General features: G+C 42.4%; 2 non-coding genes across 2 annotated transcripts; both read right to left on the bottom strand.

Annotated features, from left to right (window-relative positions):
- Positions 1–27,083: 27,083 nt before the first annotated feature.
- Positions 27,084–27,156, bottom strand: trnav-uac (transfer RNA valine (anticodon UAC)). The gene has a single exon. It is a non-coding gene; the product is annotated as a tRNA-Val (tRNA).
- A 2,216-nt stretch (positions 27,157–29,372) lies between these two features.
- On the bottom strand, positions 29,373–29,466 carry trnai-uau (transfer RNA isoleucine (anticodon UAU)). The gene is made up of 2 exons: positions 29,429–29,466; positions 29,373–29,408 (listed from the first exon to the last, which is right to left on the bottom strand). It is a non-coding gene; the product is annotated as a tRNA-Ile (tRNA).
- Between the last annotated feature and the right edge of the window lie 42,623 nt (positions 29,467–72,089).

Raw genomic sequence — 72,089 nt, 5'->3', positions numbered from 1 at the left:
TTGTGGATCCCCAGGGGGGTGGGGTAAAGGGGATCTGTCTGTGTGTGGGTAGAGGTTATGGGTGGACGTGTGTGTGTGGGGTGAGTAGTTGGAATGGTGTGTGGTGGTCGTAGGCGGGTTGGGGTCTGTTGGGTGAAGGTGGGATGATAGGAAATTTCGTGACAAACTAAGTTGTAAACAAGGGAGGATCTGGTGAATTGGGTCAGCCAGCTGAGCTCGCGGGTCCTTCCAGGAAACATCAATCCTCTCTTCATATTAATTACAGGTACCGTCCAAACTTGCTGTTAAGATTGTGTTTGTTACAGAGCCCCAGAGTCTGGGAACAGCTGTCACCGTCATGAACAGCGAGTGCAGATTGGAAATGGGGTCACTGACCTCTGCATCAGAGAAGGACAGCCTCCTGTGAGATATCAATGTCCTTAGAGAGGATTCAGATCTGGTGGCATATCGGGAGTCTGAAAGGGAAAGGGAGTAGGCAAGGGGCTAAAGAGAGAGTTTTAATAGGGGAACATGTTCAGGGGTAAAGGGGTATAGAAGCTGTCTGATAGATTGTTTTAATTCCTTTTTATAATCTCACAGACGGTGACTGAGGAAGAAGCTTGTTGACGGAGGATACCCGGAGGTGAGCATGTCAGAAACGGAATCAGAAATTGAATTGAATGGAGTTCATTTCTTATATCCTTCACATACATGAGGAGTAAAAATCATCTAAATGTGAAATGTGCAATTATAGTAATTTATAATAGTTTAAAACAAATATAATAGTCAATGTAATCTAGAGTGTTCTCAAATCAGCGTGGGTTCATCAGTCTGATGTCCCAGTGGAAGAAACTGTCCCACAGCCTGTTGGTCCTCGCTTTTATGCTTCCCGGATGTAGCAGCTGGAATAGAGTGACAATGATTTGATTTCCAGTGTCACGGGTTTAGGCAGTCGTCTCAAGTGAGGAGTTGGTCTGCAGCAACACACACAAAATGCTGGTAGAACGCAGGCAGCATCGATTGGAAGAAGTACTGTCGACGTTTCGGGCTTCGTCAGGTTCAGCATGGTAATGTTCTGTGGAAAGTCAGATCACACGGGATCCAGGGAGAGCTGGCTCACTGGATGCACAGTTGTCTTGATGGTAGGAAGCAGAGAGTGATGGTGGGAGGCTGTTTATTGGACTCGAGGCCCATATCTAGTGGTTTTCCCCGGGATTACACTCATTGATCTCGTTATTTATTGCTATTTAATTATATTTGCATTGTTGCAGTTTGTTGTCTTCTATGCTCTACTTGATCTTTCATTGATCCTTGTACAGTTACTATTCTATAGATCTGCTGAGTATGCCCGCATGAAGAAGAATTTCAGGGTTGTATGTGGTGAAATGTATGTTCTCTGAAAATGAAATTGACTTTGAACTTTGAACACTGCAACTTGTCATCTCTACCAATAATTTGGTTGAGAGTGTGTAGGCAATGGATAGTGAATTTGCAGCAAGTAAGTTCAAACAATTACTGTTTTTGAAAGATAGTCAGTATAAACACTCCCCTCCATTTCTCGCTCCTCACTCGACCACACCCTCCCCTTAATGTCTTCCCTCTCTGCCCCGTCTTTTCTCTCAACCCCGCAGTGTGCAGACGTTCAGGGTGAAAGAAACATAGAAAACCTACAGCACAATGCTGGCCCTTCGGCCCGCAAATATGTGCCGAACATGTCCCTACTTTAGAAATAACTAGGCTTACCTATAGCTCTCTATTTTCCAAAGCTCCATGTACCTATCCAAAAGTCTCTGAAAAGACCCAATCGTATCTGCTGCCACCACCGTTGTCGGCAGCCCATTCCATGCACTCACCACTCTCTGAGTAAAAACATAACCCTGACACCTCCTCTGTATCTACTACACAACACCTGAAATCCGTGTCCTCTTGTGGCAACCATTTAAGCCCTGGGAAAAAGCCTCTGATTATCCACACGATCAATGCCTCTCAACATCTCTTTCAGGTCACCTTTCATGCCTCCATCGCTCCAAGGAGTAAAGGCCGAGTTCACTCAATCTATTCGCATAAGGCATGCTCCCTAATCCAGGCAACATCCTTGTAAATCTCCTCTGCACCCTTTCTATGGCTTCCACATCCTTCCTGTAGTGATGTGACCAGAACTGAGCACTGTACTCCAAGTGGGGTCTGACCAGGGTCCTATATAGCTGGAACATTACCTCTCGGCGCCTAAATTCAATTCCAGTATTTATGAAGGCCAATACACCTTACGCCTTCTTAACCACAGAGTCAACCTGCGCAGCTGTTTTGAGTGTCCTATGGACTCGGACTCTAAGATCCCTCTGATTCTCCGCACTGCCAAGAATCTGACAATTAATACTATACTCAGTCATTTTATTTGACCTACCAAAATGAACCACGTCGCACTTATCTGGGTTGAACTCCATCTGCCACTTCTCAACCCAGTTTTGCATCCTATCATCGTCCCGCTGTATCCTCTGACAGCCCTCCACACCATCCACAACACCCCCAACCTTTGTGTCATCAGCAAGTTTACTAACCCATCCCTCCACCTTCTCATTCAGGTCATTTACAAAAATCACGATGAGTAAGGGCCCCAGAACAGATCCCTGAGGCTCTCCGGTGCTGACCGTCCTTCATGCAGAATATGACCCGTCTACAACCACTCTTTGCCTTCGGCGGGCAGGCCACGTCTGGATCCACAAAGCAATGTCCCCGTGGATCCCATTCCTCCTTACTTTCTCAATAAGCCTTGCATGGGGTACATTATCAAATGCCTTGCTAAAATCCATATACACTACATCTACTGCTGTTCCTTCATCAACGTGTTTATTCACATCCTCAGAAAATTTAATAAGGCTAGTAAGGTACGACCTGCCCTTGACAAAGCCATGCTGACTATTAGTAATCATATTATACCTCTCCAAATGTTCATAAATCGTGCCCCCCCCCCAGGATCTTCTCCATCAACTTATCAAATAATGAGGTAAGACTCAATGGTCTGTAATTTCCTGGGCTATCTCTACTCCCTTTCTTGAATAAAGGAACAACACCCGCAACTCTCCAATCATCTGGAACCTCTTCCGTCTCCATGGATGATGCAAAGATCATCGCCAGAGGCTCAGTAATCTCTCCCCTCACCTCCCACAGAAGACTGGGGTACATCTCATCCGGTCCCAGGAACGTATCCAACTCGATGCTTTCCAAAAGCTGCAGCACATCCTCTTTCTTAATATCTACATGCTCAAGTTTTTCAGTCTGCTGCAAGTTATCACTACAAACACCAAGATCCTTTTCCTTAGTGAATACTGTAGTAAAGTATTCATTAAGGACCTCTGCTATTTCCTCCGGTTCCATACATACTTCCCCACTGTCACACTTGATATTTCAGGGTGGAAGGTGAAATATTCTTGGGGAATCTGAAGGGGAATTCTTCACTCAGAAGTTCGTGAGAGTGTGGAATGAGCTGCCAGTGGAAGTGGTAGACGTGGGTTCGATTGAGACACTGAAGAGAAATTTGGGTGAGGACATGGATGGGAGGTTTATGCAGGTAGTTGGCAGTAAAAACAAAAACTGGTCGGTATTGACCAGAAGGGCCGAAAGGCCTGTTTCAGTGTTGCTGGGCTGTGTGGCTCTAATAATATTCTGATTTGTAATTTCCACAGTCAGTGCTTTGCTGCTAATGACCGAACCCGGTAATTTACAGAATGGGTGAAAAGGCTGCCCAGTGGCTCTTCCTGTGCTCAGTGTTACTGGGACGTCCCATCACTGAGCAGATATAGTCTTCTCCATTCTCTTTCACTAAGTCTGTCACTCAACACGTTCCATGTTTACAGGAAATCACAGAACTCACAAAGAAGGAAACCGCGACAGAGGATTCCCCGCACTTCCTCAAACCTGGTGATGGGGAAAGGCTCCCAGTCCCAGGGAATGATGTGGGAATCCTTTGTGGAAATGAGCAATAAGTTAGCAAAGTTGGACAAAATGCTGAAAGTAGTTCTGAAGTTCGGTACGGTAAAACAACACACAGAATTGGAAATCACTTTGAAACAACGTTGGCATAAGAAAGTACGTCAACAAAGTTCGGCCCATAATGTTGTGCTGAACCAAAGAAATTAGCAACCAAATGGCCACTAAACTGATTCTTTGTGCCAGCATAATATCCACCTCTCTCCATTTTCCTCACATTTATGCGCCTGTCTTTCTTTCTTTAAATATTTTTATTAATTTTAAACAAATAAATGAAACATGAATACAGAGAGTCTGAGAGTACATAATTAATAGGTTAAAATACAAATACAAATAGATAATAATCCATACTCATACCTCCCAAACTCATAGTAATTACGAAAAATGGAGTAAATAAGAAAACAAAAACCAAAAAATGAAGAAACCTAACCAACATGGGCCATTGCATTATGTCAAATATACACAGTAGCGTCAATAACTCCACACCTCAATCCAAATAATTAAGGATAATAAAAGTAAGGTTCAGGGAAAGTCAGTTACCTCAGATGAAAATGTTGAATAAATGGTCTCCAAATTTCTTCAAATTTAACTGAAGAGTCAAAGATAACACTTCTAATTTTTTCTAAGCTCAAACAAAAGATAGTTTGAGAATACCACTGAAATATAGTTGGAGAATTAATTTCTTTCCAGTTCAATAGGATAGATCTTCTAGCCATTAATGTGACAAATGCAATCATCCGCCAGGCTGAGGGGGATAAACAACTATTATCCACAACTGGTAAACCGAAAATTGCAGTAATAGGTTGCAATTTGATACTCAGAACTGTTGAAATAATACCAAAAATATCTTTCCAATAATTTTGCAAGCAAGGGCAAGACCAAAACATGTGGGTCAATGAAGCAACTTCAGAATGGCATCTGTCACAGGTTGGATTAACACAAGAATAAAATCGAGCAAGTTTATCCTTGGACATGTGAGCCCTATGTACAACCTTAAATTGTATTAGGGCATATTTAGCACAAATAGAGGAAGAATTGACTAATTGTAAAATTTTCTTCCACTGCTCAGTGGGCATAAGACAATGAAGTTCTTTTTCCCATTCCTTCTTATTTTTTTCTGATACTTCTGGCTGTATTTTCATGATCATATTATATAGGGTGGCTACTAAATCCTTCTCACAAGGATTCAGAGCTAAAAAAAAAGTGTTTATGGTAAATTATATTTATTAGATAGCTGTTCAAAGGACATAAATCTATTATCTAAAAATAGATCACGAAAACATGTTATACCTTTTATTTTCCATAATACAAAGGCTTGATCCATAGAAGAGGGCCAAAAAAAAAGTTAGATATAATAGGGCTTGATAGGACAAACATATTCAAGTTAAAACATTTACGAAATTGGAACCATATTCGCAATGTATGTTTAACTATAGGATTAGTTATTTGTTTATTCAATTTAGATAATGAAAATGGAAGTAAAAATCCTAAAATTGAAAACAATGAAAAGTCTTGTACAGATTTGCATTCCAAATTAACCCATTGTGGGCAAGATGCTATAATCGATTGTTGTGTTCAAAATATTAAATATCGAATATTAACTGCCCAATAGTAAAATCTTAGATTTGGCAAAGCCAAACCACCCTCCTTCTTAGGCTTCTGTAAAATTTTTTTGCTTAGTCTAGGATTTTTATTCTGCCACACATACGAGGATATTTTGGTGTCAATAACATCAAAAAAGATTTAGGAAAAAAAATAGTAATGGTTGGAATAAATATAAAACATTGGGTAATCCTATCATCTTAATGCCATTAATTCGATCAACCAATGACAAAGATAATGGGGACCACCTACTAACAAGTTGCTTAATTTAGTCAATTAATGGTAAAAAATTAACTTTAAATAAATCCTTATGTTACTTGGTAATTTTAATGACTGTTATGAAGGATGAACAGTTCTGAAGGGCAGAAGGGTGCAGAGTTGCCCATGTCCCCCCCCCCCTCCCGGTAGAATCACAAACCGTTACTGTTGCTATGCTGCTCATGAGAGAGAGAGAGCTGGAAAAGAAAACATGCAAGAACATCTGCTACAGATAAGAGAGAGATAAGAGAGGGGAGAGAGACTTGTTGATTCACCGTGTTATGACTTCTGAGAGACTTATCACTTCTGAGAGGGTTATTTATCTTGTACCATTCTGTTCATTAACATTCCTCAGTGGACAGCCGGAGTGGGCTGGTTTGATGGACCCAGCCATTCAAAATTGATTGACAACTGAGACCTCGTGAGTAGGGATAAATTCAGGTCTGGAGAGACACCCTTCAGACACACCAGGAGACACACTAGTGGACACTGTTTGAGTGTTGGAACCGACGGGAAGGTGTGGGGCATCGGAGACTGAACCAGGAGGTCGGTCAGTTAAACTCATAGTGTTATAGCAGGGCCGGTGGGGACTTGTGTGTGTGTCCACTCATGCCAGAGTGACGAGTCCTCCACAGAATAACGGTCTAGCTGAATGACAGAGGGCTCATAACTGAATGGCCACAATGATACGACGGATCAAGAACGCAAAGGAAGGTTTGCCTGACTGTAGCTGGTACATCTCGCTCTCTCTCTCTCTCTCTCTCTCTACTCTCCAACGATTACAATACAACAACCATATCTACCTCAGCACGTATGAACTGAACTTTATACTTTTCAATGTCAAATCATTATTCCGTAGACATCGATAGAGCTTGTTTATTATTGCTTATGGTTATTCCCACATTTTTATGTTTATTATTGCTAACGTGTATTATCTATATATTTGTATTATTGGTATTGATTTGCTTATTTTACTAATAAACATTTTTGAATATAGTACCACCAGACTCCAACGGATTATTCTTTCTCTGCTAGTCAGACACCCAGTAACGGGGTACGTAACATACCCAAATAAGTAAGATGATATGTGACAACTTTAAATGATAAATGTTTATAAATTGGAACTTGCATATTTAATGGTAATAATTCACTCTTATTAAAATTCAGTTTGTAACCAGAAAAACTACTAAACCGAGCAAGCAAGGACGAAATAGCCGGAATGGATCTCTCAGGGTCGGATATGTATAGTAACAAATCATCAGCATATAATGATAACTTATACTTCCCTTCCCCATGAGTAATACCCAAAATATTAGGTGATTCACGAATGGCTATAGCTAAAGGTTCCAAAACAATGTCAAATAGTAAAGGACTTAAAGGACAGCCTTGCCTTGTACCACGGAATAACTGAAAAAAAGGAGTTCTTTTATTATTGGTAAATACCGAAGCCAAGGGTTTATAGTATATTATTTTAAACCATAATCTAAATTTCGAACTAAAATTAAAATGCTGCAACGTATTAAATAAATATGGTCATTTAACTCTATCAAACGCTTATTCAGCATCTGAGGAAATAACACATTCTGGTATTTTGGATGAGGGAGTATAAATAATATTAATTAATTTGCTGATATTAAAAGATGAATAAAGGTTTTTAATAAATCCAGTCTGATCTTCAGGGATAATTCGAGGTAATATGTATTCTAATCCAGTGGCCAAAACTTTGCTAAAAATCTTAGTGTCCGTATTCAGCAAGGATATGGGCCGATAGGATACACGTTCAGTGGGGTCTTTATCTTTTTTAAGAATTAAAGAGATAGAGGCATCATAAAAAGATTGTGGCAATTTACATAAAATTAACACATCTTTAAAAATTTTACAAAGCCAAGGGGAGAGTATAGAGAAAAAGGATTTTAAAAAAATTCTGCAGTATAACCATCCGGACCAGGGGCTTTACATGAATTCATTGAAAAAAATCGCTTCTTTTATTTCGATTTCCGTGATAGGTGTATCTAGAAATACATTATATTCTGTTGTTAATTTGGGGATATTAAATTTTCTTAAAAATTCATCCATTATAGAAGAATCCTCAACAAATTCTGATTGCTATAAAGTTGTAAAAATCTTGAAAGGCTTTATTTATCTCTTTATGATCAATCGTCAATGTGCCATCTCGTTTACGAATCTTAGTTATTTGTCGTTTAACCGTAGCAGTTTTCAATTGATTAGCCAATAGTTTGCCAGATTTATCTCCATGTACACAGAACTGGGTTCAAGATTTTATTAACTGATTTTCAATCGAAGAGGATAATAACAAACTATGCTCCATCTGAAGTTGAACTCTTTCTTTATAAAGTTCGTTGCTGGGAGTCACTGAATAAATCTTATCAATTGCTTTAATTTTATCAACCAATGTAGATATTTCAAAATTAGTTCGTTTCCTAACTCCAGCAGAGTATGGAATAATCTGTCCACGAATAAATGCTTTAAAAGTGTCCCATAAAGATCCACTAGAGATCTCTGCAGTAGAATCTGTTGAGAAACACAAATCAATTTGTTGTTTAATAAAATTAAGAAAGTATGAGTCCAGCAATAAAGGAGTTGAACATCCAAGATTTAGTGTTAGAAGATGAATCCATTCTCTTAACAGATAGCTTCAAAGGGGCATGGTCAGAAATGGTAATATAATCATATTTACAATCAATAACATCGGTAAGTAAATGATGATCAATAAAGAAGTAGTCAATTCTTGAATAATTATGATAAACATGAGAAAAGTATGAAAATTCTTTGTCATTGGGGTGTAACAAACGCCAAATTTCGGAAATTGTAGAATCAATTATAAAGGAATTAATAAGAGAGGCCGATTTTATTCGTAAGAGCTTGGGTGGGCTTAGATCTATCTATCGAAGGGTTTAAGCAGCAGTTAAAATCCCCACCCATCATTAGCATGTACTGATTCAAATTAGGAAAGGATGTAAATAGACACTTAAAAATTCAGGACAATCAGTGTTTGGAGCATAAACATCAACTAAAACAACTTTTTGATTAAAAAGTAAACCAGTAATAAGCAAAAATCTACCTTATGGGTCCGAAATTGTTTCATAATGTATAAAGGAGGTTGAAGAATCTATAAAAATGAAACGCCTCTTACTTTGGCTTGGGAATTCGAGTGATACTGTTTACCTTCCAAAACCTGAAAAAAACGTTGACGATCCATCTTCTCACATGAGTCTCTTGTACAAAGACAATATTGGTATTCATTCTGTGGAATACTTTGAATATTTTTTCCGTTTGATCGGATGATTTCAACCATTAGTATTCCCAGAAACAAAATTAATAATCTTATCCATATTGCCAATATTTATTACAATTAACACATAAGGTTAAAAAAAATGAACTCATGAATCCGGAAGAGGGAAGTAAGTTCAAGGAGGAACCGGAAGTACTGACAATGCAACCATTTTTGTAGTTTCGAGTTAGCCCATGAAGTATAACTAAGTGTGAAGCAAGCAAAAAGAGAGATCCCCCTCCCTCCACCCTCAAAACCCCAGAAAAAAAAGCCAAAAAGAGGCAAGCAGGCAATCTAATACTAAATTTACACCCATGTCTCAAGACGGCAACTCAACCACAAAAGTAAAAAAAGATAGAAACCTCCCATATTTTAAGAAAGGGTTAGTATAACAAAGATTAAACTATAATATTAGTATTATATATATAAAACAAAAGGATTTTTTAAAAAATAAAACGTTAAAACCCATAAATGAATAATATTGTATTAGTGTTTTAAAGGAAAGTCCTTAAACTCATTCAGACACGTCAAAACGGATGTGACGTATCCAAGCACTAAGGTCTTCGGGGAAAAGAAACGACATCTTAGAAAAGGCATTTATCATTAAAAAACTTAATATTTAAACGTTAAAAGTATTTAAAAAGTGTATATAAACTTAAAAGAAAAACCTAATGAGTTACTTTCGGAGCTAACAGAATAATAATATTAAAAGAACGAACTCAGGAGAAACCAAAAAAAAAACGGACCTTTACCGTTGGTAAGAAATACACTGTTAACCATCACGTAAAAACTCATCAAATTATAAAGGATCCAAATCTATAGACTAATTATTACAGTAGTCAACCGGTAGTAAAATAAAAGTACTATTCTTCAAGGAATCTTTGAGCATCCGCTGGAGATTTGAACAACCGATAGGTCCCATCTTTGAGAGTAACTCTCAATTATGCTGGAAGTAACAGCGCTTGCTTGCAGCCGTCCTGATGAATTTCCGACATAACGATTTAAGAGCCATTCTTGCCCTTAAAACTTCCTGACTATAGTTTTCCAGAATACGAAATTTGAAATCATTAAAACTGATCATACCCTTTTTCCGGGCAGCCCGAATCAAACGTTCTTTGGTATGAGGGTAATGAATCCGGAGTACCACTGGTCGAGGTTTCGTACCTGAAGCTGGTTGAAAACGGGAAATGCGATGTGCACGGTCGATTATTGGAGGGGTATCCAGTACTTCTGAGCCGAAGACGTCCATTAAAAATTTAGAGAAAAATACAGTGAGATCACCGTTCTCAAAATTTTCCGGAAGCCCAATTATCCGGAGATTTGGTCTGCGAGAGTGGTTTTCAATATCAGTGATTTTAGATTTATAACGATCCATCAGTTGGGAAGTCGAAGCTTGCTGCTGTTGCAAAGTTTCAATTTTGCGATCTCTCTGGCGATTGGCATCTTCAAGAACTAAAATTCTTGCTTGTTGTTGTTGTGAATCCAGTGTAAGTGATTGAAGTTTTCCATCGACTGTCTTTAAAATTTCATCGAACGTAGAAAGCTTTGAGGTTAATTTATTCTACAGTTTTTCAAGTCTTTCGTCCATAAGTTTCGCACTTGCTTCCAGAGTTAACGGTTCTTTTGTCTGTTTCGATTCCTTTTGTTTAGACATTTCAACGGGTTGAAAATGATTCAAACAGTTGAAAAAGATTTCGTAAGTATGAACCGCTTTAGAATAGGTATAAACAGGTCAATTAGGGGGTGCTTGTAGGTAGAAAAAAATAAAAGGATTGGAGCGAAGCCTAAAACGGTTTCACTCCATACGCGCCATCTTGAGCTTCTCGTGTTGCGTGTTAATAACCTGAATAAATCAGTTTTCACGGAGTCCCGGCATTTTGGGGATGGGTTTGCTGGGCGTGCTGTGGAGCGTTGGATATAGTATCGCCTCTCTAAAATATGAACCACATTCAGATTTAATTAGAAAGTGAATGTGGGTCATCTGTACATCATTTAAGAAAATCAATTTGAAAAGGAATACACCGTGTGCTTATTTATTAGTTTTCACAGAAGGCACTCAAATATTTAGGCGTTGATCTCTGACTTCTGTAAGGGCTGATTTCCGTAACCAGGCATATCGCGGGGTAACATCGAATATAATGTCTACAGGATCGGGAATAGAAGTTCGCCTTCTATTGCTGAGGGGTGGCTGGTCAATTGAGGAGGTTCTGGTACAGCTGAGTGGCACTGCCAATCACGAAATGAATGGAAGGACACAACGTAAGCTAAAATAACACAGGATCTTTTGAAAGGTTATGTAACGCCTTTCCAAAATTTGTATTCTTGTACTAATTATTGAGAAAGAATATTTTCTGTTCTCAATATCTGCTGAAGTTTTTGGAGGCCGTTGTGCAGTATTCGAAAAGTTTTTGCCCCTCTTTTTCGCTGTTTCAGATGATACAGCTTGGCAGATCGGGAAATATGGAATAAGGGTGTTATTGACCGTAGCTCTCTGCTGCTTTACTGAGATCCAATGTTGGGTGCAAATAGTCTGTTTTCTTTAACATTGAAATGACGATTTCCCTAATTCAATACTGTGTTCCATCCGGCCCATTCCACGCATTCATACATTTTATTTTTTTCCTCGAGCTAATTCTTATCAGATACAAATGAGACACTTTCAGTTACCAGCATCGGGATGTTTTAAATGATAATTTTTATTTTATTATCAAACTAAAAGCGCGGATATTTTACAAAATGTTGTCTGTTGTAAGACGTGTGCGAGCTGGAACTGAGTTCTACTGAGGGGAGAAAGTCTTAGACGATCTTACATTTCTCTTCATCAATTCCCGGATAAGCGTCCAAGGAGACAGTATCAACGTTTTCAACTCTGCCCTGAAGTTAGTTTGGGTCGCTGCATAAATACAGGTGTTTGTACAGGAACTCATGTTCGTGAGCAGAGTCCCGGTTTGAGCAGCGATATATCGGGCAGAGTAAAAGTCGCGATCAAAATACATGTTTAGGCTGGCGATAAAACTTGTCACTGCCAACGGCAACCAAAATAGCATGAAGCTGCCCGATACACAGAAGAGTAATATTATGCCCTTTTTCCTGTTCTCCATTTCCGGGTCATGTTCAATCTTACTCTTATGGGTTCGGAAGCTCCTCCGGGATTTGCTGGCCACTAAGATATGCCTGACCGTCATCCCATTACATAGAAGTACTAAACCAAATGCACACAGCAGGTTTTGAAAGGATTTGAATCTGCTGAGCGCGACGAAGCTCGGAGAGTTGACGATGTCCAATTTCGGGCGAATACCCCACGAAATATTTTCAATTATCCATTGAGGCTGAAATGCAAACAAGAGGAGTATATTCTCCAAACAAAGCACCGCCAGTATTACTGCTGCCAGGATTCTGGCTGTCTTCAGTATTTTGTTTTTAACTTCTGACAACATATGGCAACATATCGATCACAGGTGAAGGCCACCGTGTACCACCGTGATAGTTCCAGAGTGACCGCCAGCACGTAGATCGTGGCTTTAAGGACTTCCGTATAATGCAGAAAAGAATTTGACAGGCGGAATATTAAAATCTCATAGACAAGGACATTGATGAGAATGACCGATAGATCTGACACAGCCATCATCGTCATGTAGGCAGAGATGCATTTGGAAAGACCGCATTTTCCCCGGGACAGAATGATAATTGTTAACAAATTAGCTGCAACAGGAAAAAAAACAACAGCAGGTAAAGACATCACTAAAGGAGGAAGAGAGGGGAATCTTACAACTTATTTCTGAAATATGTTCGGATGTATTTCTGTTTAGTACGGTGGTCTGAGAGTGAGCACAGGCAGGACGGAAAGGCATTTCGCAGTGTGATCTTCACCAGCTGGAAACGGGCTGAGAAACAGCACGTGTAATTTACTGGGAGCCTGGGTAATGTGCTGTCCTGCAGGAGGATAAACCAGGTTACCATTGCATGGTGAATGGTAGGTTGTGAGGTGCTCCGCATAAAAGAAACGGAGCTGTAAATACAGATCCATCATTCATTTAAAGTAAAACAACGGGTAAACCGGGTGGCACAGAGATCATTTTGCACATCGGTCATCACAAATCAGGACTTTCAGCACTGGGGTTGAGTTATTGAGTTGGAGTTGTACAATACAAAATTGAAGCCGAATTCGTAGTATTGTTTAAATTTCTACTCATCTTCGTACGGGAATTATATCAAAATTCGCGACAGACTTCAAAATATTGAGCGAAACACTACTGCTGTTGTAGTACACTTTTATTCTCGGACAGGCACGATGGAAAATACATTACCTCCTGAGTGAAACACTACTGCTATTTCAGCGATGGCATCCCTCCGTTCCCTTTGCACCGCACATGAGGAGACGGCCTCCTGTGTCCAGAGGAAAGTCTCCTCACCGGCCGTGTGGACAGGGGACGATACAGCTGCTATTGAACAGCTTGTATAATGGACACATTGCGGCGCATCTCGGATCATACTTCATTAAAAATAACAATGTCCTGCCGAAGGCCAATAGCTGTTAGACAATGTATTAATACGACTTACCGGGTAAACCAAACACCGCTAGAAAAGGGTAACAAACGTCTTTCACCTGTAGGATCGCCGGTCGACTCATGTTCGATTGCTTGAATTATCTCCCGTTGTGCAGTTCACATCAGCGTGTGACTCGGACCAAGACACCCTGCTAATTTATAGGGAAAACGAATTCTCCGTCACGGGTAGGCGGGTTGTGCAATGAATGACGTTACTTACAGCCAAGGAACAAACAAGGGTTGATGTTCCGCTCCGGTGCCACCTGTTCCCCAGCTGATGGACTGAGCAGCTGGATCATGAAGCTCCTTAATTCACATTCCACAACAGAACACCCCCCCCCCCGAGGGAGTGACGTCAGCGCTCCCCTCGCCCGCGGAGAGCATCGCTCAAGGAGGGTCCTTTCCTTGTCCCACAGTAACTCAGTGAAGAGGTCCCGCTCCGTTCCGTAACTGCATTTGTTACACAGCCTTCTGCTGATTCCCACTGACTATAACATTACTGATGCTGCGCTTGTCTTTACTTTTCACAGAATAATTCTTCAATAACCTTTCTCATCATGCATCCAGTCTAATGTCAACCCGTCAGTCTTTGTCTAACCTTATAGGCTGTGATGCCTTCCTGAATGTGACGTCATTGAAACCAAACAATTGATGCCGCAACCCGGCAATGGGGTAGTGACGCGACTCTGACGTCACTGATGATGTATTCTGTTATAGCTGGTGGAGAGTCACTGTTATATATGATATGGTTACTCCAAATAAGCAGATATACGTCATCTCCATCAGCACTGAAAATGCTGATATTTAAGCGTTTAGAGCCGCCTGTGCCTCCACATTACTTCGGTGTGGGTCCCGAAGCCGCTTGTTCCGATGAAACTTCTCAGACTTCGTCGGAGAGATTACAAAGTTGCACCTTCACTGGGCAATCGACATTACCAATGAAATAGAAGAGGATGTCAGTGAGGTTTTCTTTCCGTTAGCAGAGATTAGTATGATCCGAGTATTCGCTACGATATTCAGCATGTGGAAGATTGTCTTACACCTTTCATCTACAAAGTATATGGGTGATAAGGAACTTCATACAACACGCACTGCTGGAGGCAGGGAGACGAAAAAAGTTGTTTTTTTTTGTTATGAAATCATAAAATATTATACACGAATTTACCAGCTCAGTGCTGGGACCGGGGATTAATGTGCTTCAGCGGAGCAACGTCGGCGCCTCAGAAGGTGTCAGACTACAAGTTTGAGTGGTGATGCACACTGAACACTATCAGTGATCCCCACTCCTGAAAAGTACATTTTGTAAATTGGATAAATTCGCGCAGTGTGGGAATGAACCACAGCGTGTATGTGTGCGGGCAGGTATGTGATACGAAACGAGAGTACGCCAACAGCTATGCAGAACGACCACTGTTCGTGAGATAATGTCCACAGTTCATCAATGTACACATGCGTATGTCCGAGTATCGGAATTAGGTCGATGATGTATGATATTCTGTCTGCCTTCGGAGCTGAGGTAAGTCAAATGTCGAGTCCATCTCAGTGCCGGGGTTATTTACATTTAGCAATTCTCTACAAACACATCAGACAGTTTTGTAAATCAGCACGTTCGCCAATTTGAGCATCAGCCACTCTCAATGTTCTTCATCATTCCAATAGATACAAATTCTGTTACAATTGCGAAGATCTCGATTCTCAGGAAATATCGGCGCTACAGGGAAGATACCAGCATGCATTGTGGACTGGCTGACAGGCAGGAGACAGCAGTGGCTGGCTGCCAGTGACTAGTGGTGTTCCTCAGAGGTCAGTATTGGGAACGCTACATTTCAGACCTTTGTCAATGATTTGGATAATGGAATTGATGGCTTTGTGGCAAGGTTTACAGGTGATACAGAGATAGCAGGAGGGGTCGGTAGTGCCAAGGAAGCAATACGATTACAGCAGAACTTAGACAAATTGCAAGAGTGGGCAAAAATGTGGCTGATGGAATACAGTGTGGAGAAAAGAATGGTCATCATTTTGGTAAAAGGAACAATAGTGCCGTCTGTTATCAAAATGGGGGAAAAATTCAAACATCAGGATGCAGATGAACTTGGGCGTCCCCGTGCAAGACTTGCAGAAGGTGAAGCTGCGGGCTGAGTTTGAGGTAAAGAAGGGAAATGCAATGCCAGCATTTACTTCAGGTGGAACAGGATATAAAAGCAAGGAGATGATGCTGAGCCTTTATAAGTCAGTAGTCAGGTCGCACTTGGAGTGACGTCATCAGCTATGTGCCCCAGATCTCAGAAAGGATCCGTTGTTATTGGAGAGAGTCAAGAGGACATTCACGAGAATGATTCCGGGAAGTACTGGGCTGGCATATGGAGATCGTTCGACAGTTTCGGGTCTGTATTCACTGGAATTTAGAAGTATACACTGGGAATCTCACTGAAAATTAACAAAGTCTGAAAGGACTAGATAGGGTGGATGTGGAGGGGATGTTTCCTACAGTGGGGGTACCCAGACGAGGCACATCCACAAAATTGATGGACCACCTTTTGGAACAGAGGCAAAGGGGATTTTCTTTACAGCGTCTGTGGAATGCTCTGCCACAGACTGAGGTGGAGGCCAAGTCCGTGGGTGTATTTAAGACAGAAGTTGATCGTTTCCTGATAGACCAGGGCTTCGAAGGATTTGGTGAGAAGGCAGATTTATAGAGTTGTCTGGGATCCGCGTTCAGCCATGATGAAATGGAGAAGCAGACACGATGGGCTGAAGGGCCTAATTATGCTGATGGTCTTATGGTCTAATGATCGCGTCAGTGTGAAATATCGAAATTGTCCAACACTCAAGTCCAATTTAAAGCTGAAGTTCAGATATATTTTTATTGATCTGTACACATGTATGCAGCGAAACGAAACAGGGACCAAGGTGCAAAACACAGAACATATATCACATACGGCACATAAAATAATACTAAAGCAATACAATAATATTAACAGGTAGAATATGCTGTAGATATACACGTTGACATAAAATGCATATACGACATGTAGTTTGTTGAGGATAAATCTCAGGAGCAGCAGACAGAACAAATCAGGCCAACTCAGACAATTGTTTCAGACTATGGGACTTTATTTATACGTGATATCACGGAGAGCCTCTTTACCTAAGAGCGGTGCTTGGGGGTTCCGTTTGTCTTGCAGACCCGCTTTATTATATAGACACAGATTACGTGACTAAAAGCACTTAACAAGAGCATTGCTTGACTTTGAACTTAGGACTAGATTTCAACGAACAACGTGACTTTGATCTCAGAACTTGATTGCAACAAACAAGAGCTTTACGTAAATGCGGGGCCACAGCATCTTCCTTTGAAGGACTTTAGCTGAATTCCAAGACCTGCAAGAACTTTAGATTAATTTTAAGAGCATTCACAAGCGATTAGGTTAACCTCTACATATCCAAAGTGTCTTAAATTCTTCCATAAATTCCCTCGTTGTTGATCCTTTCAGATCAACACTCCTCATGAGGTATTTCCTCCTCTGTCTCATAGGGGGTTCATATCCCTCCGGAAAGGGTATTTCTTTGCCAGGACGTACCTCCTCTGCCCACCAGTTTCGCTTACTGCGCATTTCTCTCATCCTCTGGGGTATCATAGGCTCTTTTCATTGACTGGTCACAATACAATCGTAATGCTCCACATGTACAGCACCCTAAAACATATATTATTACCACTATAATTATCCCATGGGTAATCCAGCTTCCCCAGCCAGAAAACCATCCCTCTATTATTTCTCACCATTTCGTTCCTGAACCAAAATTCTTAAACTGTTTCCCTATCTTCCTAATCTCCTTAATCTTTCTCCTTATGTGTTGACTGAGGTCAGTTATGTTTCATGAGGCATCGGGAATATAAATACAACATTCCCAACATTCCTGCCCTACCAGGGCGCATGCCCCTCCTTTTTCGGCTCAGAGCAGGTCCAGGGCCATTCTATTTTGCAAGGCTACCATTCTAAGGGTAACTACCTCTGTTGTTAGGACTTTCAGTTGCGTCTGCTGGTCAGTTAGGGGCATCGGCAGTGTCATTGGCCAATTTCTCTAGAGCGGTTGCCATATTAATAATTTCTCGCGAATTTCGGGCCACACCATATGAGGGAAATGCTATCATCCAAAGCCTTTCACTTTCAGTTATCCCTCGCTTACTTCGCCTTCAATAAGGATGTTGCGATATATCTTTTATAGGATGCATGGAAGGCAATATATAGGTCAGATAACAGCAGCTCGTCCAATTTCCTGCGGACACATTCCCACTTTCGCCTGACGGCCCTGGAAGCCAAGGATAAGCTCTTTCCCCACATATCCAGTAAGTCCCATTAGGAGTATACCGAGGAGGACCCACCTTCCGTTCACTACAAGAGCTATTACCCAAAAATGTCCCATTTCCCCCGCCGTTTTACAATGACAAATCCCATTTACAGTTTTCTGTGCATTTACTAACTCGAAGGAGGGCATCCCTTTTCCCTCCGTCCGGGTAGGGAGGTACCATCATTTGAAACAGGGACATCCACAATCCCCTTCACTATCATCACTGCCAATCTCTGGTTCTAAAGCTGGAACAGGATGTGTTAAATAGGTTCACACGTTGCACAGAAAGCATTTCGCTTCCGCTCATGGGGACCCCTTCCAGGGACATTCCCTGGGCGACATGCGGATGTATCTGAACACACACCCATAAAAGCATCTGGCTTGTCAGCTTCATGCTTTCTTGTATTTTTACACACACCCAACAAGAGTACAACTCTTCACCTTAACGACTGGCATAAGTGTGACATAAAGACAAAGAGGTTTTTCTGGACAAGGCCACACTGACTCCCCGCAGTATCACTCCCCATAAAAGCATCTGGCTTGTCAGCTTCATGCTTTCATGTCTTTCAACTCCTGGTGCCGCTTGCACCTCGTAGCGTGAATCCATTCTCCGTTCCCCTCCATTTCCTTCGACCTTCACCGCGGTACGGGTCCACTTTCTCTGGCGGACCGAGCGTAGGTGTTCAGCGAAAGCAGGATCTCCCAGTGGCCACACATTTTAATTCCACGTCCCATTCCCATTCTGATATGTCTATCCATGGCCTGCTCTAATGTCAAGATGAATCCACACTCAGGTTGGAGGAACAACACTTTATATACCAGCTGGGTAGCCTCCAACCTGATGCACGAACATTGACTTCTCTAACTTCCGTTAATGCCGCTCCTCCACTTCTTACCCTATCCCTGACGTGTTTAGCTGTTTGTTTTTTTTTCTCTCTCTTTGCCCATCACTCTGCCTGCTCTCCATCTGCCTCTGGTGCTCCCCCCCCCCCTTTCTTAATCCCGAGGCCTCTCGTCCCATGATCCCTTCCCTTCTTCAGCTCTGTATCACTTTCGCCAATCACCTTTCCAGCACTTAGCTTCATCCCACCCCTCCGGTCTTCTCCTATCATTTCGCATTCCCCCTCCCCCCACTACTTTCAAATCTCTTAGAATTTCTCCTTTTAGTTAGTCCTGACGAAGGGTCTCGGCCCGAAACATCGTCAGTGCCTCTCCCTATAGATGCTCCCTGGCCTGTTGTGTTCCACCAGCATTTTGTGTGTGACTGTCAATATACTACCCATCTGTTCCTTAACGTCTAAAGGCGAGGTGTTATTTTCCAACTGGACTCCCCTGATATCCCAGGATATCCCAGGTGTTGGGCAGTTTTGTCTACCCATTACAGGGGCTTCCTGTCTGCTGCAGTGCAGTTTCTCTACCATGCAGTGACGTAGCACGTTAGGATGCTCTCTACTGTGCAGCGGCAGAGTGAAGTGAGCATAGATGTGTAAAATCCAGCTCTCTTCAGCCTCCTCAGAAAGTAGAAGCTGCTCCATCTTCCTGAAGGTCTCTTGTAGTCAAACGGGGGTTTTGTTTTGCCTTTCTAGCAACCTACGAGCAGTTCTCTCGGAAAGTTTTCTTGGTCTTCCAGACCTCAACTTGACCTCCACCGCTCCTGTTAACTGACATTTATTAATTACATTACGAACTGAGGAAACGGCTACCTGAAAACGCTTTGCTATCTTCTTATAGCCTTCTCTTGTTTTGGGGCATCATTTATTTATTTTCTAAGCAGCTGCCAGGAGGAGCCCATGGTTGCTGATTGTTGGGAGAAGGTTTGAGGAGTCAGGGTATTTATGAAGCTTTGAAATTTGCATCCCCTGGCCTTCCCTAACGACTACAGTAAACACGCCAGAGCCCTCACAAGCTCATAAAGGTCTGAGACACTGGTAAAGCTTATCTGAGACCTCAAATCTCTTGGGGTGCCCAAGCTTTTGCTTGGTGCTCCTTTTATTCTCTTTCACTCTAAAATTGTACAAAACGAAAATAATACACTAATCTTGTTTAAAATGCTGAAAAAGAATGTTTCATCTTTAACTTTATGACTTTTGGAGATCAGTTCAATTTCTACTCACTGAACTATTCACAGAAACAGAAACTTTGACCAGGGCTGCCCGAACATTTGCATGTCACTGTACATGAGGCGGTGGAAAAGCGGCACAAGATCACAAAACCTCAAATGTTGCCATGGAATTTTACACGCAAACTCGTGACTGCTGAGCGGGACAAATTACCACTAGGTTTGAAGGCTGATTCTCCCGTTACGCAGTGTACGTTATCCACGAATCTCCTTAGGTTTAAATCCGTTTATGTTCTCCTGGAAATTATATATAATTTCTATTAATTCTTCTTTCTTTAATTTACCTTTGTCAGGTTTGAAATACAATGAGCTTTGCTAGAAAAGCGAATGTTCATTATATTGTTACGTATTCAGGCAACAATAAATATAGATGAGTTCGGCAATGGTTTTTTATAACAAATAACACGTTTATTAAACACTGAAAACAAACCCCCTCAAAAGTAAACAAACTCAAACATGACCGGAAAACAGCTGCTGTGCGGCAGATTCACACTTCTTAATTAGCGTGGCAATTCAAACAGTTCTTAAAGCGGTATGCCGAAAAAAAACAGTTCTTTAGAGCGATATGCCGAAAGTTCAAAAGCTCACGGTACTTTCAAAAGGAGAGACTTTTTAAAGCGATGTAAATTCTCTTCCACGTCGATGTCCTTCGATTCCCCGGCGTCGAACTTTCCCACGTCGAATTTTATTAAATATAACGGCTTAAAAGTACTGACCTTCCTTCCACACTATTCTCAATCTCCCGCTATTTCCAGCGGAGACTAACACGAGAATAGTCAACGAAATCCTTCCGAATGAGGATCAAACAAGGTCGAAATCAATCCACCGTCGAAAATCGATTCTCCTCGATCTCCATCTTCCAAACTTTTCTTCACTCTCCACCAGCAAAGAAACCGCTGGCAGTGACCTGTTAAACTTTAGGCATTATATAAAACTTCATTTTTAACTAAACTGCGTCATCATATTAAATCACGCAGTGACATGAAGTCATCTTGACAAATCTAGCCACGAACTGCCCCACCTGACAGGGTGGGTCTTCCTTTTATACCCTGTAAAAAAAACCTGTCACATGACCTCTACTGGCGGGAAAATGACATCACTCCACCATCACAAAACCATTACCTCAAGTCCAGTATAACTTCAACCCCAGTCACGTGACAAGGGTACCACTGTCACGTGTCACGGGTACGTAACACCTCCCTCCAAAAAAAACATTTTTGGTCTTACAAGAACAAAAATTTTTAACAATTACTTACAAAAAAAACAAATGTATAAATTATATAACATACACAATATACAATACAGTAGGAGTGTTACAATAAAAAAAAACACTCCATAAAAAAAATTACATTGTACATTCAACATCGAGATAGACAATCAGCAACCACATTATCTTTACCTTTAATATGAGTTATCACAATATTGTACTCTTGTAACATCAAACTCCAATTTAACAATCTTCTGTTTTTGTTTTTCATCTTACTCAGAAAAACTAACGGATTATGATCAGTGTAAACAATAAGTGGTTTTTGAGTTGTACCAACATATACCTCAAAATATTCCAAAGCTAAAACAAGAGATAACAATTCTTTCTCTATTGTTGAATAGTTTCTTTGATGCTTATTAAATTTCTTAGAAAAGTAAGCTACTGGACGATCAACCTGATCATCCTCATTCCTTTGCATCAACACTGCTCCCGCAGCTTCATCACTAGCATCTACAGCTAATGAAAAAGGTTTTTCAAAGTCAGGTGCCTTAAGCACAGGTTGTTGACATATCATTGTTTTCAATTTTTCAAATGCTTCCTGACAAAGCGCTGTCCACACAAACTTCACATTCTTCTGCAGAAGGTTAGTTAATGGAAGGGCAACATTAGCAAAATTCTTACAAAATTTTCGATAATATCCTACCCAAAAATCTTCTGAGAGTTTTATTCCCCGTCGGAGTGGGAATCTCTAAAATTGCCTGAACTTTTGCCTGAACAGGAGCTACCTTACCTTGACCTACAACATAACCTAGGTAAGTCACAGTGGCATGTCCAAATTCACTCTTAGCTAAATTAATAGTTAAGTTAGCTTTTGAAAGCCTTTCAAACAATTTCTCCACGGCAATAATGTGTGCTTCCCAAGTATCATTTCCTGTCACTAAATCATCAATATAAGCATCAGTATCTTTCAATCCCTGAATCACAGAATTAATCATCCTCTGAAAAGTACCTGGGGCATTCTTCATCCCAAATGGAAGAACATTATACTCATATAACCCAGATGGAGTTACAAATGCAGAAATCTCTCTACCTCTGTCCGTTAATGGAACACACCAATACCCTTTCAATAAATCAATCTTTGTAAGGAACTTTGCTTTTCCAACCTTATCTACACAATCATCTACTCTAGGAATTGGATATGCATCTGTTTTCGTTACAGCATTCACCTTCCTATAGTCCGTACAAAACCTAATACTACCATCAGGTTTTGGCACCATAACACATGGCGAACTCCAATTCGAGTTAGAATGTCTAATAATATCATTCTCTAACATGTATTCAATTTCTTTCTCAGCAAGTTCACATTTTTCCATGTTCATCCTATATGGATGTTGTTTAATAGGTTTGGCATCTCCAACATCTACATCATGTGAAGCTATAGTAGTCCTTCTCGGAACATCTGGAAACAAATCCTTATACTTAAAAATCAATTCCTTCATCTGTTGTTTCTGCTCTAGCTGTAAATGTGCTAATTTCTCATCCATATTTTTCAAAATGGTCGAATTAGGTAACCTAACAGAAACAATGTTAGATTTAGAATGAAAGTCAGATGAATCATCTATCATGTTCCCAGTTAAATCAAACTCATTCTCACTAACCACAACAGTCACAGTATCAGATTGTTTCTCAAAATATGGTTTAATCATATTTATATGGCAAAGTTGTGTTGACCTTCTACGATCTGGAGTTTTTATTACATAATCCACATCATTGATTCTAGACACAATTTCATACGGACCATGAAATCTAGCTTATAAAGGATTTGTCTGCACTGGGAAAAGAACCAACACCTTATCTCCAGGCTTAAACATCGTCATCCTAGCTTCCTTATCATACCAAGTTTTCATTTTCTCCTGAGTCAACTTTAAATTTTCCTTGGCTAAACTACAAGCTTTATGTAACCTGTCCTTAAATTTCAAAACATAGTCCAACAAATTAGTATGCACTTACTTACTAATCCACTGTTCCTTCAATAAAGCTAAAGGTCCTCTAACTCTATGCCCAAACACAAGTTCAAATGGACTAAAACCTAAAGAATCCTGTACCGATTCCCTTACTGCAAATAAAAGTAAGTTTATACTCTCATCCCAGTCACTTTCATTTTCCACACAATATGTCCTAATCATATTCTTGAGGGTAGAATGAAACCTCTCCAAGGCACCTTGCGATTCTGGATGGTATGCAGACGAAGTGATTTGCTTAGCTCCCAATTTATAAACTATCTGTTGAAACAATCCAGACATAAAATTACTGCCTTGATCAGTTTGTATTTCCTTAGGCAATCCAAAATAAGTAGAGAATTTTATAAGAGCCTTCGTCACAGTTTTAGCTTTTATATTCCTAAGTGGTACTGCCTCTGGAAACCTAGACGAAGTACACATGATAGTCAACAAATACTGATAACCAGTTTTTGTCTTTGGTAATGGACCAACACAATCTACAATAACTTTAGAAAACGGTTCACCGAATGCTGGAACAGGTTGTAATGGAGCTACTGGTGTAACCTGATTTGGTTTACCCACAATTTAACAAGTATGGCACGTCTTACAAAACATCGCCACATCTTTTCTTAGACCAGGCCAGTAAAAATGTTTTAAAATCTTGTCCACAGTTTTCCTTACCCCTTGATGTCCACCTAAAGGCACACTATGAGCTAAAGTCAAAATCTCATTCCGATAAACTTTAGGAACAACCACCTGGTAAACAACATTCCATTCCTCACTTGCAGGAATTGTAGGCGACCTCCACTTCCTCATCAACACTCCTTTTTCCAAATAATATCCTACTGACACCTTCTCAATTTCACTACCTAGTAAAGCTTGTTCCCTTAATTTTATAATCTCAGGATCTCTATTCTGCTCTGCTATCATCTCCTTCCGAGACAGAGATAAATCTTCATAGTCAGACTTACTCCCAGAACCTTGTTCAAACAACGAAGGTAAGAAAGTCTCTGACACATCCTCAAAACTCAAATCCTGAGTTGAACAGTCATGAGTAACAACCTCATTCTGCACATCAATTTTTTTCAGCCATAGCTCTAGTCACAACACAGGAAGAATCTGTGTTAGAATTCACCTCTGGTTCCTCTGACTCCATTGTCAAATGCACTTCAGGAAAAACTTGTCCACCTGCCAAATCATTACCTAACAATAAAGAAATACCCTTCACAGGTAAGCTATGCTGTAATCCTACTTTAACAAATCCTGTAACTAACCCTGACTTTAAATTTACTTTATGTAAATGTACAGGCATAAAATCACTTCCAACACCTCTTATATAATTTACCTCACCAGTATCACTCTCTTCATTAAACTTCAACACACTATCTAACATCAGTGATTGAGAAGCTCCAGTATCCCTAAGAATTTTTATTGGCACCAGAGTAGATCCTTCTTTCAAAGATACAAACCCTTCAGTTATAAAATGATCATATCCCTTTCTAACTTGGTCAGACTCTAACAAATCCTCATTTGTGTTTACCAAACCCTGTAACTTTACATGTGCTTCAGTATGTTGCACACAAGCATCTGGAACTGCTTCCTTCTCTTTCTTTTTCAATTTGAAACAGTTAGCTATTACATGGCCAGGCTTCTTACAATAGTTACAAATAAGACCAAACATTCTTTCCTTCACAGGTTTTCCTTCCTCCTTACCTCTCTCATTAACCTCTGATTTAATTTCTGATTTACCTTGAGTCTCCATATTATTTTTCCTCTTAAAAATTCTACCCTGAGGAAATTTATTCTTATGGATTAAAACATACTCATCAGCTAATCTAGCACAGTCCTGCAAATTATCAGTATCCCTCTCATTTAAGTAGGTCCTTACTTCAACAGGAATGCTTCTTTTAAATTCCTCCATCAAAATCATCTCTTTCAATGTATCATAGTCCTCATTTACATTTTTAGAAGAAACCCATCTCTCAAAACACACAGCTTTATCATAGGCAAATTCCACATAAGTCTTTTCCACAGACTTTTTCAAACTCCTGAATCTTTCCCTATACGCTTCTGGGACTAATTCGTATGATTTGAGAATATTCATTTTCACAATATCATAATCAAGTGCTTGCGCAGCAGTTAAAGCTGTGTAAACTTGCTATGCCTTGCCTTTAATCACACTCTGTAACAACACTGACCATTTACCTTTCGGCCAGTCTGACATCTGAGCAATAGTTTCAAAATGTTGAAAATATCTTTCCACTTCTGTTTCACTAAATGGAGGGACCAATTTAATTTCTTGGCTAGCAACAAACGGTTTTCTAGAATCAGAAGACTGATTCCCAGACGTTAATTTCGCCATTGCATATTCAAAATCTCTTTGCTTTTGCTCAGCTTCCAATTTACACCGCTCTAACATAATTTGTTCGATTTGCAACTGCATCTCCAGATTACTTATTGGAAACGATTCTAAAATCGATTCATCAAAATCACCCGAAGCCACAAAATGTGATGCAATTTTTCTCTGTATTACAGCTTTTGATGTAGTCGCCAAAATACCTTTAAGTTGCAATCTATTAGCAATCTCAGATACTTCCGTTTTTTTTCGCCTTCGCTAACAAATCCGCGGCTGGCGAATCCAGAAACTCATCAATATTCATCGTTGCCGAATACCACTCACAAGCCAATCAAACAAAAAGAATCGAGCAATCCCCGTTATCAAAACACCGATTCAAAATTCAAAAAACATTTTAAACTCAAACGATTCAATTCCGGACGTAGCCCCCATAATTATGTTACGTATTCAGGCAACAATAAATATAGATGAGTTCGGCAATGGTTTTTTATAACAAATAACACGTTTATTAAACACTGAAAACAAACCCCCTCAAAAGTAAACAAACTCAAACATGACCGGAAAACAGCTGCTGTGCGGCAGATTCACACTTCTTAATTAGCGTGGCAATTCAAACAGTTCTTAAAGCGGTATGCCGAAAAAAAAAACAGTTCTTTAGAGCGATATGCCGAAAGTTCAAAAGCTCACGGTACTTTCAAAAGGAGAGACTTTTTAAAGCGATGTAAATTCTCTTCCACGTCGATGTCCTTCGATTCCCCGGCGTCGAACTTTCCCACGTCGAATTTTATTAAATATAACGGCTTAAAAGTACTGACCTTCCTTCCACACTATTCTCAATCTCCCGCTATTTCCAGCGGAGACTAACACGAGAATAGTCAACGAAATCCTTCCGAATGAGGATCAAACAAGGTCGAAATCAATCCACCGTCGAAAATCGATTCTCCTCGATCTCCATCTTCCAAACTTTTCTTCACTCTCCATCAGCAAAGAAACCGCTGGCAGTGACCTTTTAAACTTTAGGCATTATATAAAACTTCATTTTTAACTAAACTGCGTCATCACATTAAATCAGGCAGTGACATGAAGTCATCTTGGCAAATTCAGCCACGAACTGCCCCTCCTCACAGGGAGGGGTCCTCCCTTTATACCCTGTAAAAAAAACCTGTCACATGACCTCTACTGGCGGGAATATGACATCACTCCACCATCACAAAACCATTACCTCAAGTCCAGTATAACTTCAACCCCAGTCACGTGACAAGGGTACGACTGTCACGTGTCACGGGTACGTAACAATATTTACACCTGAATGCCCACGACAGTAAACTTGAACACAAACTGAAAAGTCGAGCCTCAAGTTCATTTGAAGCACTGGAGCCCAAACAATGTTTCTGCCCGGGATTGAACTGGGGACCTTTCGCGTGTAAAGCGAATGTGATAACCAGTGCACCACAGAAACCGTGTAGAGCGCTCAATGCTTTGCGCTCTTGAACAATGACCCGAGGCACCCCCCCCCCCCGCTCTGAAATACAGCAATAAGTACAAAACCTTCCCCACTGTTCCTTTCCGTTTGCAGTAACAAGTATTAAATAGGATAGGACTTTATTTTATTGAGCGTAGAAGAATGAGGGGAGACTTGATAGATGTATATAAAATTATGATGGATATAGTTAGAGTGAATGCAAGCAGGCTTTTTCCACTGACGCCGGGGAGAAAAAAAAAATAAGAGGACATCGGTTAAGGGTGTATGGGGAACAGTTTAAAGGGAACATGGGAGGGGGGGTTCTTCACACAAAGAGTGGTGGGAGTGTGGAATGAGCTTCCAGATGAAGTGGTACATACAATATACAATAAACAATAGACAAAAGGTGCAGAAGTAGACCATTCGGCCCTTCGAGCCTGCACCGCCATTTTGAGATCATGGCTGATCATCTATTATCAATACCCGGTTCCTGCTTGTCCCCATATCCCTTGATTCCCATGTCCATAAGATACCTATCTAGCTCCTTCTTGAAAGCATCCAGAGAATTGGTCTCCACTGCCTTCTGAGGCAGCGCATTCCAGACCCCCACAACTCTCTGAGAGAAGAAGTTTTTCCTTAACTCTGTCCTAAATGACCTACACCTTATTCTCAAACCATGCCCTCTGGTACTGGACTCTCCCAGCATCTGGAATATATTTCCTGCCTCTATCTTGTCCAATCCCTTAATAATCTTATATGTTGCAATCAGATCCCCTCTCAATCTCCTCGGGCTCACTTTTAACATTTAATTAAACCTTGGACAGGTATATGGATGCGAGGTGTATGGATGGATATGGGCCAGATGCAGGTCACTGGGACAAGGCAGAAAAATGGTCCGGCACAGCCAAGAAAGGCCAAAAGCCTGTTTCTGTGCTGCAATGCTCGATGGTTCTATGGTTATGCGCCATATACAGAGATATGCATTAACAATTTCCTGTCGGGTGTTAGTTAAGGCGCGACATGTGACAGTTAACTAAACTGTGTTGTATTAATAGGCAAGGAATTAAAACACCTTCTGTACTCTAGTTTCCAGTAGTCTCCACAGGGTGGCGCTCGAGCTCACATGCTAAATTTAACAATGCCTTTAAGCTTTCTCACCCTGTCTCTCTCTCTCGTCCTTTCTCTTCACTTCAGATTACAGGTTAATTGAAGCAAGTGAGTGAACCACGTGCCGATACATTTATATACAACAGGGCGCGTTACAAGCCAGGTTTACTTGTGAGATGATGCCAGCTGTATAGTATCGAATCACGGCCAATCATCCCACCGAGCCCGCACTGACACCAGACGCACTGTCACACTGATATTTCATTAATGATCACGGTCCAATCTGTTCCGTCGGATCGCAACTAGACCAAAACATTAACGGACAATTAAACGACATATTGTGAAGGAAAATTATATTGGTAACAACAGCCTTCAGGAACGGAGCGGCGTCGATCAGCTCTGAGGTCGCAGTGGAGTGATCACTCTCCAGCCGGAAGGACGTCAGTAGAATCGAGGGAGCTGTTGTTTCCTTAACAGAGGTTTGGTGAACTCCGGATATGTGAGAATTATTTCATAATTCGTCCAGAAGGAATGCAGATTTATGTTGAGAGAGATGTCAGTATCTCGATACCATTTCCGGCCACTGAGGCTACTATTCACATCTCTTTTCTTCGCGTGTGGCTAAAACTATTCGCCGAAGCTAGTAAATATTGAGTTTAATCGACAGCTCAACGAAATAAGGTGAGGTGTAATTAGAGGATTTCTGAAGCAGGGCTTCAGGAAAGGTAGAGTTCGTTGCTTTACAATTTGGTTAATTGCACTAAGAAGACAGGAATGTGGGGGACACGTGATGCCTTGATTCAGCAAAGAAACCATCTGCTCAGCCACTTTCAACAACGGGAAGTGAGGCTACGCGTGTTGAACTAAAGAATCAAGCAGGGAGATTGTTTGTAGCCCTGCGGGCTCGTTCCTTTTAGTGGATAAGGGAGGCTCTCCAGCAACGCTCTCCTGCTCAGATCAAAATCAAAGGTGCATCGATTCGAAGTTAATTACAAAAAATAAGCGGGGTGTCTCAGAGGCACAAAATCAAATGTAACATTCCAGTGGACTGCTCAGCTTGAGAGACGCCTAGTCACCCGGGCGTTGCAAGCATTAAAAATCACGAGTGCTCTCGGTGAGGCTCGAACTCACAGCCTCGGCATTTCTCCGCCGCGTACTGTCATATAAGTACCGCGCGCTAACCAATTGCGCCACTAGAGCCCACTGCTGCGAACACATGTTTTACATATGGAAAGAAAATGTAGAAATTTACAGATATCATAAGCAGGGGTGTCAAACTCATTTCAGGTCACGGGCCGGATTGAGCAAAATGCAGCTTCATGCGGGCCGGATCAGTCGGACGCGTGCGAACGCAGCTTTCGTTGCCTCCGTTTTTTCAGCCTGCTCTCATGTGTCTCAGTCTCTGCTATAACTACAAAGTGTTTCACTTTACAAATTCCGTTTCTTATGAAGAAGACTGCCGAGCAAGACTGCCGAATAAACACTAAAAACCCTGAAAACCTGGTACCTGAATAAACTCAGCATTAGCCATATCATACGCCATAGGCGCTTCGAGTACTGGGGCCAGCTTTGATAGTAATTAGATATTATCTCGCGGGCCAAAGATAATTCCACCGCGGGCCTTGAGTTTGACATATATGTCATAGAGCATAGAACCTAAAAATATACAGCCCGTGAGAAGGCCATTCGGCCCACAATGTATTGTCATACCAGCTAAAAATCAAATCAAAGGGACTCAAACCCTAATCCCTCCTCCCTACCATGTCCATATCCCTCAATCTTCCTTACATCCATGTGTATATCGAGTCAGCAAATGTGCACATCAAATACCACCTATAAAGTTTGCTGAAAATGCAAACATTCTTGGTCGAATCTCAGATGGAGACGAGAGGGCGAACAGGGGCGAGGTATGTCAACTGGTTGAGTGGTGTCGCAGCAACAACCTTGCACTGAACGTCAGTAAGACGAAAAAGCTCATTGTGGACTTCAGGAAGGAGAGAGATACCAATCATCATAGAGGGATCAGAAGTGGAGAGAGGGAGCAGTTTCAGGTTCCTGGGTGTTAAGATCTCTGAGGACTTAACCTGGTCCCGACATATCGATGCAGTTATGAGGAAGGCAAAACAGCGGCTATCCAGTACTTCATTAGGAGATTAACGAATAGACTGAAACAACTTCTGGAGAGCATTCTGACAGGCTGAATCACTGTCTGGTATGAGGAGGGGCGGGTGGGGGAGATGTTGCTACTCTACCGGATGGGGAGATGGAGAACTATATGATCATGCGGATGTAAGCAGAGAGCTATGGATGGTGGAGAACAAGTGAGCACTCAGTACTCAGTCGGTGAACTTTCCATGAGCGAAGGTGGCAGACAACAATTGCAGTCTGATTCTTAAAGGAACAGCGGCATCTAACCATTCCCCGGCGAAGTGTAGTGTCGAGACTTGGATGGCAGTGCCGCAAGGACGTGGCGGTGGAACGAACCCAGGTGCTGAACACGGGCGCGGAGGCTGAGTCGGGAGACTTTACCGTCGTAGCGACCGTGGAATGGGTGCCAAAGGAGTCTTTACCCGCAGTCTTGGTTTTAGTATAGAATTCAGAAACGATGCTAGACTTAGAACTCATAGTCCTAAGAACCATGGAACGAGGTTACTCATACACGAGTCGACTAACAAACTGGCAGCTCCTAGTTGTGGTCACAGGATTTTTACACTGCTTTTGCTGATGGAAAGCAGATGCTTGTAGGTAGTGGAACCTGGGAATGATTGGGAACTAAACGAGATGATTAAGGCACAATTTCTGAGCCTGGTGCCAGAGGGGTCAATGGCAGGCATCCTTTGATATGTTGGAATAATAACATTGGAACTCTTCCCTGGTTGGGAACAGATTACTTGATGTTAATCTTCATCTTCTCCTGAATCTTTCCTTGTACGTTGTTACTCTGGGTGTCCAGACGCCACATTACGGCTGAAAATTTGAACTTTCATTTCAGTTGATTGTCCGCTCGCAGTGCTACATTTTCTCAGCCAGATCATGTGAACGTTCACTTACCTTTCGCACTTGAGATCCCTCCAATAATATATCATCAATGCCGCTAAATCTGGGGCACCAAGTGAGAGACAGCTAGTTACCGAACCGCTAACTATTGGATCGTGACATTCAGTCAGCCTTTGTAAATCTGTCCAGTAATACTGAGAAAGTAATAATTTCTCAAACTCCACAGTGCTTCTCATTGATAATCGCCTTGTCAATTCCGCTCCATCAAATTCGCAATATCTGATACAGCACAACCAGACAAAAACAGACAGCAGACGTCAGGCAGCAAGACAGACGAGTAGATAGATAGAGAGAGAGAGAGAGAGAGAGAGAGAGAGAGAGAGAGAGAGAGAGAGAGAGAGAGAGAGAGAGAGAGAGAGAGAGAGAGAGAGAGAGAGAGAGAGAGAGAGAGATAGATAGATAGATAGATAGATAGATAGATAGATAGATAGATAGATAAAAGCACACAGACAGTTATGCCGACCGGCCCTGTGGCTCAGAAGGATAGGGAAAGAAAGAGGAAGGCAGGAAGGCAGTAGTAATAGGGGACTCTATAGTCAGGAGTTCAGACAGGCGATTCTGTGGACACAGGAAAGAAACTCGGAAGGTAGTTTGCCTCCCAGGTGCCAGGATCCGGGATGTTTCTGATCGCGTCCAAGATATCCTGCAGTGGGAGGGAGAACACCCAGAGGTCGTGGTACATATTGGTACCAATAACACAGGTAGGAAAAGGGAAAGGGTCCTGAAAACAAACTACAGGGAGTTCGGAAGGAAGTTGAAAATCTCGGGATTACCGCCTGTTCCACGCGAAAGTGAGAATATGAGTAGAATGAGGTGGAGGATAAATGCGTGGCTGAGGGATTGGAGCAGGAGGCAGGGATTCAGATTTCTGGATCATTGGGACCTCTTTTGGGGCGGGTGTGACCTGTACAAAACGGGCGGGTTGCACTTGAATCCCAGGGAGACCAATATCCTGACGGGCAAGTTTGATAGAGCTGTTGGGGAGGCTTGAAACTAGTTTGGCAGGGGGAGCGGTGGGAATCAGAATGTGAGTGCAGGGATTATGGTAGAAGGACAAGAGCATGATGCGACGAGTTCTGAGTTGATGAGGAAGGGGACAGAACATAATTGTAGCCAGTTAAAGGGGTTGAAATGTGTCTATTTCAATGCTAGGAGTATTAGGAACAAGGAGGATGAACTTAGAGCATGGATTAGGATGTGGATCTACGATGTTTTGGTTGTTACCGAAATTTGGTTGAAGGAAGGGCAGGATTGGATGATGCAGGTCCCGGGGTTCAGGTTTTTTTTAAAAGGAATAGGATGGGGGTAGAAAAGTGGGGCTGGGTGAGTGGCATTGCAGGTCAGGGATAATATCACGGCTATAGAAAGAGAGAACGCTGCAGAAGGAGTGTCCACTGAGTCGGCGTGGGTGGATGTCAGAAATAGGAAGGGATCAATCACTGTGCTGGGAGTAGTCTGTAGGTCCCCAAATAGCCCTCGGGACACCGAGGAGCAGATAAGCAGGCTTATTTTAGAATGATGCTGGAAATACAGGGTAGTAGTTATGGTTGACTTCAACTTCCCTCATATTGACTGGTACCTCCTGAGTGCAAGGGGGACAGATGGGGCTGAATTTGTCAGGTGTGTTAAAGAAGGATTCGTGACACAGTATGTGGACCGACCGACGAGAGGAGAGTCTATACTGGATCTAGTTCTGGGGAATGAACCTGGTCAGTTGACAGACTTCTTGGTGGAGGAGCATTTTGGTGAGAGTGACCACAACTCCCTTAGCTTCAGCCTAGCTATGCAAAAGAAATAAAATCAGACTAAATGGTAAAGTGCTTAACTGGGGAAAGGCTAACTTTGAAGGGATGAGGCAGGAACTAGCAACAGTAAATTGGAAACAAATGTTCAAAGGGGAAAGCACAGAAGTAATGTGGGAAAAGCTTATGGATCACTTGAGCTGGGTTCAGGATAGGTTTGTCCCACTGAGGCAAGGAAAAAATGATAGAAAGAGGGAGCCGTGGCTGACAAAGCATGTGAGGCAACACTTCAAGAGGAAAAAGGAAGCATATATTAGATAAAAGAAGCAGGAAGTAGGAGGAGCTTATGAGAAATATCGTGTAGCCAGGAAGGAACTAAAGAAAGGACTTAGGTGAGCTCAAGGGCGGCATGAGAAGGCCTTGGCCTGTAGGATTAAGGAGAACCCCAAGGCGCTCTATGCGTATGTGAAGAATAGGAGGATGACGAGAACGAAGGTGGGACCGCTAAAGTATAAAGAGGGCAACATGTGCCTGAAGGCAGAGGAGTTAGGGGAGGTCCTAAATTAATACTTTGCTTCAGTATTCACAAGTGAAAAGGATCTTGATCAGGATGAGGTCGAAGTTGAGAGCGCCTGTGCACTTGACAATGTGGAGATTAAGGAAGATGAAGTGCTTAAGACTGATAAATCCCCAGGGCCGGATATGATACACCCCAGGTTGTTCTGGGAATTGAGAGAAGAGATCGCAGGAGCATTAGCTATGACCTTTGAATCCTCTTTGGCTGCAGGGGAAGTGCCGGAGGACTGGAGAATGGCAAATGTAGTTCCCTTGTTTAAAGAAGGCAATAGGGAGAAACTTGTGAACTATAGACCGATGAGTCTTACGTCGGTGGTATGCAAACTACTGGAAAGGATCCTTAAGGATAGGATCTACGAGCATTTGGCGAAGTACATTCTACTCCTGGATAGTCAACATTACTTTGTGAAGGGAAGATCGTGCCTCAGGACCCTGATTGATTTTTTTTTGAAGTGGTAACAAAAGAAATTGATGAGGGTAGGGCAGTGGTTGTGGTCTACATGGACTTTAGCAAAGCATTTGACAAGGTCCCTATTGAGAGACTCATCCAGAAAGTCATGAGGCATTGGGATGTGGAACCTTAGCTGTTTGGATAAAAAATTGGCTTAAAGGCAGAAAGAAGAGGGTAGTTGTAGAAGTGTACAATGTACAGGGTATGTTAATTAAAATGGCTTATTTGGTTTTCTAGAGTAGGAATGCTTTTATGTCTGATAAGTGTTTTCTCTCGCAGTTGTTTGGATTTGGACTTGCTGATATGGGGATTGTATTCATTTTTTAACCAATGGGGAATGTTATTTTGGCTTGTGGGGCTGGGAGCTTGGGGGTTTTCGCGGGTTTTCAGGGGAGTCGAGAAGAAAACGCCGAGGAAGGTGGACGTGCGCTGCACTGCTCGGTCGACCACCGGGTGTGGTCCCAGGTGCGAGGACGTGGAGGTCGGAGGAAAGTGACGAGGGGTCGAATGGTTCGATGGTTGAGCTCCAACGATGTGCACTAAACTGACTGAACTTTGATAAGTTGGCGCCTTTTACTTTATTTTCTTTTCCATCACATATACTGTATTGCATAGTAATCTTTTAGTTTTAGTAAAATCTTTAAAGTGTATTCCATAAAGGTATCTGGTGTGAGTTTGATACTGTATGTTTACGGGAGGCATAAACTTGATTCTCACAGCACCTGCGTGTACGGGAGGTGTAGTTGGTGAGTGGCTAGATCTCCTTTTCCCCTAGACATATACCGGCCTGTTGGGTAAGTGTTACAGAAGGAAAGTATTCTGCCTGGAGGTCGGTGACTACGGGAGTGCCGCAGGAATCCGCCCTGGGACCCCGCCTTTTGTGATTTTTATAAATGACCTGGATGCAGATGCGGAAGGATGGGTGAGTAAGTTTTCGGATGACACGCAGATTGGAGGAGTTGTGGATGGAGCTGTAGGTTGTAGAAGCTTACAAGAGGATATAGACAAGCTGCAGAGTTGGGCAGGAAAATGGCAGATGGAGTTTAATCCGGACAAGTGTGAGGTGATGCGGTTTGGAAGCGCAAACCAGAGGACTGAATACAGAGTTAATGGTCAGTTACTTATGAGTGTGGATGAACAAAGGGACCTTGGGGTTCAAATCCATACATCCCTCAAGGTCACTGCACAGGTTGATAGGGTAGTTAAGAAGGCCTATAGGATGCTAGGCTTCATTAACAGGGGGATTGAGTTCAAGAGTAGAGAGGCCATGTTGCAACTTTACAAATCTCTGGCGAGTCCGCACTTAGAGTATTGTGTTCAATTCTGGTCACCTCATTATAAGAAGGATGTGGAAGCTATGGGGAGGGTGCGGAGGAGATTTACCAGGACGTTGCCTGGTTTGGAGAACAAGTCATATGAAGCAAGTTTATCAGAGCTGGGACTTTTCTCGTTGGAGTGTAGAAGAATGAGAGGGGACTTGATAGAGAGCTACAAGATTATGAGAGGCATAAATAGGGTGAATAGTCAGTACCTGTTTCCCAGGGCACCAATAGCAAACACCAGAGGGCATATGTACAAAATTAAGGGAGGGAAGTTTAGGGGAGAAATCAGGGGTAAGTTTTTTACACGAAGGGTTGTGAGTGCCTGGAATGACTTGCCAGGGATGGTGGTAGAGGCTAAAACATTAAGTGTATTTAAGAGCCTCTTGTACAGGCACATGGATGAAAAAAAATGAAGGGTTATGGGGTGGTGTGGGTTTAGTACTTTTTTAAAGGATTACATGGGTCGGCACAACATAGAGGGCTGAAGGGCCTGTACTGTGCTGTAGTGTTCTATGGTTCAATGTTTCTATGGGAAGAAGTATAGTTCAGGTAATTGTGTGAGTCGATGGACTTATGATGTACGACAGTAGATAAGCTGGCTCAGAAGACAGAGAAAGAGAGATTGGAAATGGATCAGGTAAAACTAAAGGCGTGTTGGGAATTGGAGCTGGTTGATGAAATCAACGAGCAGCGTCCAGGAAGCAGCAGCAATGCTGTCGTCAGTGTCCCGCGGGAGATTTCGGGCAGTGACACCGCTGTCGGCTTAGAACACGGACCGTTCCACGTAGCCAATAAAAAGGCAGGAATAGCCGGGATCCATGCGAGTGCCTATGGCTACAAGGGTCTTCGAAGTGGTGGAGGAGTGGGTGGGCGGGGGATGTGAATATTTTTTCAGGCACTGTACCTGTTATCCGTTCAGCGACAATTGCCAGTTCAACACATTTATTTGAATATAATCTGAGTTGGATCTGGATAAACACTGTCCTTACTGACACTGATATCTGCGAATCATGTTTAGTAGTACGGTTTAGCTGATGGACGTGTTTATATTCAGATATGATCGTTCTGCTTGCGATTGACAGGATAAGGAGCGACACTCTCACTGTGAACAACAAAGTGATGCAACTGCATGATCAGCTTAATTCATGTGAGGAAATGTCACCACTAGTAGAACTATTTATGTGTCGGGAAAAGACCCCGTCACATCAGATCCCTCCAAATATAAACACGATACAATGTGATAGTTATAAAGAAAACAGCGAGTTTTTCTGTCAACAGTTTGAGCTATTCCCGATATTATTGAGATCAGAATAACAACAAATAATGTTAAATGCATCTATCTTCCTCTGTCCGTGTGGGCACTCGATGGGGCCATTGTTCAAAAATATCTCTCCTGCAAACTCGATAACATCTAGCTCATAACAACACTCAAGACAATTCTGTCCGCGGCAATATTAACATACTGGTCTGACAGGGATTGTAGATGACATCATTGATGACAATGGGTTTTGACGATGGCAGCTGGATGGAATATCAACATTTTATTTCTTGCAATACAGCGGACACTGGAAATGCATTTTTTCGCCAGTGTGATCTCCGTTGTCCTTGAATAACCAGTACCTGCTGGAAATAATGTCTGCAGTACGGTTACAGGAACAAGGGAGACTTGTGCGGACCGCTGGAAGTCAATGGAGTCGCATAGAGGACGATCAGCAGAAACCGGAGATGGGGGAGGGAAAGTCGTGCCTGGTGGTAGAGTGGCTATGGAGATGGTGGAAGTTACGGTAAAATATCTTGCATGCGGAGGCTCGTGGCGTGTTACCTGAGGACAAGGAGACCCAATCTTTTTTTATTATTCTGGGTGGGATGGAGTGATGGTACCTGGGGGAAATGCGTCAGAGAATGGTAACAGCAGCTTCGATCGTTGGTGGAAGGGAATCTCCATTGACTGTAAAATGTCTGGAGATGAAATTCTCATCAATGGAAATGATAGAATGGAATAGCACTTTGGCGAGTGTCCCTTTGGCAGAAAGTATCGTCAGGATAACTGTTGGAGTCAGTAGCATGGCTTTGTAAAATATGTCGGTAGATAATCTCTCCCTTGAGTTGGGAACAGAGAGATCGAGAGACAAGAGTGGTGTCAGAACGGGTACAATCTGATCTGAGGGCCGTGTGGCAAGTTGTAGGCCGTGTAGATGAGACTGACGAGCTCAGCGTGGCTGCAGGAAGAGGCACCGATTCAGTTGTCAATGGACTCGCAGCAGCAATTCAGCCGCCACTGTCGGGAATGAACGGGTTGTTTCGGGAACACGGATCTCTCACAGGAATATGGCCTTGCAGTTGGACAAAAGTATCGGGAGGACAGAGGAATGTACTGTGGAACCGTGGGGCGAAATGCACTACAATCAGTAGGGCAAAGAAAGGAAATGAGCCAGCGAATTCGGGACCAGCATTGCAGCTGCACAAGGGGCTTGTCTGTGCAATTTCCGCTTGTGAGGTGTGATAGGAATAAGGATATCGCCCGGCCAAGAGGGACAGAAAGTGCCCGCAATATATAGTGGTATCCGGACGGGCGACGCCGCTAAGTCACGATTTTTTCGGAACAATGAGGGCAAGCGGAGATTTTACCACACTCTTTAGCTGCTCCCTGAACTTGGCCTGTGTAACGGCGTAAAGGGCCGTGTTTGTACAACAGCTCAGAAGCTGCAGAATGATGCCCAGCTCCAGAAGGGAATCTGGCGGAAGTAAACGCATGGGAAGATAATTCAGCCGATCCCACGCAGAGAACACACTGTAAGGTGCCCACAGCAGGATGAAATTACCCGAGACCATCAGCAATAAAACAAGGGATTTCCTGCGTTTCTCCATCTCCGGGTCTCTGGCGCTCTGTCCGTTACCGGGAACTCTGAGTCTCCCGCGGGCTCTGCTGGTGACTAAGACGTGCCTGACAGTGAGGCCGTTCGTCAGCAGAATCAGCACAAATGGGAGTACAGGGGTGAGGAAGGAATAAAATAGATCAAGTTGATTCGTGAATTTGTAATAATGATACCTCTGTTGACAAATGAATGGAGCAATTATCCATGTGTATTCCTCTGACAGTCGAAAATACCAGTAAATATTCTTTAAATTGCTGATCACAGTCACCGTCCCCAAAACCACGGCCGCGGTTTTCCGCGTGCAATATTTCGTTTTCATCTTTTGGCAACAAATGGCGACAAACCGATCCAAGGTGAACGTGACGGTGAACCAGACGGAACAGTCGGTTGCGGTGTAAATCAGAGCAGCGTGGATATTACACCCCTTGGGCATTGAGCGGGTGAAGACGACGGGATGAATGTACTTAAGTGGAATCTTGCTCAATATCAGGTCCAGGATAAGAACCAGAAGATCCGCCGCTGCCATGGCAACCAGGTAGCACGTGACAACTCTGGAGAGGCCGCACTTTGCCCGAGACAGGATGAATATGGTCACCATGTTCACTGCCAAACAGAATAAACCATCAGGGTAAATAAAACAGGAAGAGTTCTCTTAAAACGAGTGTAATGTGTGTCAATGATTGAAATGAGTGTACCTGACGGAATAATATAATCGTAGCGATTAGATAGATAGATATATAGATAGATAGATAGATACTTTATTCATCCCCATGGGGAAATTCAACATTTTTTTCCAATGTCCCATACACTTGTTGTAGCAAAAACTCATTACATACAATACTTAACTCAGTAATAATATGATATGCATCTAAATCACTAACTCAAAAAGCATTAATAATAACTTTAAAAAAAGTTCTTAAGTCCTGGCAGTTGAATTGTAAAGCCTAATGGCATTGGGGAGTATTGACCTCTTCATCCTGTCTGAGGAGCATTGCATCGACAGTAACCTGTCGCTGAAACTGCTTCTCTGTCTCTGGATGGTGCTATGTAGAGGATGTTCAGGGTTTTCCATAATTGACCGTAACCTACTCAGCGCCCTTCGCTCAGCTACCGATGTTAAACTCTCCAGTACTTTGCCCACGACAGAGCCCGCCTTCCTTACCAGCTTATTAAGACGTGAGGCGTCCTTCTTCTTAATGCTTCCTCCCCAACACGCCACCACAAAGAAGAGGGCGCTCTCAACAACTGACCTATAGAACATCTTCAGCATCTCACTGCAGACATTGAATGACGCCAACCTTCTAAGGAAGTACAGTCGACTCTGTGCCTTCCTGCACAAGGCATCTGTGTTGGCAGTCCAGTCTAGCTTCTCGTCTAACTGTACTCCCAGATACTTGTAGGTCTTAACCTGCTCCACACATTCTCCATTAATGATCATTGGCTCCATATGAGGCCTAGATCTCCTAACTGGTAACTAGATTACCAGTTGAATAAAATTAAACAGTTTTGCGAAGTAGTGTAATCTGAGTGCAATCTGTTCGATCGAAAATCAGCAACGAAAAGGAAAGCGAAGAACACAGATAACGACGGCCGATGGTTGTGAAATTCCGTACATGCTGAGGGAAAAAGTTCGGAATGATGCTCCGCGGAATCTCCGTGAAATAATTATCCTTGACACCCACCATCTCCGGCTGAGGCGCAAATTCCCGTCCCTGATCCTTAGCCAGGGCGGCGGAATTTGCAGATGTAGTCCAAAACCTTATTTTTGTACATCACTTACTGTTTGCCAACATTGAGGGAGTATTACCTTGAAATCGTACCACGAGTCTCACCAGCTCCTCCTTGTACTTCTGCCTTTACAATCCTATGCCAGTCATTAATGTCTCGAAAATGCCTTATTTTTTCAGCAACAGTGAAACTGATTTGTCACCAGAACAATACGTCATGGTCAGCATTTCAAGAATTTACTGTGGTCTATCATGTTCTCAGAAAAAAAATCATGTTTTCAGAAATATGTTCCTTAGGCTTTACACACGGTCAAATGCAGCTGGCGTGAAAATATATATTAAAGATCATTGCATTTTACAATTTTTGGGTCCCAGTCGGAAAATGCATTTTATGAATACAGTGGGCAGGAGGGTGGCCAGAGCCAGAAGATGCAACCAGTGATTATATTCCAGAGACAATGCTTCCTTTGCTTCAGCGGCACCTCGGTCAGCACATGGAAGTTGGAAAGGAACTAACGAATTTATTAACTTTCTAATCCGACCGATGTTGTTGGAGATGATCAGAGAGAAACGGAGGAGGGGTCGTCACACTAACGTCATTCTTTCTGCTGGAAGGCAGATAATTAGATGATTTATCCAACACAATTCTGCGGCAGCCTCACGCTGCCAACTGAAACGATAGCAAAAGAAATGTGGATACAGAGCTGGCGAACGCAAAACGCGCGGAAGCGGAGCCATTAAGATAAATGTTCACAGTTTAGAGAACGTAATGCCACTGCTGAACGACAGCCAATGTGGAAACGTGAAGAACGAACGACGTTTTCTAAGGAACTCCCGCAAGCCTATACGGCGAGATAGGAGACAAAATGCGAAAGACACTTCGATAATGTGGTCGCACGGCCGAAGGTCCTGACAGCGGAGGGACCTGGTTAAGTTCACGGGAATCCTGGACTGCAGATGACCGATCAGACCGATTAGCCACGGAAAGACTAGGGGTTGGAAACCTGTTTAATTGCAATTGACCCTCAAGTGAGGGGGAACAAAATCTTGATTCATCGCAGACATTCTCGCGGCGAGGAGAAAGCGAATGGAAAGCGGAGATCCATTTTAATATGCAATGGTTCAACGTCTCGGTGGTAGGCTGCTGTGCTGAGCGACTGTCAGTTAGTTTACTCGTCAGAAATTTAACCATTACACCCGGAGCATTAACTGAACCAGCCTGACCACGCCACAGGACCAGAAGCTACTTAAATCATGGTTGACGTGTTTCCCTTCCAAAACTGTCTTCCTGCCTTCTCTACATAAACGTTGATGTCTCAGTTAACAACCGCTAAATTACGCGAATACGGGCGCAGGGCCATCAAACGCGCCTGATACGTGAGATCGTTTAATCGCTGGACCATTCTCGTAAACCTGCTCTGGATCAACACCACTGCCACCACATACTCTCTTGAACAGAGATCGTCAGGACAGAAAACCACCAAAGTGCATAGGAAAAAGATTTGTTTAATTAACAGATTGCAGTGCGACAGCATCATTAATTATTATAATGAGAGGTACACGTGATAAGAAAAATGCGGTGACGTAATAAAGAGACTCACCAGGAAGAGCAATAATGGCGAGGACGGGGAAGAAAACCACCTGAATGGCAAGGAGAGCATGTGTAACTCGAAAATCTACCGATACCCGGTAATTTGTAGAAATATATGGAAACATCCAGAAGACACTTCTCCCATTTCCCGTTATATTCCAGGCTGCGCTTCCCGGATTCCGATCCATGACAGAACGAGCCAATCCGTCCTCACTCTCCCTGACACTGCAGCTCCGGTTATCTGTCCGTGGCAGGGGAGGCTGCTCTCGCTGAAACTGGGGGAACCGAGTGAACGGGGCTCTTATTAAGAAGGGAGAAAATAATCTCCGGTGACGTCAGCAGCCTACCCTGAAAAGACTTCCGCAAAGCTACAGGAAGAGTTAACCCTTGGTCTACCAGGTGGCAGAGGAAGAAGTGTGTAGATAAGTGTTGCTGTGACCACGTATCCTGAAATTAATAAAATTAATTTTAAAAATATTTTACTGCACCTGTTTAACAAGTTTGAAGAGGAAATAAGTCCAAAATGAGCAAGTATATGAATTTTCTTCAAAACACCCGGGTTAGCAAAGCGGTAAATTAGTCAATAATCACATTTGATCCATCTTGGTTGGTGTAAGATGAATGGAAGAAAACAGCGGTTCTGAAAGAGAGCGGCATTAGCGTGGAAATTAGAGGTTTTCTGAGACAGAAAAGGACCGTCAGCCATCTGTGCAAATGTGCTCTCATGTTCGACAGGAGTAGCAGGTGGACAAGAAAGATAGACAAGGGGAGGAAGGGAAGAGTGAGAGTGAAAGAGACAGACAGAGAGAGAGAGAGAGAGAGAGAGAGAAAGGGAGGGAGGGAGAGAGAGAGAGAGAAAGGGTGAGAGAGAGAGAGGGAGGGAGAGAGAGACAGAGAGAGAGAGAGAGAGAGATAGAGAGAGACAGAGAGAGATACAACGATAATAATGATGGAGTTAACTGTCCGCAACTGGGTTCCCTCCAGCGCAATGCGGATCAGATCACTGAGTGGGCAATAAGTATTCTTTGCGACGGTTGATTATTATTATTTTTTTTTCATGTCATCCTTATATACTAGTAGAATACCAATCTTCAACATAGGCACTGTATCTCACTTTCCTCTAAAATCCTGCTGCTGTTGAACCAGAAATTAGCAAGAAAAGTCAAGTTGTTTCCTTACGGTCCATAAGCCTCCCCACACCACATACAAAGCCCAGGCCGCAGACAGACAGAGATTTCCACTGTATGGCCAATGATCATAAGCCTCCCCACACCACATACAAAGCCCAAGCCGCAGACAGACAGAGATTTCCACTGTATGGCCGATGATCATAAGCCTCCCCACACCACATACAAAGCCCAGGCCGCAGACAGACAGAGATTTCCACTGTATGGCCGATTATCATAAGCCTCCCCACACCGCATACAAAGCCCAAGCCGCAGACAGACAGAGATTTCCACTGTATGGCCGATGATCATAAGCCTCCCCACACCGCATACAAAGCCCAGGCCGCAGACAAACAGAGATTTCCACTGTATGGCAGATGATGCTGTTCTGCTGTCTGCAATGTGTCGTAGTGATAGGATGAGCTTTAATCGAGGCAGAATCAGCATTTTCCTGTAAAGTGACTTTGTATTTGTTGGCAAGCAAACGTGTCGCTGTACCTTTGTACAATTTACCCTCGATTGAAGATCATACAGAAATTAACATCCACCAGTGCTCTAAATGTGTTATTCGGATTATTTTATTATTATTTTTTCCTCTTTATTCTGTTCCTTGGAATGTTTCCTCTCACTTGAGCAGTGTCCGCAATTCTATGGCATTTCAACAAAGTCTATGGAACCTAGAATTGTTTTCATTTTCCACAGACATGGTATATTTGTAAGCCTGCAAAGGCTGAACTAAAACTTCTCTTCCTGACTGTTATTTATCTCTGTTGCGTTTGCAATGAATTCCCTTAGAATTCAGCTTAGAGATCTAGAAGCAGCGGAACGGGTACATTTATTCGAATTGTCGATAGCAATAAATTTGAAAAAGAATGTGTTTCAAGCTGGGAAAATTTTGATTAAAAGTATATATGTTCTATTAAACATATTTCTTTGCCACAAAAAAATGTCAGGCAAGCACAGTCGTGTAACGTTCAATAAACCATTGCAGAGTAAGTGCCGAAGAAATATATCATTGCATGCTCCTATAGGCACCCTTATGTCCAGCCACTGAATACAAACGGCAGATGTTTATGTAACTTCAGGTTCTTTATATGCTAATCAACTGAACAGCAATCACATTTAGATTTGACGTATAAATCACAAATTACTTCGGTGTGTGTGCAAAGAATCCCTTTAGTCTTACTGATGTGTAACCCTGTGCGATAAGAACATGGAATTGTACAGCACATTACAGGCCCTTCGTTGTGCCGACCCTCAAACCCTGCCTCCCATATAATCCTCCCCCACCTTATTCTCTTAAACTTCACTAGTGTATCTGCATCGACCACTAACTCAGGCAGTGCATTCCACGCACCAACCACTCTGAGTAAAAAAAAACTTTCTTTGATATCGCCCTTGATCTTCCCTCCCGTTATCTTAAAGCCATGTCCTCTTGTATTGAGCAGTCGTGCCCTGGGGAAAAGGCGCTGGCTGTCCACTCGATCTATTCCTCTTAATATCTTGTACACCTTTATAATATCTCCTCTCATCCTCCTTCTCTCCAAAGAGGAAAGCCTTAGCTCCCTTAATCTCTGATCATAATCCATACTCTCTAAACCAGGCAGCATCCTGGTAAATCTCCTCTGTACCCTTTCCAATGATTCCACATCCTTCCTATAGTGAGGCGACCAGAACTATACACAATACTCCAAGTATGGCCTAACCAGAGTTTTTTAGATCTGCATCATTACATCACGACTTTTAAACCCTATCCCTCGACTTATGAAAGCTAACACCACATAAGCTTTCTTAAATACCCTATCTACCTGTGAAGCAACTTTCAGGGATCTATGGACATGTACCCAGATCCCTCTGCTCCTCCACACTTACAAGAATCTTGCTATTTACTTTGTACTCTGCCTTGAAGTTTGTCTTTCAAAGTGTAACACCTCACTCTTCTCCGGGTTGAACTCCATCTGCCACTTCTTAGCCCACTTCTGCATCCTATCAATCTCTCTCTGCAATTTTCAACAATCCTCTACACCACCAACCTATGTGTCGTCTGCAAACTTGCCAACCCACCAGCCTGCGCTTTCTCCGGTCTATTCGGTGTGCTACCCCTGCCAAATATAATGATTAAAATTAAACACAATAAACGTTCTACCGCAACAACTTCAGTGTTTACTGATATTCTTGCGAAAAAATATCAGCATATATGATCATGATGTTTAGGGTACAGGAAATCCCATTAATGATGTAAATGCTGAGGTGTTGACTGTTGAGTTTGGTTCTCGCTGAACAAACAGCTTTTATATTTGCCGGCGTGTGAGGGGCCATTGATATTATGAACATTCTTACACCTGTCCTTCGTAACCTGTGACAATGCAATACTCCGCCAGATGTAATGTAGTAAATGCTGATTATGATTTATCCACTGCAATTGTTTATGGTAGACAGGTAGAGTATTAAATATTGTTTGTGTGGAAGTAAAGTTGAAATGAGTAACGTGTCTCCACGAAACTGCATTACTGCGATCTTAAATCACTTCGCCTCGTCGCTCGTTCTGTAAAAAAAAAGAACTATCTTTTGATGTGCATTTGATATAATTTCCAATCTAGTGCGCAGTGGATACCTATACTGCATAAAAACCAGACCAGATGCAATTTGACAAATTCCAATCTTTTAGCATTGTGATAACGTGATATGAACTGCACCTTTAAGGGAAAATCCAGTGCACGGTGTAGGCGGTGATCCTGCTTTAGAGATTAGCGGTGAAGCTGCAGGACAGTAGCAGCTGGAATAATTCTCTACCTGTGCTGCTAGTTCCGCTGTCACTTTGAGCAGTATTGTCATTGCGGTCCACGCAGATAAAAACGAAACAAGTAATGTACAGAAAACAGGATTGCACTCTGCTGATCACTTTCATCTGGAGAATCGAAAATCAGCTGGCTGCAAGGTTCACAACAGCAGTGAATAAATCGCCAATTGAATTCTATGCATAGAGGAGGAATTTCAATTATTGGTGTCTTTGGAATGGAGTTCAGCGAGTGACCAGGAATCGCAGTTACATCATCACTGTGGTCAGATTTAAGACTCCAGACACAACAACATGAGTAACATGGTCAACGATGGGCGTGAAATAGTAATGAGTTTATCCGTGAGGCCAGTAGTGAGATCATCATCTCAGTTCAGTCGGCTGAGGTTGAACCGAAGTGACAGTGATGTAATTCAAGCAATGATATCTTCAGTATGAGCAGTGACCTGTTTGACAGTGTAGAACATTCTACCTATTGAAATCAAGAACCCGTGATCATTCCGACGTTACATCATGACACTCTGCTTCCTGCAACACTCACACAATGCTGCTGGAACGCAGCAGGCCAGGCAACATCTACAGTCGACGTTTCGGGCCGAGACCCTTCGTCAGGACGAAGTGAAAGGAAAGATTGTAAAGGATTTGAAAGTGGGAGGGGGAGGGGATATCCAAAATGATAGAAGACAGGAGGTGGAGGAGCTGGAAAGTTGTTTGGGAAAAGGGAGAGGGAAAGGATCATGGGACGGGAGGACTAGGGAGAAAGAAAGGAGGAGGGAGCACCAGAGGGAGATGGAGAACAGGCAAGGCCCGGAACGTCAACTGTACTTCTTCCTATAGATGCTGCCTGGCCTGCTGCGTTCCACCGGCATTTTGTGTGTGTTGCTTGAATTTCCAGCATCTGCAGATTTCCTCGTGTTCGACTCTGCTTCCTGTCCGCTGATCTGTAGTTCCATTCCAGAGAGTGGCTGTTCATGAGGTCCCAGAGATGAGTCTGATTGTGATCGGCGAAGATTTCGGGCAGATTGATCAAGACCGTGTTTCACATCCGTCCCCTTTTCCAGAGAACTCTGTCTTGAATGTTCACTCCTATTGGAGCAAACATGTCTAATTATTGAAAAATCATTATCAATAATGTGTGTTATTTCATTCTATACAAACATGCGGCGTGTTCCATGCTTCTGCATGTGCTGAACTAAGAAGGGTTAGCTACATCTATTTCTGACAGTAATTAATCTGATATGTGATGTGAAATAATTATCTTTCTTTTTGTGCATAGCCTGGTTGAAACGACATTTATTTGCAGTATTCACAATATGTGAAACGTGTTAAACGTATTTTATACGCAGTGAGTATATGTTAACAATTATATTTACTAGATCATTGACACCTTTGGACATCAGAAAAAAAATACATCTGAAGAAAGCTGTAATTGAAGTAAACAGGATATTTTTATTTTTCCCGGTGTGTTCCATTATCTGCACCACTGAGAACATGCTGCACCGTTTTCATACTTTCGGTTCTTTATCCTCTTCTCCACTGGAAAATGCCCAGAGATTTTTTTTTCTGCAGATGGACCAAATAAAAGAGTTGTAAAGATCTCCTTTCTTCCGCTAGACTGCAGGTCACATTTGAGCAAACATGGTTAGCAAACCTGCTTAGCCCACTTCCACCCTCCACCCCACCGATCAGGGGTACATGCAGTTATGTGAGTTGATGGAAGATGGTCGTATGAGCAGCTGGTGTCTATCACAGGACCCGGTTATGCGACGATCCACTAACGTCGGACAGATAATCTTTGAAGTGTGCTGATTGTCGCTGGGGTAATCGAACACAGGGACGATTTATTGTCGTTTTAGTCAATTGACATTAACGATTAGAATGAGATCGTGTTGCAGTTTCTGGAGGAGATTCTGGAGAGGGAACGATCTTTACCAAAGGGACGGGTTACCCTTGAATCAGAGGGGTCTAATGTGCTGGCGGGCAGGTAGGCTGGAATTTTCTTGTGGGTTTAAACAAAATTGCATTCAATCGGATAAGATGGAACGTAAAAGGCGAGAAAAATAGGAATGGGTGAATACCGGACTGAAGGCGTTCTATTTGAATGCACCGGACATGGTTGAAGAACTTCTCGCACAGTTGCATATGGGAATACGTGTATAGGATGGTGTAAGAGTCACTGAATCATTGCTGAAGGAAGATTGTAACTGGGAGCTTAATGTCAATGATATACATTGCAGTAAAAGGTTAGCCAAGAATGGAGAAGGGGCAGTGTTGCTCTTTGGTTAAATGTGAAATTAAATAATTTAAAAGAGGTGACATGGGGTTGCAAGGTGTTGAATCCTTGTGGATAGAACAATGAACTGTGAGGATTAAAAACCATTAAGTGAGTTAAATTTACAGACAACCCAAACCAGAATAAGGATTTGGTCTACAAAATATAACATGAGATAGAAAACGCCTGTCGAAAGGACAGTATGATAATCGTCATGAGGGTTTAAAATATTCCGCAAGACTGGAAACATCATCTTGATCCCGGAGTACAAGAGACAGAATTTCGAGAATGCCTGCGCGGTGGCTTTTCAGAGCAGCTCGAGGTTGAGCCCACCGGGAGATATTGTGTAAAGAGCCGGAATTGATCAGAGGGCTTTGGTGAAAATGATCACGATATGATCGAACTCACCCTCAAATTTGAAAAAAAAAATGGATGCACCAGAATTACAGCGGAGTAGAGAGAATTACAGAGCCATTAGAGAGGAGTTCGCAAGAATGGATTGGAAAAGAACACAGGCAGGCATGACAGCAGAACAACACTGGCTGTAGTTTCCGAAAGGAATTTCAAAAGCACACGATATATACTTACTAAAGAGGAGATGTGTTATAAAGGAAGATGATACAACCGTGGCGCAGAACACTATTCAACGCCAACATCATAGGCATAGAGAAGGCATGCAGTACAAGTATTAGCGGGAAGTTAAATGATTGGGAAATTTTATATGCCCGCAGAAGGCAAAATAAAACACATTGAAAAGTTAAAGAAGGAATGCAATATAATGCTAGCCAATATGGTTAAAGAAGATACCAAAAGTTTTTTTGTTCAGATACACAAAGTGTACGAGAGAGGCGAAAGTGGAAAGCGATGATCGAGAGGCAGTAATGGGCGATAATAAAATGGTGGACGCACTGAATAAGAATTTGCATCAATTTTCAAGTAGAGTCAAGTCACTTTTAACTGCCATTTCGACCATAACTGCTGCTACAGTACATTGAAAAAACGAGACAACGCTTTTTCAGGACCATGATGTTAGATGACCATGGTGTTAGTCTAGTACAAAAACTAGACTGAACTACGTTAAAAAAAAACGACACCAGACTACGGACCTTCCCAGGACTGCAAAAAGGGCACAAAACAGAGCAGGCATTACAATAAATGATAAATAAGACAGTAGGGCAGTTAGGTGTCAGTCCAGGCTCTGGGTATTGAGGAGTCTAATAGCTTGGGGGAAGAAACTGTTACATAGTCTGGTCGTGAGAGCCCGAATGGTTCGGAGCCTTTTCCCAGACCACAGGGGGGAGAAGATTTTGTATGAGGGGTGCGTGGGGTCCTTCATGATGCTGTTTGCTTTGCGGATGCAGCGTGTAGTGTAAATGTCCATGATGGTGGGCAGAGAGACCCCCGATGATCTTCTCAGCTGACCTCACTATCCGCTGCAGGATCTTGTGATCTGAGATGGTGCAATTTCCGAACCAGGCAGTGATACAGCTGCTCAGGATACTCTCAATACAACCCCTGTAGAATGTGATGAGGATGGGGGATGGGAGATGGAATTTCCTCAGACTTCGCAGAAAGTAGAGACGCTGCTGGGCTTTCTTTGCTATGGAGATGGTGTTGAGGGACCAGGTGAGATTCTCCGCCAGGTGAACAACAAGAAATTTGGTCCTCTTAATGGTCTCTTAACGAGGAGCCGTCGATGTTCAGCGGGGAGTGGTCGCCCTCCTGAAGTCAACAACCATCTCTTTTGTTTTGTTCACATTCAGAGACAGGTTGTTGGCTCTGCACCAGTCCGTGAGCCGCTGCACCTCCTCTCTGTAAGCTGACTCGTAGTTCTTGCTGATGAGACCCACCACGGTCGTGTCATCGGCGAACTTGATGATGTGGTTCGAGCTGTGTGTTGCAGCACAGTCGTGGGTCAGCAGAGTGAACAACAGTGGACTGAGCACACAGCCCTGGGGGGGGGGGGGCGTGTTCAGTGTGATGGTTTTGGGGATGCTGCTCCCGTTCCGGACCGACTGAGGTCTCCCATTCAGGAATTCTAGGATCCTGTTGCAGAGGGAGGTTTCGGATGAAATGGATGAATGTCGGAATTTTTACTGTATTCGTAGGTATTAGATAAAGGTTGGGAGGCGATGGTACTCGCTGCTATTTATATCAATGAGAGGAGACTTTATCCGCTTGTTTACATAAATGAGTTGAGCGGTTGCTAGTAATATGTAACATGATGAGACATCTTGACAGCAATGTGGACAATATGTTTGCTGTTGTAAGGGAAACTCAAACAGGTGAAGATAGACGAGATTATTTTTACGAGGGGAAATAGTATGTCTTTGAAATTCTCTTCCTCAAAGGAAAAAAAGAAAAAGCAGGAGGTTTTTTTTTAATATGATTAATTCCGCAGAACACAGTTAGTTTCTTGACAGTCAATGGAGTGACGTGTTGCAGGCGGTGCAGGCTTGGACCGCTGAAATCAGAGTTCAGTTGAGATCAGAGAATCAGAGAATGGTGGAACAGGACTAAGAGGCCGAATGTCCTGCTACTAATCCAATAAGCCAGCAGCAGCCTCCGCCAAATAAGAGTCCCAGTGAAATTAATGTTCGGAGTTTTTCCATCCGTCACTGATTAAAAACGTTTGATGTAGGTATAAATTAAATGCGATGTCAGGCAAATTCAACAGCCAGGAAATGGTCTGAATTTCATGTGATGGCGCTGTGATCCAGCAATTTGTTTCCAGTCAGTGAACAATAAACTGAAGGAGAAGGGCATCCTTGTCTTGCTGTCGACTTTGACCGGTAGTTATCTCTGTAAAACGGTAATCTCGGCACAGCCACTCCCGAGTTGCCCATTACCAAAATGTTACAACTGCGGACAACTGTTAAAGATGGGTTTTAAAAGGACCAACTTAATATCAGTGCATGTCCAGACTACGGGGGCACAGTTAAATCTGGAGAAAGGGAATGTCCGCTGATCGAAAGAGAACATTATTTCAAATGCATAACATTCCATCAGAGTGGAGAGCGCCCTTCCTTCTGCTGTCTCTGTGCAATAAACCCGCAGCGATCTTTTCCCTAAGCTGTCGCTGGAGTTTATAATCTGACAATAAACTGGTCCCAAGGTGAACAATAAATTCAATGTGACAGCACCAACCAAACGGAACCAGGATGCGGGTTATGATTCCCCTCTGGAGCTGGTAAAATGTCGTGCACTTCAGTATTAATTCTGCTTCGGACCACAGATTAGAAAGACTAATTCAAGCAAGGTGAGTTTTTGTGTGGTTTAACACACGCGTTGTGGAACAGGGTGTGGCGTTACATGCTGAATAGACTGAAGTTCAGGTTTATGAACGTGTTATCAACTTAAAAGTGCTCAGGCTGTGTTCACTTACTGTTAGGGACATAAAATTCAGATACTTGGATTCGGTGAAACCAGACACAGGAGTTCTGCATCAGGTAGGAACATGGACTGTATTCGGCAGTGTTATGATGTTTTAATAAGCACACTTGTAACGGCAGTATTTCTAATATTTCTACCATATCAATATTAATATTGAAATCGTACGGCTTCACGGATCTGTGTGCTCGATTATTCTGTATGTGTCTGTTTTTTAGGAAAGACGAGGAAGCTCTGGCAGTGATATTTATATTAACAAATATTGTGGTAATTCTCACTGGCCGTAGACAAAAATAGCAAATTCTACACTCAGTGGGCACTTTACCATGAGCCTCCTGTCCCTAATAATGTGGCCACGGAGTGCATGTCCGGGGTCTTCTCCTGTTGTTCCCCGTCCATTTCAATGCTGACCACTGCGCTGTATTCGCTGGTATTCGATTACGACGGGGATTTGATTGCATTCGCTGTTACTTAGATGAAGGTGAGGAGATTTTATCCGCTGGTGGTTACATAAATGAATCTAGCTTTTGCTGGAGACATTGAACATCACGCGGATTCTGAAGAGGAATATCGAGAACATGTTTGCTACTATAGGGGTAGCTGAAACAAGTGAAGACAGATGAGGTTATTTTTCTGAGGTGGAATTAGTACGTCTTTGAAATTCGCTTCCTCAAAGAAAAAGTGTTTAATGTGTTTAATTCCGCAGAACACAGATTATTGACAGGCAAGGGAGTGAACTGTTGCAGACGGTCGCGGGGATCTGTCACTGAGATCACAGTCCTACTGTGATCATAGAGAATGACGGAACAGGACGGGGCGAATGTCCAGTTACTAATTCAATATACCGGACGGCCGAGCTCTCTGCGCTGTGGGAACATCGAGCCATTGGTGGCGCCGTTGGACCCTCGGAGATGCGCAGGCGCGCTGCCGACACCAAGTATTGCCCCCTGTTGTACCGTCCGGGCGGCGCTGAGGAAGGAGCTATTACCGGGTTTGTGTAAATCGGGGGCCGATTGCGGTGTGAAGAGCCGGGACTGAGCTCTGCCGGACGGCTGGAGGTTCTGTGATCTCCTGTCCCGCTGCCGCGGTTTTAGCTTTGCGATGGAGACCGGGCTGTGGGATCAGTTAGTTGTGGATCCCCAAGGGGTTTGGGGTAAAGGGGATCTGTCTGTGTGTGGGTAGATGTTATGGGTGGACGTGTGTGTGTGGGGTGAGTAGTTGGAATGGTGTGTGGTCGTAGGCGGGTTGGGGTCTGTTGGGTGAAGGTGGGATGATAGGAAATTTCGTGACAAACTAAGTTGTAAATAAGGGAGGATCTGGTGAACTGGGTCAGCCAGCTCAGCTCGCGGGCCCTTCCAGGAAACATCAATCCTCTCTTCATATTAATTACAGGTACCGTCCAACCTTGCTGTTAAGATTGTGTTTGCTACAGAGCCCCAGAGTCTGAGAACAGCTGTCACCGTCATGAACAGCGAGTGCAGATTGGAAATGGGGTCACTGACCTCTGCATCAGAGAAGGACAGCCTCCTGTGAGATATCAATGTCCTTAGAGTGGATTCAGATCTGGTGGCATATCGGGAGTCTGAAAGGGAAAGGGAGTAGGCAAGGGGCTAAAGAGAGAGTTTTAATAGGGGAACATGTTCCGGGGTAAAGGGGTACAGAAGCTGTCTGATACATTGTTCTAATTCCTTTTTATAATCTCACAGACGGTGACTGAGGAAGAAGCTTGTTGACGGAGGATACCCGGAGGTGAGCATGTCAGAAACGGAATCAGAAATTGAATTGAATGGAGTTCATTTCTTACATCCTTCACATACATGAGGAGTACAAATCATCTAAATGTGAAATGTGCAATTATAGTAATTTATAATAGTTTAAAACAAATATAATAGTCAATGTAATCTAGAGTGTTCTCAAATCAGCGTGGGTTCATCAGTCTGATGTCCCAGTGAAAGAAACTGTCCCAGAGCCTGTCGGTCCTCGCTTTTATGCTTCCCGGATGTAGCAGCTGGAATAGAGTGACAATGATTTGATTTCCTGTGTCACGGGTTTAGACAGTCGTCTCAAGTGAGGAGTTGGTCTGCAGCAACACACACAAAATGGTGGTAGAACGCAGGCAGCATCGATAGGAAGAAGTTCAGTCGACGTTTCGGGCTTCGTCAGGTTCAGCATGGTAATATTCTGTGGAAAGGTAGATCACGCGGGATCCAGGGAGAGCTGGCTCTCTGGATGCACGGTTGTCTTGATGGTAGGAAGCAGAGAGTGATGGTGGGAGGCTGTTTATTTGACTCGAGGCCCGTATCTAGTGGTTTTCCCCGGGATTACACTCATTGATCTCGTTACTTATTGCTATTTAATTATATTTGCATTGTTGCAGTTTGTTGTCTTCTAAGCTCTACTTGATCTTTCATTGATCCTTGTACAGTTACTATTCTATAGATCTGCTGAGTATGCCCGCATGAAGAAGAATTTCAGGGTTGTACGTGGTGAAATGTATGTACTCTGAAAATGAAATTTACTTTGAACTTTGAACACTGCAACTTGTCATCTCTACAAATAATTTGGTTGAGAGTGTACAGGCAATGGATAGTGAATTTGCAGCAAGTAAGTTCAAACAATTACTGTTTTTGAAAGATAGTCAGTATAAACACTCCCCTCCATTTCTCGCTCCTCACTCGACCACACCCTCCTCTTAATGTCTTCCCTCTCTGCCCCGTCTTCTCTCTCAACCCCGCAATGGGCAGACGTTCAGGGTGAAAGAAACATAGAAAACCTACAGCTCAATGCTGGCCCTTCGGCACGCAAATATGTGCCGAACATGTCCCTACCTTAGAAATTACTAGGCTTACCCATAGCCCTCTATTTTCCAATGCCCCATGTACCTATCCAAAAGTCTCTGAAAAGAACCTATCGTATCTGCTGCCACCACCGTTGTCGGCAGCCCATTCCATGCACTCACCACTCTCTGAGTAAAAAACATAACCCTGACACCTCCACTGTACCTACTACACAACACCTTAAATCCGTGTCCTCTTGTGGCAACCATTTCAGCCCTGGGAAAATCCCTCTGACTATCCACACGATCAATGCCTCTCAACATCTCTTTCAGGTCACCTCTCATACCTCCATCGCTCCAAGGAGTAAAGGCCGAGTTCACTCAACCTATTCGCATAAGGCATGCTCCCTAATCCAGGCAACATCCTTGTAAATCTCCCTTGCACCCTTTCTATGGCTTCCACATCCTTCCTGTAGTGAGGTGACCAGAACTGAGCACTGTACTCCAAGTGGGGTCTGACCAGGGTCCTATATAGCTGGAACATTACCTCTCGGCGCCTAAATTCAATTCCAGTATTTATGAAGGCCAATACACCTTACGCCTTCTTAACCACAGAGTCAACCTGCGCAGCTGTTTTGAGTGTCCTATGGACTCGGACTCTAAGATCCCTCTGATTCTCCGCACTGCCAAGATTCTGACAATTAATACTATACTCAGTCATTTTATTTGACCTACCAAAATGAACCACGTCGCACTTATCTGGGTTGAACTCCATGTGCCACTTCTCAACCCAGTTTTGCATCCTATCATCGTCCCGCTGTATCCTCTGACAGCCCTCCACACCATCCACAACACCCCCAACCTTTGTGTCATCAGCAAGTTTACTAACCCATCCCTCCACCTTCTCATTCAGGTCATTTACAAAAATCACGAAGAGTAAGGGCCCCAGAACAGATCCCTGAGGTACTCCGGTGCTGACCGTCCTCCATGCAGAATATGACCCATCTACAACCACTCTTTGCCTTCGGCGGGCAGGCCACGTCTGGTTCCACAAAGCAATGTCCCCGTGGATCCCATGCGTCCTTACTTTCTCAATAAGCCTTGCATGGGGTACGTTATCAAATGCCTTGCTAAAATCCATATACACTACATCTACTGCTCTTCCTTCATCAACATGTTTATTCACATCCTCAGGAAATTCAATCAGGCTAGTAAGGCACGACCTGCCCTTGACAAAGCCATGCTGACTATTAGTAATCATATTATACCTCTCCCAAATGTGCATAAATCGTGCCCCCCAGGATCTTCTCCATCAACTTATCAAATAATGAGGTAAGACTCAATGGTCTATAATTTCCTGGGCTATCTCTACTCCCTTTCTTGAATAAAGGAACAACACCCGCAACTCTCCAATCATCTGGAACCTCTTCCGTCTCCATGGATGATGCAAAGATCATCGCCAGAGGCTCAGTAATCTCTCCCCTCACCTCCGACAGAAGACTGGGGTACATCTCATCCGGTCCCAGGAACGTATCCAACTCGATGCTTTCCAAAAGCTGCAGCACATCCTCTTTCTTAATATCTACATGCTCAAGCTTTTCAGTCTGCTGCAAGTTATCACTACAAACACCAAGATCCTTTTCCTTAGTGAATACTGTAGTAAGGTATTCATTAAGGACCTCTGCTATTTCCTCCGGTTCCATACATACTTCCCCACTGTCACTCTTGGTATTTCAGGGTGAAAGGTGAAATATTCTTGGGGAATCTGAAGGGGAATTCTTCACTCAGAAGTTCGTGAGAGTGTGAAATGAGCTGACAGTGGAAGTGGTAGATGTGGGTTCGATTGAGACACTGAAGAGAAATTTGGGTAAGGACATGGATGGGAGGTAGTTGGTAGTTGGCAGTAAAAATAAAAACGGGTCGGTATTGACCAGAAGGGCCGAAAGGCCTGTTTCAGTGTTGCTGGGCTGTGTGGCTCTAATAATATTCTGATTTGTAATTTCCCCAGTCAGTGCTTTGCTGCTAATGACCGAACCCGGTAATTTACAGAATGGGTGAAGAGGCTGCCCAGTGACTCTTCCTGTGCTCAGTGTTACTGGGACGTCCCATCACTGAGCAGATATAGTCTTCTCCATTCTCTTTCACTAAGTCTGTCACTCAACACGTTCCATGTTTACAGGAAATCACAGAACTCGCAGAGAAGGAAACCGCGACAGAGGATTCCCCGCACTTCCTCAAACCTGGTGATGGGGAAAGGCTCCCAGTCCCAGGGAATGATGTGGGAATCCTTTGTGGAAATGAGCAATAAGTTAGCAAAGTTGGACAAAATGCTGAAAGTAGTTCTGAAGTTCGGTACGGTAAAACAACACACAGAATTGGAAATCACATTGAAACATCGTTGGTGTAAGAAAGTACGTCAACAAAGTTCGGCCCATAATGTTGTGCTGAACCAAAGAAATTAGCAACCAAATGGCCACTAAACTGATTCTTTGTTCCAGCATAATATCCACCTCTCTCCATTTTCCTCACATTCATGCGCCTGTCTTTCTTTCTTTAAATATTTTTATTAATTTTAAACAAATAAATGAAACATGAATACAGAGAGTCTGAGAGTACTTAATTAATAGCTTAAAATACAAATACAAATAGATAATAATCTATATATAATCACCTCTCAAACTCATAGTAATTACGACAAATGGAGTAAATAAGAAAAAAAAAACAAAAATGAAGAAACCTAACCAACATGGGCCATTGCATTATGTCAAATATACACAGTAGCGTCAATAACTCCGCACCTCAATCAAAATAATTAAGGATAATAAAAGTAAGGTTCAGGGAAAGTCAGTTTAGCTCATATGAAAATGTTGAATAAATAGTCTCGAAGTTTCTTCAAATTTAACTGAAGGGTCAAAGATAACACTTCTAATTTTTTCTAAGCTCAAACAAGAGATAGTTTGAGAAAACCACTGAAATATAATTGGAGAATTAATTTCTTTCCAGTTCAACAGAATAGATCTTCTAGCCATTAATTTGACAAATGCAATCATCCGCCAGGCTGAGGGGGATAAGCAACTATTATCCACCACTGGTAAACCGAAAATTGCAGTAATAGGTTGCAATTTGATTCTCAGAACTGTTGAAATAATACAAATATATCTTTCCAATAATCTTGCAAGCAAGGGCAAGACCAAAACATGTGGGTCCATGAAGCATCTTCAGAATGGCATCTGTCACAGGTTGGATTAACACAAGAATAAAATCGAGCAAGTTTATCCTTGGACATGTGAGCCCTATGTACAACCTTAAGTTGTATTAGGGCATATTTAACACAAATAGAGGAAGAATTGACTAATTGTAAAATTTTCTCCGACTGCTCAGTGGGCATAAGACAATGAAGTTCTTTTTCCCATTCCTTCTTAATTTTTTCTGATACTTCTGGCTGTATTTTCATGATCATATTATATATGGTGGCTACTAAATCCTTCTCACAAGGATTCAGAGCTAAAAAAAAGTTTTTAAGGTGAATTATATTTATTAGATAGCTGTTCAAAGGACATAAAACTATTATCTAAAAATAGATCACGAAAACATGTTATACCTTTTATTTTCCATAATACAAAGGCTTGATCCATAGAAGAGGGCCAAAAAAAAGTTAGATATAATAGGGCTTAATAGGACAAACTTATTCAAGCTAAAAAAATTACGAAATTGGAACCATGTTCGCAATGTATGTTTAAATATAGGATTAGTTATTTGTTTATTCAATTTAGATAAAGAAAAGGGAAGTAAAAATCCTAAAATTGAAAACAATGAAAAGTCTTGTACAGATTTGCATTCCAAATTTACCCATTGTGGGCAAGATGCTATAATCGATTGTTGTGTCCAAAATATTAAATATCAAATATTAACTGCCCAATAGTAAAATATTAGATTTGGCAAAGCCAAACCACCCTCCTTCTTAGGCTTCTGTAAATATTTTTTTGCTTAGTCTAGGATTTTTATTCTGCCACACATACGAGGATATTTTGGAGTCAGTAACATCAAAAAAGATTTAGGAAAAAAATTGGTAATGGTTGGAATAAATATAAAACATTGGGTAATACTATCATCTTAATACCATTAATTCGACCAACCAATGACAAAGATAATGGGGACCACCTACTAACAATTTGCTTAATTTGGTCAATTAAAGGTAAAAAAATAACTTTAAATAAATCCTCATGTTTCTTGGTAATTTTAATTCTTGTTATGAAGGAAGAACAGTTCTGATGGGCAGAAGGGTGCAGAGTTGCCCATGTCCACCACCCCCCCCCCCCCCCCCGCCCCCGGGAGATTCACAAACCGTTACTGTTGCTCTGCTGCTCATGAGAGAGAGAGCTGGAAAATAAAACATGCAAGAACATCTGCTACAGATAAGAGAGAGATAAGAGAGGGGAGAGAGACTTGTTAATTCAGTGTGTTATGACTTCTGAGAGACTTATGACTTCTGAGAGGGTTATTTATCTTGTACCATTCTGTTCATTAACATTCCTCAGTGGACAGCCGGAGTGGGCTGGTTTGATGGACACAGCCATTCAAAATTGATTGACAACTGAGACCCCGTGAGTAGGGATAAAAGTCAGGTCTAGAGAGACTCCCTTCAGACACACCAGGAGACACACTAGTGGACACTGTTTGAGTGTTGGAACCGACGGGAAGGTGTGGGGCATCGGAAACTGAACCAGGAGGTCGGTCAGTTAAACTCACAGTGTTATAGCAGGGCCGGTGGGGACTTGTGTGTGTGTCCACTCATGCCAGAGTGACGAGTCCACCACAGAATAACGGTCTAGCTGAATGACAGAGGGCTCATAACTGAATGGCCACAACGATACGACGGATCAAGAACGCAAAGGAAGGTTTGCCTGACTGTAGCTGGTACATCTCGCTCGCTCTCTCTCTCTACTCTCCAAAGATTACAATACAACAACCATATCTACCTCAGCACGTATGAACTGAACTTTATACTTTTTGATGTCAAAACATTTTCGCCTAGACATCGATAGCTTGTTTATTATTGCTTATTATTATTCCCACATTTTTAGGTTTATTATTGCTAACGTGTATTATCTATATATTTGCATTATTGGTATTGATTTGCTTATTTTACTAATAAACACTTTTGAATATAGTACCACCAGACTCCAATGGATTCTTCTTTCTCTGCTGATCAGACACCCAGTTACGGGGTACGTAACATACCCAAATAAGTAAAATGATCTGTAACAACTTTAAATGGTAAATGTTTATAATTTGGAACTTGCATATTTAATGGTAATAATTCACTCTTATTAAAATTCAGTTTGTACACAGAAAAACTACTAAACTGAGCAAGCAAGGACGAAATAGCCGGAATGGATCTCTCAGGGTCGGATATGTATATTAACAAATCATCAGCATATAATGATAACTTATAAGTCCCTTCCCCATGAGTAATAACCAAAATATTAGGTGATTCACGAATGGCTATAGCTAACGGTTCCAAAACAATGTCAAATAGTAAAGGACTTAAAGGACAGCCTTGCCTTGTACCACGGAATAACTGAAAAAAAGGAGATCTTTGATTATTGGTAAAGACCGAAGCCAAGGGTTCATAGTATATTATTTTAATCCATGATATAAATTTCGAACTAAAATTAAAATGCTGCAACGTATTAAATAAATATGGCCATTCAACTCTATCAAACGCTTTTTCAGCATCTAAGGAAATAACACATTCTGGTGCTTTGGATGAAAAAGTATAAATGATATTAATTAATTTTCAGATATTAAAAGATGAATAACGATTTTTAATAAATCCAGTCTGATCCTCTGGGATAATTCGAGGTAATATGTTTTCTAATCTAGTGACCAATACTTTGCTAAAACTCTTAGAGTCCGTATTCAGCAAGGATATGGGCCGATAGGATACACGTTCAGTGGGGTTTTTATCTTTTTCAGAAATTAAAGAGATAGAGGCATCATAAAAAGATTGTGGCAATTTACATAAAATTAACACATCTTTAAAAACTTTACAAAGCCAAGGGGAGAGTATAGAGAAAAAGGATTTTAAAAAATTCTGCAGTATAACCATCCGGACCAGGGGCTTTACATGAATGCATTGAAAAAATCGCCTCTTTTATTTCGATTTCCGTGATAGGTGTATCTAGAAATACATTATATTCTGTTGTTAATTTGGGGATATTTAATCTTCTTAAAAATTCATCCATTATAGAAGAATCCTCAACAAATTCTGATTGATATAAAGAATTGTAAAAATCTTGAAAGGCTTTATTTATCTCTTTATGATCAATCGTCAATGTGCCATCTTGTTTACGAATCTTAGTAATTTGTCGTTTAACCGAAGCAGTTTTCAATTGATTAGCCAATAGTTTGCCAGATTTATCTCCATGTACATAGAACTGGGTTCTAGATTTAATTAACTGATTTTCAATCGAAGAGGATAATAACAAACTATGTTCCATCTGAAGTTCAACTCTTTCTTTATAAAGTTCGTTGCTGGGGGTCACTGAATAAATCTTATCAATTGCTTTAATTTTATCAACCAATGTAGATATTTCACAATTAGTTCGTTTTCTAACTCCAGCAGAGTATGGAATAATCTGTCCACGAATAAATGCTTTAAAAGTGTCCCATAAAGATCCACTAGAGATCTCTGCAGTAGAATCTGTTGAGAAACACAAATCAATTTGTTGTTTAATAAAATTAAGCAAGTCTGAGTCCTGCAATAAAGGAGTTGAACATCCAAGATTTAGCGTTAGAAGATGAATCCATTCTCTTAACAGATAGCTTCAAAGGGGCATGGTCAGAAATGGTAATATAATCATATTTACAATCAATAACATCGGTACGTAAAAGATTATCAAAAAAGAAGTAGTCAATTCTTGAATAATTATGATAAACATGAGAAAAGTATGAAAATTTTTTGTCATTCGGGTGTAAAAAACGCCAAATTTCGAAAATTGCAGAATCAATCATAAAGCAATTAATAAGAGAGGCCGAGTTATTCGGAAGTGCTTGGGTGGGCTTAGATCTATCTATCGAAGGGTTTAAGCAGCAGTTAAAATCCCCACTCATCATTAGCATGTACTGATTCAAATTAGGAAAGGATGTAAATAGACACTTAGAAATTCAGGACAATCAGTGTTTGGAGCATAAACATCAACTAAAACAAAGTTTTGATTAAAAAGTAAACCAGTAATAAGCAAATATCTAGCTTGTGGGTCCGAAATTGTTTCATAGTGTATAAAGGAGATAGAAGAATCTATAAAAATGGAAACGCCTCTTACTTTGGCTTGGGAATTCGAGTGATACATTTTTTCCCTTCCAAAACCTGAAAAGAACGTTCACGATCCACCTTCCTCATATGAGTCTCTTGTACAAAGACTATATTAGCATTCATTCTGTGGAATACTTTGAATATTTTTTTCCATTTGACGGATGATTTAAACCATTAGTATTCCAAGAAACAAAATTAATAATCTTATCCATATTGCCAATATTTATTACAATTAACACATAAGGTTAAAAAAAAAAGATGAACTGATGAATCCGGAAGAGGGAAGTAAGTTCAAGGAGGAACCGGAGGTTCTGACACTGCAACCATTTTTGTAGTTTCGAGTCAGCCCATGAAGTACAACTCAGCGTGAAGCAAGCTAAAAGAAAGATCTCCCTTCCTCCACCCTCAAAACCCCAGGGAAAAAAAGCCAAAAAGAGGCAATCTAATACTAAATTTATCCCAATGTCTGAAGACGGCAGCTCAAATACAAAAGTTAAAAAAAAATGCAAACCACCCATATTTTAAGAAAGGTTTAGTATAACAAAGATTAAACTATAAAATTATTATTCTATATATAAAAAAAGATTAAAAAAGAAAACAAATTAAAACGTTAAAATCCATAAATGTATAATATTGTATTAGTGTTTTAAAAGAAAGTCCTTAAACTCATTCAGACACATCAGAACGTATGTGACGTATCCAAGCAGTAAGGTCTTTGGGGAAAAGAAACGACATGTTAGAAAAGTTTTTTATTATAAAAAAAACCTTAATATTTAAACGTTAAAAGTATAAAAAAGTGTATATAAACTTAAAAGAAAAACCTAATGAGTTACTTTCAGAACTAACAGAATAATAATATTAAAAGAACGAACTCAGGATAAACCAAAAGAACGGACCTTTACCGTTGGTAAGAAATACACTGTTAACCATCACGTAAAAAATCATCAAATTATAAAAGATCCGGATCTATAGACTAATTATTACATTAGTCAACCCGTAGTTAAAAAAAAAAATACTATTCTTCAAGGAATCTTTGAGCATCCGCTGGAGATTTGAACAGCCGATAGGTCCCATCTTTGAGAGTAACTCTCAATTGTGCTGGAAATAACCGCGTTTGCTTGTAGCCGTCCTGATGAATTTCCGACATAACCGATTTAAAAGCCATTCTTGCCCTTAAAACTTCGGGACTATGGTCTTCCAGAATACGAAATTTGAAATCATTAAAACTTATCATACCCTTTTTCCGGGCAGCCCGAATCAAACGTTCTTTGGTATGAGGGTAATGAATCCGGAGTATCACTGGTCGTGGTTTCGTACCTGAAGCTGGTTGAAAACGGGAAATGCGATGTGCACGTTCGATTATTGGAGGGGTTTCCAGTACTTCTGAGCCGAAGACGTCCATTAAAAATTCAGAGAAAAATACGGTGAGATCACCGTTCTCAAAATTTTCCGGAAGCCCAATTATCCGGAGATTCTGTATGCGAGAGCGGTTTTCAAGATCAGTGATTTTAGATTTATAACGATCCAGCAGTTGGGAAGTCGAAACTTGCTGTTGTTGCAAAGTTTCAATTTTGCGATCTCTCTGGCGAGCGGCATCTTCAGGAACTAAAATTCTTGCTTGTTGTTGTGAATCCAGTGTAAGTGATTGAAGTTTTCCATCGACTGTCTTTAAAATTTCATCAAACGTAGAAAGCTTTGAGGTTAATTTGTTCTCCTGTTTTTCAAGTCTCTCCTCCATAAGTTTCGCAATTGCTTCCAGAGTTAACGGTTCTTTCGTCTGTTTCGATTCCTTTTGTTTAGACATTTCAACGGGTTGAAAATGATTCAAACAGTTGAAAAAGATTTCGTAAGTATGAACCCCTTTAGAATAGGTATAAACAGGTCAATCGGGGCAGCTTGTAGGTAGAAAAAAATAAAAGGATTGGAGCGAAGCCTACAGCGGTTTCACTCCATAAGCGCCATCTTGAGACTCCTCGAGAATCAGCTTCTCGTGTTGCTTGTTAATAACCTGAATAAATTAGTTTTCACGGAGTCCCGGCATTTTGGGGATGGGTTTGCTGGGCGTGCTGTGGATCGTTGGTGATAGTATCGCCTCCCTAAAATATGAACCATATTCAGATTTAATTAGAAAGTGAATGTGGGTCACCTGTACATGATTTAATAAAATCAATTTGAAAAGGAATACATCGTGTGCCTATTTATTAGTTTTCATAGAAGGTACTCAAATATTTAGGCGTTGATCTCTGACTTCTGTAAGGGCTGATTTCCGTAACCAGGCATATCGCGGGGTAACATCGAATATAATGTCTACAGGATCGGGAATAGAAGATCGCCTTCTATTGCTGAGGGGTGGCTGGTCAACTGAGGAGGTTCTGGTCCAGCTGAGGGGCACTGCCGATCACGAAATAAATGGAACGACACAACGTAAGCTAAAATAACACAGGATCTTTTGAAACGCCTTTCCAAAATTTGTATTCTTGTACTAATTATTGAGAAAGAATATTTTCTATTCTCAATATCTGCTGAAGTTTTTGGAGGCCGTTGTGCAGCATTCGAAAAGTTTTTGCCCCTCTTTTTCGCTGTTTCAGATGATACAGCTTGGCAGATCGGGAAATATGGAATAAGGGTGTTATTGACCGTAGCTCTCTGCTACTTTACAGAGATCCAATGTTGGGTGCAAATAGTCTGGTTCTTTAACGTTGAAATGACGCTTTTTCTAATTCAATCCTGTGTTCCATCCGGCCCATTCCACGCATTCATACATTCTATTCCTACCTCGAGCTAATTCTTATCAGATACGAATGAGACACTTTCAGTTACCAGCATCGGGATGTTTTAAATGACAATTTTTATTTTATTATCAAGCTTAAAGCGCGGATCTGTTACAAAATGTTGCCTGTTGTAAGACGTGTGCGAGCTGGAACTGAGTTCTACTCGGGGGAGAAAGCCTTAGATGATCTTACATTTCTCTTAATCAATTCCCGGATAAGCGTCCAAGGAGACAGTATCAACGTTTTCAACTCTGCCCTGAAGTTAGTTTGGGTGGCTGCATAAATACACGTGTTTGTACAGGAACTCATGTTCGTGAGCAGAGTCCCGGTTTGAGCAGCGATATATCGGGCAGAGTAATAGTCGCGATCAAAATACATGTTTAGGTTGGCGATAAAATCGGTCACTGCCCACGGCAGCCAAAGTAGTATAAAGCTGCCCGATACACAGAAGAGTAATATGATGCCCTTTTTCCTGTTCTCCATTTCCGGGTCACGTTCAATCTTACTCTTATGGGTTCGGAAGCTGCTCCGGGATTTGCTGGCCACTAAGATATGCCTGGCCGTCATCCCATTACATAGAAGTACTAAACCAAATGCACACAGCAGGTTTTGAAAGGTTTTGAATCTGCTGAGCGCGACAAACGTTGGAGAGTTGAAGATGTCCAATTTCGGGTGAATACCCCACGAAATAGTTCCAATTATTCATTGAGGCTGAAATGCAAACAAGAGGGGTATATTCTCCAAGCAAAGCCCCACCAGTATTACTGCTGCCAGGATCCTGGCTGTCTTCACTCTGCAGTATTTTGTTTTAAACTTCTGACAACATATGGCAACATATCGATCACAGGTGAAGGCCACCGTGTACCGCCGTGATAGTTCCAGAGTGACCGCCAGCACGTAGATCGTGGCTTTAAGGACTTCCGTATAATGCAGAAATGAATTTGACAGGCGGAATATTAAAATCTCATAGACAAGGACATTGATGAGAATGACCGATAGATCTGACACAGCCATCATCGTCATGTAGGCAGAGATGCATTTGGAAAGACCGCATTTTCCCCGGGACAGAATAATAATTGTTAACAAATTAGCTGCAACAGAGAAAAAACAACAGCAGGTAAAGACATCACTAAGCGAGAAAGACAGGGGAATCTTACAACTTATTTCTGAAATATGTTGGGATGTATTTCTGTTTAGTACGGTGGTCTGAGAGTGAGCACAGGCAGGACGGAAAGGCATTTCGCAGTGTGATCTTCACCAGCTGGAAACGGGCTGAGAAACAGCACGTGTAATATACTGGGAGCCTGGGTAATGTGCTGCCCTGCAGGATGGTAAACCAGGTTACCATTGCATGGTGAATGGTAGGTTGTGAGGTGCTCCGCATAAAACAAACGGAGCTGTAAATACAGATCCGTCATTCATTTAAAGTAAAATACTGGGTAAACCGGGTGGCACAGAGATCATTTTGCACATCGGCCATCACAAATCAGGACTCTGAGCACTGGGGTGGAGTTATTGACCGCTATCAACCCAGGCGAGGGTTAAACACACCGACGGCGTTCCACCGGTCACCCATTTGTCCAGACTGTGAGCAAAAACCCCACCCTTGTCGTGGGCACACAAACTCAACCAGTGTCTTCCTTGGTGTCTGGCGTGTCGTGTGTCTGATTACAAATCCAGTCGACCTGGTATGTATCTCACAAGTGCTGAACACGAGCTGTCCATCATATAGCTCCGCCTTTCAGTTTCCAAGGCAACTCACAGACTGTCTCTCTCTCCGTTGCTGAAATAGCACACACGCTGTTCGCTCCCTCTCTCTCTGTTTAAAGGAACAGTCCACTTTAGAATAATCCATCAGATCTCGTCACAAGTTGAACTGGAATCAGCTAACTGCTCCAACCGGAAAGAAGAAGTGTCTCACGTACTGGGGAAAAGACTACACATCCTTCAACACAATCAACAGCAGAATGATCCTTGGGGTTACCAGGAAGTCGAAATGCGAAAGTAAGTACCATTTATCAGGCGAATTACCATCTTTCCAATGTCTCGGTTTAACATTCCCGAGAACAATAAATTAGCTTCTGTTATATCACAACTGGATACACTCAGAAGAAAAGGATGAGAAGAGATACAATATCGACTCCGTTACAGGGGCGTCCCGACTTTCCAGCCCCGGATTTAATGCCTTTCTCTATAAAAGTGTCAGGTGAACCGCAATTTTAAACTATCTGTGTCAGCTGCAGACTCTCAATATACAGGTGGTGCATTTCTGCTTCAACAATCTGAAATGTTCGGCATTTCATTGCAGGCACAAACCTCCCCACAATTACAATTACACAGTTGACGCCCTGACTCAAGAAACCTTAGTGCGCGCGCACACACACACACACACACACACACACACACACACACACACACACACACACACACACACACACACACACACACACACACACACACACACACACACACACACACACACACACACCTTCGGCACCTCCAAATTCAACGACGTCAGCTTCTCTTCAACCAATCATATTTGGAACCAATCATCCTGATTACTGCAGCTCAGCAACTTTATAACTACTTTGGCAGGTTTTCACAATCATGAGCATTTTTCACACGAGAGAGAATCTGCAGATGCCGGAAATCCAAGCGACACACACAAACCGCTGCAGACCAGGCGACATCTATGGAAAGTCGGAGTCAGGGGCCAAGACCTTTCACCAGGACAGACTCGGCCAGAAATGTTGACTGTATTCTTTGCCATAGATGCTGACTGGTCCGCTGAGTTCCTCTAGCATTTCGTGTGTGTTGCATGGAGATTTATTCCGTTCTAATTGTGTTCTTTCTTGTACAATTGTACATACATTATGTTTAAATGCTGGATTTTTACTGTTAATTTAATGTATCTGCCAGAGAGTCACTGTGGCGTCAGAGTCAATAGGAGCACCAAGGACATGGTATTCGTCCTCAGGCGGTTCCAGGAGAAATGTAGGGAACAGAACAAGGGATTGCAGGTGACGTTTGTCGACATTACCAAAGCGTTCGACACTGTGAGCAGGGAAGGTCTGTGGCAAATCATGGAACGACTGGGATGCCCACCATTGTTCCTCGGCCTGGTCATCCAGCTACACGAAGATTAGCGTGGCCAGGTCAGACACAACAACGACCTCTCAGAGCCCTTCCCAATAGGCAACGGTGTAAAGCAAGGCTGCGTCCTCCCGCCGACTCTCTTCACCATCTTCTTCAGCATCGTGCTCGAAAGGGCCACAGAAGACCGTGATGACGAGGACGGTGTCTACATCGGGTACCGGTCCGATGGCAGCTTGTTCAATCTGAGGTGACCGCAGTCCCACACCAAGACACTGGAGCAACTCATCCGAGAGCTCCTCTTCGCCAACGATGCTGCCCTCGTTGCCCTCACAGAGACAGCCCTGCATCGTATAACATCCGGCTTCGCAGAGGCTGCCGAGCCCTTCGGACTGGAAGCCAGCTTGAAGAAGACAGAAGTTCTACATCCGCCCGCACCTCAGGAAGATTACCACCCACCCCGCATCACCATCGGCGAGGAAGAGCTGAAGACAGCCCACCAGTTCAGCTACCTGGGGTGCACCGTCTCGTCAGATGCCAAGATCGACAAAGAGATTGACAACAGACTGGCAAAGGCCAACAGCGCATTCGGCAGGCTGTGAGAAAGAGTCTGGAACAACAAGCATCTGAAGAAAGGAACAAAGATCAGCGTGTACAGAGCCGTTGTACTGACCACCCTCCTGTGCGGCTCCGAGTCGTAGGTCACCTACCGTCACCACCCGCGACTCCTTGAGCGTTTCCACCAGCGCTGCCTCCGCACCATCCTCGACATCCACTGGAGTGACTCCGTCACCAACATCGAAGTCCTCGAACAGGCGGAGGTCACCAGCATCGAGTCTGTTCAAGACGCAGCTGCGCTGGGCAGGGCACGTCTCCAGGATGGAGGATCATCGCCTGCCCAAGACTGTGCTGTGTGGCGAACTCTCCACTGGCCACCGTGACAGGGGCACCGAAGAAGAGGTACAAGGACTCTCTGAAGAAATTCCTTGGTGCCTGTCGCATTGACCATCGCCAGTGGTCTACTGTAGCCTCCGATGGCGAGGCCTGGCGACACGCTATTCACCAGTCTGCCTCCTCCTTTGAGAACGCACGCAGGGCCGGCCTTGAGGATGAAAGGAGAAGGAGGAGGAACCGTGACACAGCAGCACCAAACCCGGAACAGAATCTCCCTTATTGCAGCCGCTGTGGCCGGGCCTGCCTATCCCGTGTTGGCCTCGTCAGCCACCAGCGAGCCTGCAGCAGACGGGGGCAGCCCCCTTCCTAAATCTTCGTTCGCGAAGTCAAGCCATGATGATGACATTAAAACAACGAAGAACACGGGCACTACCAAAACTAATTAGGAAGAGCAGGGATGTAGTTAATCTGAAGATGCAGCGTGACCCGGAAGGACATTCTGCGGCTCTCTCTCAATACTCAGATCCGCAGCAACAAGCTCATTTTATCAATAACATCAACCGAACAGATACTGAAAAATAGTTCGTACGTTTACACCTGCCCCTGTGACGTATGGAAACAAAGAGTGTGATCCGTTAACATGTGCAGAAGAGTGAAGTTTAGTGGGAAGTGCTCACCTGTTGTGGAAGAACGCGGAAAGGATTCACAATGATATAATTGGAACTTGGACTTTGAGGTAAGCGGGAAGTGTGGATAGTCTGGAACTTTTTTTTTGTTCTGGGGTAGAGGCTGAAGGGCGAATATATAAAGATTTATATAAACGACATGGCGCGGATAGCAAGCATTTCTCCAAACGAGTGGATTCTAGAACGAGTGGCTATATTTGTATGCGAGAAGGGAAGTTTTGAAGGGGCTCCTGAGTAACATAATTTTCATTGTGGTGGGCACGGAACGAGATGACAGTAAAAATATTTGAGGCAGATATAATTGGAATGTGTCTTTGGCATTCGGACAAGATCATGTTATGAAAGCTTGGGAAGGATTGATGTCTAAACTCAGGCAAATGGGAATCAGTCAGGAAGGCGCCCGCTTCGGCACGTTCAATCCTCCATGACAGTGAGCTGTGAATAAATCAGGCAGACAGTTCGACAGGTTTGAGTGACGTTGAAACTTGTGGAAGGGGAATACGAGATTGCTTTGGCTCAGTCGGTTTTAGACCAGGTGAGAATCAGCTTCTCGTGTTCCTTATTAATAACCTGAATAAATCTGTTTTCACGCAATCCCGGCATTTTGGGGATGGGTTTGCTGGGCGTGCTGTGGAGCGTTGGTGAGAGTATTGCCTCCCTAAAATATGAACCATATTCAGATTTAATTAGAAAGTGAATGTGAGTCGTCTGTACATGATTTAATAAAATCAATTTGAAAAGCAATACATCGTGTGCTTATTTATTATTTTTCACAGAAAGTACTTTATTGACTTTATTGCTTTATTGTCTCCAAACAATTGATACTAGTACGTACAATCATCACAGTGATATTTGTTTCGCGCTCCCTGAAGTACAAATCGAAATAAATATAATTTAAAAATAAATTATAAATCATAATTCGAAAACAGAAAAGGGAAAGTAAGGTAGTGCAAGTCAGGTCCAGATATTTGGAAGGTACGGCCCAGATCCCGGTCAGGATCTGTTCAGCAGTCTTATCACAGTTGGAAAGAAGCTGTTCCCAAATCTGGCATTGATATCTGACTTCCGTAAGGGCTGATTTCCGTAACTAGGCACACCGCGGGGTAACATCGAATATAATGTCTACAGAATCGGGAATAGAAGATCACCTTCTATTGCCGAGGGGTGGCTGGTCAACTGAGGAGGTTCCGGTACAGCTGAGTGGCACTGCCGATCACGAAATAAATGGAACCACACAACGTAAGCTAAACTAACACAGGGTATTTTGAAAGGCTATGTAACTTCTTTCCAAATTTGTATTCTTCTAATAATTATCGAGGAAGAATATTTTCTATCCTCAATTCCTGCTGAGGATTTTGGACGCGGCTGTGCAGTATTCGAAAAGTTTTTGCCCCTCTTTTTCGCTGCTTCACATGATACAGTTTGGCAGATCGGGAAATATGGAATAAGTATGTTATTGACCGTAGCTCTCTGCTGCTTTACTGAGATCCAGTGTTGGGTGCAAATAGTCTGGTTTTTTTAACATTGAAATGTCGCTTGTCCTAATTCAATACTGTGTTCCATCCGGCCCATTCCACGCATTCATACATTCTATTTCTACCTCGAGCTAATTCTTATCAGATGCGAATGAGACACTTTCAGTTACCAGCTTCGGGATGTTTAAAATGATAATTTTTATTTTATTATCAAACTAAAATCGTGGATCATTTACAAAATGTTGCCAGTTGTAAGACGTGTGCGAGCTGGAACTGAGTTCTACTCGTGGGAGAAAGTCTTAGACGATCTTACATTTCTCTTAATCAATTCCCGGATAAGCGTCCAAGGAGACAGTATCAACGTTTTCAACTCTGCCCTGAAGTTAGTTTGGGTGGCTGCATAAATACACGTGTTTGTACAGGAACTCATGTTCGTGAGCAGAACCCCGGTTTGAGCAGCGATATATCGGGCAGAGTTATAGTCGCGATCAAAATACATGGTTATGCTGGCGATAAAATCGGTCACTGCCGACGGCAGCCAAAATAGCATGAAGCTGCCCGATACACAGAAGAGTAATATGATGCTCTTTTTCCTGTTCTCCATTTCCGGGTCACGATCAATCTTACTCTTATGGGTTCGGAAGCCCCTCCGGGATTTGCTGGCCACTAAGATATGCCTGGCCGTCATCCCATTAAACAGAATTATTAAACCGGATGAGCACAGGTTTTGAAAGGATTTGAATCTGCTGAGCGCTACGAACGTTGGAGAGTTGAAGATGTCCAATTTCGGGCGAATACCCCACGAAATATTTCCAATTATTCGTTGAGGCTGAAATGCAAACAAGAAGGGTATATTCTCCAAGCAAAGCCCCGCCAGTATTACTGCTGCCAGGATCCTGGCTGTCTTCACTCTGCAGTATTTTGTTTTAAACTTCTGACAACATATGGCAACATATCGATCACAGGTGAAGGCCACCGTGTACCACCGTGATAGTTCCAGAGTGACCGCCAGCACGTAGATCGTGGCTTTAAGGACTTCCGTATAATACAGAAATGAACTTGACAGGCGGAATATTAAAATCTCATAGACAAGGACATTGATGAGAATGACCGATAGATCTGACACAGCCATCATCGTCATGTCGGCAGAGATGCATTTGGAAAGACCGCATTTTCCCCGGGACAGAATAATAATTGTTAACAAATTAGCTGCAACAGAGAAAAAACAACAACAGGTAAAGACATCACTAAGGGAGGAAGACAGGGGAATCTTACAACTTATTTCTCAAATATGTTCGGATGTATTTCTGTTTAGTACGGTGGTCTGAGAGTGAGCATTGGCAGGACGGAAAGGCATTTCGCAGTGTGATCTTCACCAGCTGAAAACGGGCTGAGAAACGTGTAATTTACTGGGAGCCTGGGTAATGTGCCGCCCTGCAGGAGGATAAACCAGGTTACCATTGCATGGTGAATGGTAGGTTGTGAGGTGCTCCGCATAAAAGAAACGGAGCTGTAAATACAGATCCATCATTCATTTAAAGTAAGACACTTGGTAAACCGGGCGGCACAGAGATTATTTTGCACATCGGCCATCACAAATCAGGACTTTGAGCACTGGGGTTGAGTTATTGAGTTGAGGTTGTACAATACGTAATTGAAGCTGATTTCGTAGCATTGTTTAAATTTCTACTCACCTTCCTACGGGAATTATATCAAAATTCGTGACAGACTTCAAAATATTTACAAGGATACTGACGGGAATGAGCAATCTTTGTATACATTAGGGGTATAATTGGTGTAAATGAATTTCAGCCATTTCCTCTCAGATTGTGTGAAATTATTT

This window comes from Hemitrygon akajei, unplaced genomic scaffold, assembly GCF_048418815.1.
Source record: "Hemitrygon akajei unplaced genomic scaffold, sHemAka1.3 Scf000092, whole genome shotgun sequence".
Taxonomy (NCBI): domain Eukaryota; kingdom Metazoa; phylum Chordata; class Chondrichthyes; order Myliobatiformes; family Dasyatidae; genus Hemitrygon; species Hemitrygon akajei.
Note: the sequence above shows the minus strand (reverse complement) of the source record. Positions and strands in the feature narration are given on the sequence as shown.